This window comes from Phaseolus vulgaris, chromosome 4, assembly GCF_051622355.1.
Source record: "Phaseolus vulgaris cultivar YP4 chromosome 4, ASM5162235v1, whole genome shotgun sequence".
Taxonomy (NCBI): Eukaryota; Viridiplantae; Streptophyta; class Magnoliopsida; order Fabales; family Fabaceae; genus Phaseolus; species Phaseolus vulgaris.
In genome coordinates, this window is record NC_143501.1 from 9,686,286 (window position 1) to 9,758,374 (window position 72,089).

The 72,089-nt window shown below is 32.0% G+C and overlaps 2 protein-coding genes, 1 long non-coding RNA gene and 1 other non-coding gene across 6 annotated transcripts; 3 read left to right on the plus strand and 1 right to left on the minus strand.

Annotated features, from left to right (window-relative positions):
* The first annotated feature begins 78 nt into the window (after positions 1 to 78).
* Positions 79 to 1,810, plus strand: LOC137837161 (BAG family molecular chaperone regulator 2). The gene is made up of 2 exons (XM_068646050.1): positions 79 to 516; positions 1,357 to 1,810. Exons 1-2 carry the CDS (start codon positions 264 to 266, stop codon positions 1,581 to 1,583), a joined length of 480 nt encoding a protein of 159 aa, XP_068502151.1. The 5' UTR covers positions 79 to 263; the 3' UTR covers positions 1,584 to 1,810.
* Positions 1,811 to 30,637: 28,827 nt separating this feature from the next.
* LOC137837162 (uncharacterized) lies at positions 30,638 to 38,323 on the plus strand. Of its 3 annotated transcripts, none has more exons than XR_016520452.1 (3): positions 30,644 to 30,883; positions 31,043 to 31,274; positions 37,418 to 38,323. It is a non-coding gene; the product is annotated as an uncharacterized LOC137837162 (long non-coding RNA). The 3 variants fall into 3 exon arrangements; XR_016520450.1 differs by lacking the exon at positions 37,418 to 38,323 and adding an exon at positions 31,711 to 31,932; XR_011085375.2 differs by lacking the exon at positions 37,418 to 38,323 and having other exon boundaries at positions 30,638 to 30,883; positions 31,043 to 31,932.
* A 5,508-nt stretch (positions 38,324 to 43,831) lies between these two features.
* Positions 43,832 to 43,903, minus strand: TRNAP-AGG (transfer RNA proline (anticodon AGG)). Its single transcript has one exon. It is a non-coding gene; the product is annotated as a tRNA-Pro (tRNA).
* A 15,353-nt stretch (positions 43,904 to 59,256) lies between these two features.
* On the plus strand, positions 59,257 to 63,215 carry LOC137837163 (pectate lyase). The gene is made up of 3 exons (XM_068646051.2): positions 59,257 to 59,403; positions 61,040 to 61,780; positions 62,625 to 63,215. Exons 1-3 carry the CDS (start codon positions 59,294 to 59,296, stop codon positions 62,983 to 62,985), a joined length of 1,212 nt encoding a protein of 403 aa, XP_068502152.1. The 5' UTR covers positions 59,257 to 59,293; the 3' UTR covers positions 62,986 to 63,215.
* The last annotated feature ends 8,874 nt before the right edge of the window (positions 63,216 to 72,089 follow it).

A 72,089-nucleotide genomic window follows, 5' to 3' on the forward strand; every position in this document is an offset into this window, starting at 1 on the left:
CAATTAAATGAATTTGTTAGTGAGTCCCCCCATGTGCCCTAGAAAAGACAATTTGCCCATATTGTCCTATGTCTCCCCATGTGTTCCCTCAACTCTTGCTTTTTTCAAACACTAGGGCGGCTTCTATTTTATTCATGCTCTCTCTTTGTGTCTTTCCACACTCTCCTCCATTATATAAGTGCCTAACCCCATCACCTTCTCTTTGCTCCTTCTTCACCTTCCAATAAACACAACACAAAAGAAAAGAACAAAGAGAGAGAAGTATGATCAAGTTGAGGTCAAAGAGGTTTTCAAGAAGCAGCTCCAAGCTTGGCAATGGCAGTAGCAAAGGAGGAGCATCTTCCCCAGAAAAGGATGCCAAAAACATTGGTGAAATCAAGTGGGAGCTTAGGCCTGGTGGCATGCTTGTTCAGAAGAGGGAGAGTAGCCAAAGTGATGGTGAGGGAGTGATTGCTGTTAGAGTCTCCACTGTGTCACAGTGGCATGACATTTCCATTGATGCAACTTCAACTTTTGGTAATGCTCTTGTAAAGAAACCTAGTTTTGCTTACAAACCCTTTTTTTCTTATCAATTTCATGATCATATATACCCCATATGTTTTTTTTTGAGAGTGTACTCCAAATTTTTATTCTTGGGTTAAAGGGTGTTTTTAATAGTTAAAAAAAATCAAATTTTTGGTTTGTTTTGTTCACTTTAAAATCATTTTATCTTTTTTGGGTATTTCTCTTTAAAGTATTTGAACTTTAACCCTTACATTAGCATTTTTTTCTCGTTCAATCAAAGGTTGAAATTTTTGGGTTAAAGGGTGTTTTTAGTAGTTAAAAAAAATCAAATTTTTAGTTTGTTTTGTTGACTTTAAAATCATTATCTTTTTTGGGTATTTCTCTTTAAAGTATTTGAACTTTAAACCTTGCATTAGTATTTTTTTTCTCGTTCAATCAAAGGTTGAAAATTTTGGGTTAAAGGGTGTTTTTAGTAGTTAAAAAAAATCAAATTTTTGGTTTGTTTTGTTGACTTTAAAATCATTAGTTTTTTTGGGTATTTCTCTTTAGAATATTTGAACTTTAGCATTTTTTTTCCTTAATCAAAGGTTAATGTCGGAATATTTTAAAGAAATAGTGGCTGAAGATAATATTTTAAAAGCTGGAGATAAAAACTAATTCATTTGGATGGTGATGCTAGGTGTCTTTGTCTGATTTAATGATTTAAAACGACAGAAATATTGAAATCATTGATGAGATAAGATACTCAGAAAATATATACAAGAAATTATTAATTTCTTAAAAATAAAATAGAACATAGATATATTTTTCAAGTGTGTGTTTTACTAATATGTGAATGAATATGAGTTGCAGGTAAATTGAAACTGGTTTTGTCACTGGTGACAAATTTGGATCCTAGAGAGCAGAGGCTTCTTTTCAAGGGCAAAGAGAGAGAAGACAATGAATTCCTTCACATGGTTGGGGTAAGGGACAAGGACAAGGTCCTAATGCTTGAGGATCCTGCAACAAAGGAGATGAAGCTTCTTGGCATGGCAAGAGGCCAACCCATTAACAATACTTGTTGTACCATCACTGTATGACCCTTGAATATTCATCAAACTTCATGTTAACTAGCACTAACCAGAAAAAAGAAAAAGAAAAAAAAAAGTGAAAGTAAAGTTGAATGTAAAATGATGGGTCTTTCTTCACTTTTGTTTGTCTTAGAATAGAAACTTAATTATGTACTATGTGGTGGGTAGAACCTCCCTTGATTTTAAAAATGTACATGATGATGCAATGCCATGTCATTTTTCAGAGTTTGCTTTTATTATTGAAGTGTTTTTTTTCTTCGAAAAACGAATGAATAAATAACAGTTATTTTAGGGATATCTCAACCCTTACACAAAATATCTGTACGAGAATTTAATCTTCTAGATTTTTAACAAAAACTTAAAAATCTACCAGTAGACACAATTATCTCCTAGAAACATTAACTAACCTCATATAAATTAAAGATTCAAGATATCAATCTGAGTATGAAAAACTTACACCGTGCGCTTTACTCAATCCAAGACCAAGTCTTCATTTGTGCCACAGTGAAAATTTCAATGTGATTTACCATGTCTCGTCTAAAAAAATCCTCTTGTTCCCTATGTGAAGTGTTGTTAATTCGTTGTACAATTTTTTGTTCTTATTTTTTTTTCTTGTGATGGTTTTGGTTTGTGTCCTTTGTTCAATTATACAAACCCATGCGTGCACGCCCACAACAAAAAAGATTAGGGTGGAAGCGTGGACTCATAGGTTATAAAGTTCAAGCTGTTTGGGTCAAAGATGGTATTCAGATCAAGGGTCTACACTTTATTTGTTAAAAAGTTAAAAAAAAAATGTGTTAATTTCAAATCATAAATAACTGTTTCATGTCATTGAAAGCTGACATAAGTAGTGAGTTATTATTTTCTAAAATTAAGTGATACAAATTTGAATAATATGAATTTTAAGTGCCATTAACCTTAAATAAATTATTAATTGAACATTAAATGTTATCATTATTATATTTTTAATATTATTAGATGGAATTCCTTATTAATATATAAAGTTAATAAAGAAATTTGTAGTTTTTAATAAAATTTGAAAAATAAAAAAAGGGTGTTATCAGCTTTTTAATTCTTTAGTCAACCCAAATGTGAAAGTCCTAACTATAGGAAAAAGAGAAGAGGTTAATTATACTAAAAACTTATGTTCAATTTATAATTTGAATTCCTTTTATTTCTTCATCGTGATTTTAATCTCCTCTTTTCTCACAATTTCAGGCCTGAGATTTACAAAATTCATAATTTTGGTCCAACTTTAAATTCTACAAATGTTTTATTTCTTTAATTGAGACGTAGATCTAACATATCTATTTAAAAATAAATTAGTCATTAAAATATAAAAAAGGATGTGAAATTAAATGGCTATATGTTCGATAAAAACTTGTTGTAAAAATTAAAAGTTGGTAGCCCGTATGTTAGTTTATCAAACATATTAGTATATTAAAGATAATTCTGAAATAGTAAAATAAATATTTTAAATGATATAATAGTTAAAATAATTTATAATATAGAAGTGTATAAATAATTCTAATAATAATAACGATTAAAATAATCTTATTTTCTATCCTTGTTAATATTTTATGGAGTAAGAAAACAAAGCATTTCAATAAATTTTTACCCATATAAAAAATAAAAATAATAAAATCATACATTTAAAAAAAAAACTTAATATATTTTATAACAAAATAGGAATAAATGTAAAGTTTGAAGCTAGGTTTAAAGAATGCTACTAAAAAAGTATTATTTATCAAACACTAATAATTGTTGTAAAACAAAGTAGATATTGCAAAATATCTTAAAAACAATTGTGAACCCACGTGCCTATAGTTGCGGAAGATTTTGGAGGAAGTTGATTGAAGATGTCAAATGCTGTTATGAGTGCAACAAGAAAATAAATTAGGTGCAACAGCAAATTGAAATCAGCTATGGAGATGGAAAATATCTTTGCTTCCTATCCCTATATAAAGAGGGGTTCCATCCTCTCCAAATGCATCATCTCTCTCATTCACTCTCTTCATCTTCTTCACCCACCGTGAAACCTCTTTTCTTCTCTCTTTTTCCACTTTCTCTCTCCTCACTTACTTTATTATATTTTTAAGTTTTATATTGGGTTCCATTGGGTATTACTCTTTTAAAGAGTAACTTGCTAGTTCTGATCCTCGGAAATATCCGGGAAGTTCCTGTTGTATCCTGGGGGACTTACGCAATACACCGCGGATAAGTCCTTACGGACAGTGATTACTCACGCCTCGGGAAACCTTTTATTTTGTGTTCGTTTTAAAGCCAAATACTTCAACAATCGTAAGGACTTATGGCTGAAAATCCGAACAACAACGACAACACTGCTCCGGAAACATCAAATGTTGTTTCCGCAACGCAAACCATTTTTGCGAAACCTTTTCCGGACGTCTCCAAAATTGAAGTCTTCACCGGTCAGAACTTCCGACGTTGGCAAGAACGCGTGTCCACCCTATTGGACATGTACGGAGTTGCTCATGCACTTACAACTGCCAAGCCCGACTCAATCACGGCTGCGAAACAAGTTGACGACTGGATCCATGCGAATAAGGTATGCCGTCACACTTTACTCAGTGTGTTATCTAACGATTTGTTCGATGTTTATGCTTCTTATAAGAATGCGAAAGATATTTGGGATTCTCTTATCCTCAAATATACTGCCGAAGACATCGTCAGACAAAGGTTCGTAATTGCAAAATACTACCGTTGGGAGATGATCGAAGGCAAAGACATCAAAATCCAAATAAACGAATATCACAAGCTGATTGAAGATATCAAAACTGAAAGCATAAAATTGCCAGATGAATTCGTGTCCGAACTCTTGATCGAAAAGCTTCCGCAGTCTTGGACGGATTACAAACAACAACTGAAGCACAGACAGAAACAGATGTCTCTATCAGATTTGATCACCCACATCATCATTGAAGACACAAACAGGAAGGAGTGCGCTGCTGCAAAGGCCAAAGCTTTGTCTGCCAAAGCAAACGTGATAGAAGACAAACCAGCTCCAAAAAGGTACGAGAAAAAATTTGATCACAAAAAGAAACCTAATAACAAATTCTCTCGTCCCAGTGGAACTAACCCCACTTTCAAGAAAAAAGGTAATTGCTTTGTCTGTGGAAAGCCAGGCCATCATGCACCTCAGTGCAGACATAGGGCTAAAAACGACTATCCTCCTAAGGCAAATCTAGCCGAAGGGGAAGATACTATTGTGGCAGTCGTTTCACAAGTAAACCTTGTGACAAATGTGAGCAAATGGGTGGTAGACTCTGGGGCTACCAGACACATCTGTGCAAACAGAAATGTGTTCACCTCCTACACAAGTGTGGGGGATGGAGAAGAACAAGTATATCTCGGTGACTCCAGGACAACTCCTGTCCTAGGAAAAGGAAAAGTTCTTCTGAAGCTCACATCTGGTAAAACTCTAGCTTTGAATGATGTGCTACATGTGCCATCAATTAGAGTTAATTTGGTCTCTGTGGCATTACTAAGCAAAGTTGGGGTTAAAGTGTCATTTGAATCTGACAAGATTGTTATGACAAAAAACAATGTTTTTGTGGGAAAGGGATATTGTGATCAAGGCCTTTTTGTATTAAACATTTCTGAAATTATGAATGAATCTAAATCTTCTGCTTATATAGTTGACTCGTATGATATATGGCATGCTAGATTAGGACATGTGAATTCTTCGTATGTTATAAAATTGCAACGACTAGGATTAATCAACATGCATGACAAACAAAGTAGTAAATGTGATGTATGCGTAGAATCTAAAATAACGAAGAAAACATGTCACTATGTAGAACGTCAAACTGAAATTCTTGGTTTAATTCATACCGACCTTGCTGATTTAAAACAAACCATGTCTAGAGGTGGTAAAAATTATTTTGTAACCTTTATAGATGATTTTTCTAGATACACCAAAGTGTATTTAATTAAACATAAGGATGAAGCCTTTGATATGTTTTTAACTTATAAAGCGGAAGTAGAAAATCAACTTAATAAGAAAATTAAGAGAATTAGATCAGATAGAGGTGGTGAATATGTTTTATTTAATGACTATTGTGTAAAAGAAGGTATTATTCATGAAGTAACCCCACCATATTCACCTGAGTCTAATGGAGTAGCTGAAAGGAAAAATAGGACTCTTAAAGAAATGATGAATGCCATGCTTATTAGTTATAATGCTCTTGATAATTTATGGGGTGAATCTCTGCTTACTGCGTGTTTTTTACAAAATAGGATACCACATAGGAAAACTGGTAAAACACCCTATGAGTTGTGGAAAGGTTATCAACCTAATTTGAAATACCTAAGAGTGTGGGGGAGTTTGGCTAAAGTGATGTTACCTGATCCTAAGAAAAGGAAAATAGGCTCTAAAACATCTGATTGTATGTTCTTAGGATATGCAGAACATAGTGCTGCCTATAGGTTTCTAGTTCTTAATAGTGACATAATTGAACGCAACACTATAGTAGAGACAAAAAACGTTGAGTTCTTTGAACACATCTTTCCGCTAAAGAGTAGTGGTACATCTGAACAACCTATAGATAGTGTTAGTGATACCTTGAGTGAGGATGTTAGAAGAAGTAAAAGACAGAGAAAGGAAACATCTTTTGGAAATGACTTTTATACTTATCTAGTTGAGAATGATCCAATAAGTTTTGTAGAAGCTACTAGTGCTCCTGATGCTAAACATTGGGATAAGGCCATTAAAACAGAGCTTGAATCAATTAAGAAAAATAATACGTGGACCTTAGTAGATCTGCCTAAAGGAGCAAAACCCATTGGTTGTAAGTGGATCTTTAAGAAGAAGTATCATCCTGATGGATCCATAGAGAAATATAAGGCAAGATTAGTTGCTAAAGGGTTTACTCAAAAACATAACATAGATTACTTTGATACTTTTGCACCTGTTACTAGGATTTCCTCTATTCGTGTATTGCTAGCCTTAGCATCTATCCATAAATTAGTAATTCACCAAATGGATGTTAAAACAGCTTTTCTGAATGGTGAATTAGAAGAGGAAATTTATATGACTCAACCTGAAGGTTGTGTAGTCCTAGGTCAAAAGGAAAAAGTATGCAAACTTTTAAAATCTTTGTATGGTTTGAAACAAGCACCAAAACAATGGCATGAAAAACTTGATAATTTTTTACTTTGTGAAGGTTTTTCTACCAATGATGCTGATAAATGTGTGTATTCTAGATCTGAGAATGGTGAATATGTCATTATATGTTTGTATGTGGATGACATGCTAATTTTTGGTACATGCAATGATATAGTTTTTAAAACAAAATTGTTTCTTGGATCTAAGTTTGAGATGAAAGACATGGGTGAAGCAAGTGTGATTCTAGGAGTTAAAATCATAAGGAAGGGAGATAGTATATTACTATCCCAAGAAAAATACACTGAGAAACTTCTAAAGAAGTTTGGTTACTATGACTTTAAGTCAGTGAGTACCCCTTATGATGCTAACTCTAAATTAAAGAAGAACAGAGGAGAATCTATTTCTCAAACTCAGTATGCCCAGATAATTGGGAGCTTATTGCATTTAATGAGCTTTTCTAGACCAGATATTGCTTATGCAGTAGGTAGATTGAGTAGATACACTCAATGTCCTAGTCAGGATCATTGGGAAGCACTTGCGAGACTCATGAAATACTTGAGAGGTACAATGGATTATGCCATTGAATATAGTGGATTTCCCGCTGTGCTAGAAGGGTACAGTGATGCTAACTGGATCTCTGATTCAGATGAGACAAAATCCACTAGTGGTTATGTATTTACACTTGGGGGTGGTGCAGTTACAAGGAGATCAGCCAGGCAAACTATTATCGCAAGATCAACAATGGAATCTGAGTTTGTTGCTCTAGAAATGGCTGGTAGTGAAGCTGAGTGGTTGAAAAACTTCTTAGCAAACATTCCTTTAGGAATGAAACCAACCCCATCTGTATCAATGCATTGTGATTGCCAATCGGCAATAGCTATAGCTAAAAATAAAAGCTATAATGGAAAGAATAGACATATACAATTGAGACACAATTTGGTGAAACAACTGTTAAAGAGTGGAACGATTTCTATTGACTATGTCAAGTCAGAACGGAATCTGGCAGATCCTCTGACAAAACCCCTAGGGAGAAAAATGATTTTAGAAACATCGAGGGGAATGGGACTTAAGCCACTTGCAAACAAACAAGTGATGGAAACCCAACCTTTGTGATTGGAGATCCCATGAATAAGGTTCATATGGGTAAAAACAAGTCACTTGTTAGTTCTGCTAGCACTAATATTGATTTTAAATCAATTTTGTCCATTCCTATGGTGTGTGTGTGAAAGTGCTAGATACTGCATTATCGAGAGGATAAACTTTGTGGTTAAAATTCAGAGGTAAAAGAGTTTTAACGATTTACAAAGTTTTAATGATTTTCATATCCCTTATGGGTGGTGTATAATTTGCAGTATACACTTGATGAAATCACCTATATGAGTGTCAAGTGGGGCCGCTTGCATGAGATCTTGGCAAGATCTCTATAGCACTCATGAATACCGGGCACGCGCATGGCCTAGTAGCGCAACACAACGATAACAGCAAGTAATGTGGGGGTGTATTGTGATTTATAAACCTCTAACACATACTAAGTGTCTTGGTTCATATAGCTTGCTATACCAACTACACTATGTGTTACGTTCATCAATCTAAGACTGGTTCATATAGCTTGCTATACCAGATCTGATGCATTACATCTTAGATGAACCCAAATTTATTTTTTTTTTCTCTTTATCTTTATCCTTTGCAATATGTGGGGGATTGTTGTAAAACGAAGTAGATATTGCAAAATATCTTAAAAACAATTGTGAACCCACGTGCCTATAGTTGCGGAAGATTTTGGAGGAAGTTGATTGAAGATGTCAAATGCTGTTATGAGTGCAACAAGAAAATAAATTAGGTGCAACAGCAAATTGAAATCAGCTATGGAGATGGAAAATATCTTTACTTCCTATCCCTATATAAAGAGGGGTTCCATCCTCTCCAAATGCATCATCTCTCTCATTCACTCTCTTCATCTTATTCACCCACCGTGAAACCTCTTTTCTTCTCTCTTTTTCCACTTTCTCTCTCCTCACTTACTTTATTATATTTTTAAGTTTTATATTGGGTTCCATTGGGTATTACTCTTTTAAAGAGTAACTTGCTAGTTCTGATCCTCGGAAATATCCGAGAAGTTCCTGTTGTATCCTGGGGGACTTACGCAATACACCGCGGATAAGTCCTTACGGACAGTGATTACTCACGCCTCGGGAAACCTTTAATTTTGTGTTCGTTTTAAAGCCAAATACTTCAACAATAATGTCATATAAATTTTTTAACTATACATTTAAAAAAAAAATTAACTTAAATGACACAAAATTATAGTTTGTTTAAAGTATATGTAGACTAAAATAGTAAAATAATAATAAAAGTCAAAGTCATATATATATAAAAATATATAAGAGACCAAAATTTTATTTTGAGTAAATGATCATACTTTAATACTTTTGACCTAAATTTTTTCATTACAAACTTATTGTTTTAAGTGTAGATAAAATAATCATAAAAGGGTGTTAAGAAAACATAATAATAAATATAGTAATGATGTGAAAAGGTAAAGTGGTGGTGCTGTAGAAGGTCTGAGTGGGAGGCAAAGATGTCCATGACAGGCATGGAGTTCTCTTATCTAGGAAGCAACTTTCAATGGAATTCAGCACAATCATTTTTGGGCACTGATCATGCACTCTCTTTTCCTACTTTTCTAAATTCTAAATATCTCACCAAACCTTTTGCTTCACCAGAGAACCAGGAAGAGGGAGATAACCTAATTAAATATTCATCATGTTCACTTACTTTTGGACATTGGAAACCAAAGAAAGGGGAAGATAAAAAGATGAAAGACAAAATAAAAGTTATGATAATCAAAATAAGGATTAAATGTTTTTCTTTTCTTTTAAACATGTTTGAAGTTCAAATTTAGTTTCTTTATTAACTTTTCTGTTAATTATTTTATTTTTGTTTTTAACTAATATTTAAATTAATTTTTGACCATGATATTCATTTGAATTATTATTCATGGAAAATAATTTTTTATCAATAATAAAAAATATAATAGATGTGATTATTAGGAGTACTCGAACTTATTAAAAAAAATCTTAATGTACATTATAAATTATAAATAAGGGTATTTTAGTCTCCTCATCCTCCAACAATACTCAACTAATATCAAATTCTCCCACAATTTAACTATAGTTTGATTTCTTTCGTGCAGCTTTCTGTATAATATAATAGTCCCCTAGAAGAGAAACATATTCATGGAAAATAATGAATAACATATTACACGTAATGATATGTGTTCTTAATTTATATAGTTTATTTTTAGTTTAAAGTAGTTCTTTAAGATCCAATTTTTTTGCCTAGTAAAGGTAATTTAAAAAAAAAAAATTTCATTGAAAATATTTTCGATCAATTAAAAATGCAAAAATTTAGTCATTTATGTGAAATTATATATAGTTTCCTAAGCAAAGGACACATAAATTATATATATAGTTTCTTAAGAAAAGGATCGCGCTAAACAAGGATGATGCTAGTTGATGGGTGATGCTAGAGGTTCTTACAGGATCTTAGAAATAATTAATCTTCTTTCTCTATTCTCGGTCTCTCGGGTTCTCACGGTTATCTTGGACTTTCGGTTACTGGATCCATTAGATTGAAGTTGGGATGATTCTTGGTTACTGGATATAGACTTTCACTTATCTGTTAGGTCATGTTCAACTCTCGGCTTCTGGGTTCAGATTGCTCTCGGGTAGGTGTGTGTACCTGCAAAGGCTTCAATGATAAAGTCATAATCAATTTGTTCAATTATCAGATAAAAATCATTTTACTTACCTGTTAAGTATATCATCTATTTATAGTGCTCATTGTTAGGCTTTTACTTTTCGCACCTTACAATTATTAAATGGCAGTTTCTTCCTGCACCCCCACATTTTTCTTCCTGCACCCCCACACTCTTTTGAAAAGACTAAATCGCCCTTATTAGTTTTTAAAATTCCAAAAATATCCTTAATCTAAAAAAACCCTAAAGAGGTGCAGGCAAGGATGCTCTCTTGCGCAGCCGTGTCTTTCATATTCCAACAGCAACACGCTTTCATGTTCTAGCAGCAGTGCGACACCTCCAAATCCTTCTCCTTCAATCTCACATTTTTTGTTGGTGATTTAGAGTGCTCTTGACAAAGGTAAGTAAATTTCTTTGCTTTTGAATCTGCACATCCGTTTTTTTTATGGATTTTTGTTTTCGTAAGTGTTTTCTTCCATTCCAGATTATAGAATCCGATAGAATTTTGGATCACAAAATATGGTAAAATCTCGAATTTTTGCTTCCAGTAAAATCCCAGATTTGTGGTTCCGAGAAGATTCTGAATTTGTGGATTCGGGAAGGTTCCGAATTTATGGATCCGGGAAGCTTCCGAATTTGTGGATCCGGATTTGTGTTTTTATGGTCATCCTTTCTTCAACATATAAAACTTCATCAAAGATTTTTTCTATCTTCAAATATGATTTGCAATGAGCTTCTTTTTTTCTTCTTTTAATATTTTTTTTGGTCTATAGTTTATTTATATTTGTTTAGTAGAAATGGTACAATGCTTTTTTTCTCTCTTTTGGTTTCAATAGAATTTTATATTTGTTTTTTTTTTGTTTGTATTGGTTCAACATCTTATTCATTAGTTTGTAATTTGGTTTAACTTGAATTGTGTAATTGAACAGTAATGGTGAAGACTTGGGGAGGAGGTTCACAAGGTGACCGTCTACGTCACACAGCCTCTATTAGAAGAAGACATGTTAATGAAGATGGAAAACATGAAGAACATGGATAATGACTTCTCAATATCATCATCATCCCACAAATCAACCCCATCATATAATTCTTGTTCAAATTCATCACTACTATTCATGCTTCTACAAATAAATAAATAAAATGAAAGAAAATCATTGCATTTCGGATCCACGAATCCATAAGTCAAAAATATTATTCCAGATCCAACAATCCATAATTCAAAAAGACCATTTCGGATTCAGGAATCCATAACACAAAAAAACAATTCCAGATCCACCAATCCATAATGCAATTTAGGCTTCCGGATTCAGCACTCCGAAAAACAACAATTTATGATCTTTTACCTTCCGGAACACCCCCTCATCCGGAAAACACAATTTAATCAATTCCAGATTCATGAATCCAGAATATATTACCGGATCCCGATATTTGGTGGGGGGTGCAGGAAGAAAAATATGGGGGTGCACGAAGAAGAAGCCTTATTAAATATACATTAAGTGTTTTGGGTCTATTTATTGGGCTTTGATACAATGTTTTCTTATTCTATTATCTTTTTATTTTATTTTAGCTTTTAGCATGCTGACGACCTTTCGCCCACTAGGTCTAGCCAATACACTAGCCCACAGGCATAAGGATTTTGGAAAAAGACGAGATGTCGATAACAATCTCCAAATTTTTGAATTCACATGACGTTTAGCATTCTTGATTTTAAGATATCTTCTACATTAAATGCATTATGTACAGAAAATCATATCGTTTTGTGTGCTTGATGATTACTACGTCTTTGATGTCAAACGACTTTGACCCCTGGTCACATGATGCTTCAAGATCTATCGGTCAAAATGTTATGCCGTTTCATTTTGAAAGGGTTTTTTTAATTCTATAAATAGGGGTTCTTTAATAGCATTGTCCTTACTGCATTTTCTATCTTCATCTTATTGCATCCGAGAAGTATTTCCGAATATTTTGAAAGACATTGTGTCTTCCTCAGCTTTATTTCCGATTCTAATGGGGATTCAGGATTTTTTAGCATGAGTAACAAAGCTTCTAGGAGAGTGATTGAAGATATTGCTAGGAGTGTTCATTAGACCACTTCCTCTACTACTTCGTCACTTGCTAGACATAAGGCTTGCGTTGGTATAGCTTCAAGTGATGAGACTCCAAATCTTAAAGCAGAAGAAAAAGCCAAAAGTGCATAAGAAAACTAGAGTTTAAGACGAGGTTTCAAATGGGTTGACTATAGAGTCCAAGAATATTTATCCCGGTATCGTTGGTCTTCAGCCCTTCATAGTCTTTTATCAACTATATCTATTTATCCACTAAAGCTACTAAGGAGATTATTTCTTTTCGACGTTATCGGAACTATTGACAATGTTTGTCATGTGAGGGTGAGGTTGTGAATTTTTTTTTTATTTTTACGAATGCCTTTTTACAGACATTCATGTTTGATTTCCTCTCGGTGAATTTCAAATGGGTGTTCTTGGTATTCTTGGTATAAGAAAATCATTTATATAAAATGGTAAGAAAAATGAAGATCTCTTCTTTATTCTCTTTGTGTATTTCATAACTCGATGTCCGGTAAATATATACTAAGTGTATCGAGACTTTCTCTCTCTCTCCAAAGTATAATTACAAGCTAATTATATAAGGATCCATTAACCATGAGATTTATCATTATTAAATTAATTTCATATAATTGCGTACAATATCGTACAATAACGTATAATAATTACATACAATAATTTTGTATAATTTGATAATTATTTTTCCTTAATACCCTAAAGTTGGTAGGTGAAGATCATGGATCCCCAACTTGTGTCATTTTGTCAAAAAATGTTATCCCGGTATCGTTGGTCTTCAACCCTTCATAGTCTTTTATCAAATATATCAATTTATCCCCTAAAGCTACTAAGGAGATTATTTCTTTTCGACGTTATCGGACTATTGACAATGTTTGTCATGGCATAAGGGTGAGGTTGTGAATTTTGTGATGTTTACGAATGCCTTTTTACAGACATTCATGATTGATTTTCTCTCGGTGAATTTCAAATGGGTGTTCTTGGTAATCTTAACGTCGTTCCTACTCAATTGTTCCCTATTAGTTGGGCTTCTATTTAAGCTTTTCGTATTGTGTGTAAATTTCTTTCATTAACTCCCACTCCAAAAGTTTTTCTTCATCTTTATAACTCTCGACCTGGTAAACATTTTGGCTAGTTATCACTAATTACTCGGTGTAAGGCTTGTTTACTTTCCCCTTTCAATTATAAAAAAATTATAAGAAAATCATCTATATAAGATGGTAAGAAAAATGAAGATCTCTTTATTCTCTTTGTGTATATACATAACTCGATGTACAGTAGATATATACTAAGTGTATGGAGACTTTTCTCTCCAAATTATAATTACAAACTAATTATATAAGGATCCAATAACCATGAGATTTTATCATTATTAAATTAATTTCATATAATTGCGTACAATAATTACATACAATAATTTTGTATAATTTGATAATTATTTTTCCATAATACCCTAAAGTTGGTAGGTGAAGATCATCAACCGCCAACTTGTGTCGTTGCATCAAAAAATGTTATCCCGGTATCATTGGTCTTCAGCCCTTCATAGTCATTTATCAAATATATTTATTTATCCCCTAAAGCTACTGAGGAGATTATTTCTTCCGATGTTATCAGACTATTGACAATGTTTGTCATGGCGTGAGGGTGAGGTTGTGAATTTTTCTATTTTTACGAATGCCTTTTTACGGAAATTCATGTTTGATTTCCTCTAGATGAATTTCAAATGGGTGTTCTTGGTATTCTTAACGTTGTTCCTACTCAATTGCTCCCTAATAATTGGGCTTCTATGCATGCTTTTCGTATTGTGTGTAAATTTCTTTCATTAACTCCCACTCCAAAAGTTTTTCTTCATCTTTATAACTGTTGACTTGGTAAACGTTTTGGCTTGTTATCGTTAATTAGTCGGTAAAAGGCTTGTTTACTTTTCTTTCATTAACTCTCACTCCAAAAGTTTTTCTTCATCTTTATAACTGTTGACTTGGTAAACGTTCTGGTAAACGTTTTGGCTTGTTATCGTTAATTAGTCGGTAAAAGGCTTGTTTACTTTCCCCTTTCACTTATAAAAAAATTATAAGAAAATCATCTATATAAGATCGTAAGAAAAATGAAGATCTCTTTTTTGTATTTACATAACTTTATGTACAGTAAATATATACTAAGTGTATGGAGACTTTCTCTCTCCCAATTATAATTACAAGGTAATTATATAAGGATCCATTAACCATGAGATTTTATCATTATTAAATTAATTGCGTACAATATCGTACAATAACGTATAATAATTACATACAATAATTTTGTATAATTTGATAATTATTTTTCCTTAATACCGTAAAGTTGGTAGGTGAAGATCTTGGACCCCCAACTTGTGTCGTTTTGTCAAAAAAGTTATCCCGGTATCGTTGGTCTTCAACTCTTCATAGTCTTTTATCAAATATATCTATTTATCCGTAAAGCTACTAAGGAGATTATTTGTTTTCGACGTTATCAGACTATTGACAATGTTTGTAATGGCGTAAGGGTAAGGTTGTGAATTTTTTGATGTTTACGAATTCCTTTTTACCGACATTCATGTTTGATTTCCTCTTGGTGAATTTCAAATGGGTGTTCTTGATATTCTTAAGGTTGTTCCTACTCAATTGCTCCCTAATAGTTGGGCTTCTATACAAGCTTTTCGTATTGTGTGTAAATTTCTTTCATTAACTCCCACTCCAAAAGTTTTTCTTCATCTTTATAACTGTTGACGTGGTAAATGTTAGGTTGTTCCTACTCAATTGCTCCCTAATAGTTGGGCTTCTATACAAGCTTTTCGTATTGTGTGTAAATTTCTTTCATTAACTCCCACTCCAAAAGTTTTTCTTCATCTTTATAAGTTGACCTGGTAAATGTTTTGGCTAGTTATCGTTAATTAGTCGGTAAAAGGCTTGTTTACTTTCCCCTTTCACTTATAAAAAAATTATAAGAAAATCATCTATTTAAGATGGTAAGAAAAATTAAGATCTCTTTATCCTCTTTGTATATTTACATAACTCCATAACTCGATTTACAGTAAATATATACTAACTGTATGAAGACTTTCTCTCTCCAAAATATAAGTACAAGCTAATTATGTATGGATTCACTAACCATGAGATTTTATCATTGTGAAATTAATTGCGTACAATATTGTACAATAACGTATAATAATTATATACAATAACTTTGTATAATTTGATAATTATTTTTCCTTAATACCCTAAAGTTGGTAGATGAAGATCATGAACTCCCAACTTGTGTCGTTGCGTCAAAAAATGTTATCCCAGTATCGTTGGTCTTCAGTCCTTCATAGTCTTTTTATCAAATATATCTATTTATCCCCTAAAGCTACTAATTCTTTTCGACGTTATCGGACTATTGACAATGTTTGTCATGGTGTGATCCTCTTGGTGAATTTCAAATGGGTGTTCTTGGTATTCTTAATGTTGTTCCTACTCAATTGCTCCCTAATAGTTGGACTTCTATGCAAGCTTTTCGTATTGTGTGTAAATTTCTTTCATTAACTTCCACTCCAAAAGTTTTTATTCATTTTTATAACTCTCGGCCTGGTAAACTTTTTGACTAGTTATTGCTAATTAGTCGGTAAAATGCTTGTTTACTTTCCCCTTTCACTCCTGCTTATAAAAAAATTATAGAAAAATCATATAAGAAGATGATAAGAAAAATGAAGATCTCTTTATTCTCTTGTGTGTATTTACATAAATCCATGTACAGGAAAATATATATATATATATATATATATATAACTGAAGTTTAGGGAGACTTAGTCTCTCCAAATTATAAGCTAATTATGTACGGATCCACTAATAATGAGATTCTATCATTATCAAATTAATTGCATATAATTGTGTAAAATATCGTACAATAATTGCGTATAATTTGATAATTATTATTTTCTTAATAAATTTTCAAAGAAGGACTTTTTAAAATTCTTATAGAAGAAACCAATAAGAAATATAAATATTTTTATGATGGAAATGTTTCCAAATTTCCTTTTTGTTGGACCAATAGTCTCTTGAAAGTTTATCTCTTGATCGCGTGCCACTTCATGAAGTCGGAAGACCTTAAAATCCTTTCTTGATCAACCTCCGGTTTTAGAAACTTTTCAAATATATATGAAATATATGATAACTAAATCATTTATTTTAACAATCTTATTAATTAATTTTTTCTTAATAAAATATTTTTTAATCATTGACATTAAATTCATTTCAAAACGTGATTTTATGTTGGTTAGAATAAATCTTTTATAGAAAAATATTTAGGTATTTGTTCTAGATATTAAAAATATAGTTAGAACTTATTATTTTTAAGTATAACATTAGATACATACTGCAACAAAACTACATACTGTGTATCAATTAGAATTACATGAAATTCTATTTTTATTTTTTTAATATTCATCTGCACATAAAAACACATTATTAGTATATATATGATTTCTTATAATGTTTATTATCATCAAAATCTCATAGAGAATATATATATATATATATATATATATATATATATATATATATATATATATATATATCGTCTAGTGGGGTCTTAAACCGTTTAGAAGTAATTAGACCATTTAGTGTCTCAACATCACACCCATATATATTTCTTGAGGTGGAGAAAGATCAGTCTTCTATATTACTACGTCGTCGACCACATGGTCCAAGGGATGATGATAAGACACAACTTGCATCACAATAGGAGCATGCTTGTCCAGTGATTAATTTATCTAGTTCTATATCTATTATTTATTTACTATGGTTATTTATTTTAATGTATTTCATAACTAATATCATTTCACTTAATGCATGGTATATTCAGGAGAGTTCACAACATCTTGCAACACATGATTAATTATGGATATGTTTATGTTTACGAAAGTATTCTCACTGGTGCAGAAACATAAAACAAGTGCGGCTATTTCGAATATATAAATGCGGCTACAAGGTTTTATAGCCGCATTTGATCAACACGCAGTTGTAAATCAAGAAATACAAATGCGGCTATATAGCCGCATTTATAAATACCATTTACAAGTGCGGCTATTTGTTTTAGCCGCACTTGTATATGCCAAATCATTAAAAAAAATAAAAATTTTAAAGCATCGTCAATCTTGTGTGAAGGCAATGTTGATGAAGAGTCACGAGAGCGCCAACAACGGCGACAACAACAGAAGCGGCGGCGGACAAGGAAGCAGTGACGGAGCAAACCAAAAAATCCACGAAGACAATGAAAGAGTATTGAGCAATGCAAGAAATCAAACAATGTAAGAAAAATGAATGTCAGCTAACGAAACACTGCTTCGAGACCACCAATGCAAGGAAAAAAAACATATATAAGAAGAACGAAAACATTTATGCATATATTTGTGAAGATGAAGAAAGAGAGCTCAAGAAACTTACATTGACACAAATTGAATGCAGATGCAGCAGAAGGAGACGAACTCAGAGTGTGAACGCGAAACGAAGGTAAAGACGAGAAAGAAAGTATGAAATTGTGTGTGGCGCGCTTCAAAATTTAGGGTAAAAAAGGATTTACGAATGCGGCTAAAGGTAAAACCGCATTCGTAAATCAAGAGTATCCTTTTTCTTTTTTTTCACTAGTGTCTATCATGGAAGGACATTGTAGTTAACCCTATAGTTAGTTCTGCCGTTAGCACATGATGTTATGGATGAGAGGGTTATTCATTAGCATTCACGTATTATATGCGAAAGGTGACCAAAACATAATACTTAGATAAATTTGTTATTTACTTAAATTTTGTATTTTGCAGTTAAAAAATATATTTTTTACGTGAATTTTAAAACATTAGTACATAAGGTATTCTGATTATTTATGACAACTATGTTATGTGATTAATTTATAGGAATATTTTTATTATTAAAAATTAAATATTGTATTAAAAAATAAATTGTTACATGCCTTCCAAAAATTTAAAAAAATTCATAAAATATGTATTACAAATTTTATATTCTGAAATATAAAATATATATTTTAAATTATACATTTCAAAATAAAAAATATATATGTTAAATTATATAATTCAAAATATAAAATATGTATTCGAGAATGTACAATCCAAATAGAATAAAAAATTCGAAATACATAGTATTTTGAAATATACAATTCAAAATATATATTTCTATTATGGATTGTATTCAAGAATGTAAAATTTAGAATACAAATTTCATAAGGGTAAAATTGGAATTTCATTTTATGGTGGTGCAGTTTCAAAAATATAGGAGTGCAGAATTCAATAACCTTCTTTATAGTTGCAACATGTGATCCAAATATTTAAGATCCAAACAAATGAATAAAGTAAATGTAATTCGTTATTCAGAATCCAAAATAAAGTAAATATTTAATAGACTTGCAGAATGACTTCAAATTTCACAATCCACAATTACTTTTATATTGTCAATCCAAAATAGACTTCTAGAATGACTTTTAGATTTTGCAATAAAAAAAAAACTTTCAAATTGGGAAGTATATTTTGGATTCCATAATTAAAAAATTATTCTTTTCAAAAAACATTTTCAATTCAACAATTCAAAAATCCCTAGATCACTTAAATTTAAAAGAAAGAACAGAGAGACAGGGAGAGAAGGAATAAAATTAAGGATGTCCAAGGTTAATTTTTCCTTTTAAACATCTCATGTGACGTAGGAGGAAAGCATGTGGGTGCAAAAAGAAATCCTCCATTATAAAGAAAAGCCAATTGAAATGGGCTTGACCCAATGCTTTACAAGGACGAAAATGTTGGACTAATCCAACTTCCGTGACCATGGACAAACTAATGTAGGCAGTTTCTTCCTGCACCCTATGTTTTTCTTCCTGCACGCCCCACAATGTTATGGAATGATAAATTTATCCTAATATTTTTTGAAAACCCCAAAATGTACATAACACCCATATTATACTTTTTCTTCTTCCTTTGCACACCGATAGAGTCCATTGTCTCTGAACGGCGATGCTGCTTCATCTCTTAACACAGGAAGACGTGTCTGTTGGTGGTGGTCGATGGTGTCATGAAGACTTGGTGGTGGTTCAGTGGTAAGCATTACTTGACGGTTCCCTGTTCAGAGAAGAAGAAGGTAAGTAATTTTTTTTTCGTTTTCAGATTTGTAGTTCTATTTTTTTGGCGAATTTTTGTTTCTGAAGTTCATATGTTATAGTTCCAGACAGTGTAGTCCACTAAGTTTATTGAATAGGAAATTCGTACTTTGTTTTTAGCATTTTGGAACACTGAATCCGCATAAATTTTGGATTGGAGAATCCACAAATCTTCCGGATTGGAGGATCTGTAGTTGTCTTCCAGAGTTCTGAATCCGTAATGTATTTTTGGATTTATGAATCCATAATATATTTCTGGATTTCTGAATCCGTAATATTTCCAAATTTCAGAATTTGGAAGTAAAAATAAATTCCAGATCCATCAATCCATAATAGAAATTAGGCTTCCAGATTCATCAATCCGAAAATCAACAATTTCTTCAAAAATTGCTTATGGAACACCTTCTCAACTGGAAAACAAAATGATTTATTTTCAGATTGATCAATCCATAACACACTCTCGTATCCCAATTTCCAATAACCACAGTTACTCCATAACCACCTATGCTCTTAAAAAATAGTTTAATTCCTACTTCTAGAAGTCAAACAACACTTTAGCAATGCAATCCACTCTTTCACTTTACTCTGCACAATTAAAATGACTCTCCACCAGTGTCTCAAATGAATGAAGAAGAACAACGGTACCAAACTAAATCCACCATTATGCTCTTCTTTAAATAAAAGATCAAAGGTCAGTTTCAGAATTTTTAAAATTGTGGTTACGTAACAAGAAAAACGTAGGGTGCAAGAAAAAGCTGACACCAATGTAACTCTAATACCAAAACCAAATTGGTGCATCATAAAAAAAAGAAAAAAAAGCTACCTTCATTGTATAAAAAATGAAGTTTCTATATCTCAAATTAAATGCACAGTGCAACTAAAATACAAGAGATGAGTTATGTACGACACTCAAGTTTGGTTCTTTACTATTTGATTTTTCCTTTTCGTGTTGATTTAAGTGGTTTAATCCTGCAACCTTTTTCTAAACTTTCTTTGTGTTCATTTTTTTAAGAACACTTTTCTTATCTATCTCAGAGGTATTTATAGAGCAAAAAACTTTTTAAATTACTTGAGTTTATCATAATTTTTTTTGTTAAAATTGAGATGTAATAGTACAAATCTATCAACTTTGATTGAGGTAATTAGAAAATTGACAAAAAAAATGGTAACGAGAAGTATGTAAAGAGTGGGTAAGACTGAGTGTTTGAATGGAAATACGGTTGGGATGAATAAGAAAATTAAATAATAATAATAATAATTAAAAAGCTTAATATTTGAAAAAAAGTACTATAAAACTTTTCAATTTTTCGTAAGAGTCTAAAAGGCTAAGAAAACACTCAAATGGAAACTAGGACCTAAGAAAAGAACCCTTTTTAAAAAACTTACCTAAATTATAAAAAAGTCTTAATTGTTTTTAAAGAAACCAACATTTTCATTATTAAAAAGAAAAACGTTAGTCTATTTTTTTTATTAAAGTGTCTTAATTTATTTTAATTTAAAACTATTTAATTTCTTTTTAACCTAAGAAAATAATATATATAATTTAAATTTAAATATTCATGTATTATAAAATTAAAAAAATTGGATGTTTTAACTATCAAGAATAGTTATTAGGTCTAAGATAAAAAAGTATGTGTACATGTGAAATCGAGGTGTCTCTTAATTGTAAAATTCAATTTCATTGTTAGTAATAATATCTTTAAATAGAACCTAACAAAATAACTTTTTTGAAAATCTTACCTAACTTACAAACCAGTTTTAATTTATGTTTTTAAAGAAATCAAAGTTTTCATTATTAAAAGAAATTGTTAGTCTAGTTTTTATTAAAATATATTAATTTATTCTAATTAAAAATATTTAATTTATTCTAATTCCAAATTCACACTTCTTCACATACTACTTTTATTTCCAAATTCACACATCTTTCACATACACAACAACAAAGTCTAGTAGTGTTCAATTTCACATTGAAGGTTCCAAATTCTTAGTTTCCCTCAATTTGAATCACCTTGGTTTGTGGTTTCTTCAGCTCTCGCTTAGGGATAGTGACAAGAAGCACACCATTCTCCATGCTAGCCCTAACTTGATCCACCTTAGCATTCTCTGAGAGCTGCACCCTTCCTTCATCAACTTCCACCTTCACCTCTTCTTTCTTCATCCCTGGAAGGTCACATATGAACATGTGACCATCCTTCATCTCTTTCCAGTCTGTTGGGGTGCTTAGGACAAGATACTTGTTCATCTTACATTACAAGAAAATCATGAAATAGAAATCAATTTTTAGAGAACAAAATAATTAGTTGTAATAAATTAAAAACTATTTTAGAAACTAAAAAAAAAATTAGTTTCTAAATTAGTTTATATTATTATTATTATTGTTAAATAGTTTCTAAATTGGTATCTAATTAGCAACCAATGTTTTAACTACCAATTATTTAGTATACTAATTTAAAAACTATTTAACAATAATAGAAACTAATTTAGAAATCAATTTTTTTTTAGTTTGTAAAATGGTCTCTAATTTAGTTATTATTGTAATAATTAATTATTTTGGTATTTAAAAATTGATATTTTTTTTTTTAGTGTAATAGATTGGAAAGGCTCACATGTTCCATGATCAATGAGAGACATGCTTATGTGGGTATTCAACACACAATTTAGAAAGCAAAAACGAAAACTATTGGAATTTTGATTGAGATAAATTTTTGGTATGTAGGTTTTTATTAAGGGAAAGAGTGAAAATCTTGAAGGTTCATAGAGTTTCTTTTGGATTATATTATTATTTTTAGTTTGACTGATGTTCCACTCTCTTCTTTCTCCAATTTTTGAAACCTTCTCGTTTCTTCCAAATGTAATTTTATTTTAAATGTAATTCCAAATTTTGTGTTATGGATTTTCTTTTTCAAAATATATTTACATTCTAAATTTATTTTTTTATAATGAGATTTTGATTTTTAAATTATATTTTTGAATATTAGATTTTTCAAATCCAAAAATTTTAAAAATTTAGAAAAGTGATAGGGTGCAGGTTCAAATTGGTATAATATAAAAAGAATTTACCTTATTTATTTTTATGATAGAATTACTCAAACTCAATTTTATCAATAATAATAATTCATTTTTTTTGTGTGTTTGATAACTATATTTATAGAATATTTAAGAAAAAAATTAGCAATAATAATTTAGTGCAGAAAATGACATAATTGCTATTTTTCCTTCATGTATCAAAATTGTTCAATGGTAGTTTATCTAGTGTGCTGTCAATTGGGCACTTGTTTTGTTCTCCTCAATTTCATTACATAAACGGTATCTATCACATACCACAATTGCTTTGTTTGGACATATTTTTAGTAAAAATAAAAATAAAATGCGTGAACTGTGATTTTTTAAAATTTAATTGGTATGATTAAAAAAATTGACAGAAAAATCCAAATCTTATATTATATCTAATAAATCGAGATACTTACTTTATTTTATATATAGAGAAAGAAAGAAAAGAAAAAAAAAACAAGGTATTTTAGGGATAATTATGAAAATTTAGTCCTCGTTTTTTTACTTTATTTTCTTTATTTTTCTATAGAGCTATATATTAAATTAAACTACTCATTAAATCTATTATATTAATAAAAAATAATGATAAAAATTTAGAATAACTTACTTAGAGTTGTTGTTAAAGTAATTTTTTTCTCCTATATAAATAAATAATAGAAAAGAAGAAAGAAAATAAACACCTCTTTAGTTTACTTTTAAATAATTTTTCCTCACTCGATGTAAAGTTTGGGTTAGGCCTACACCAATTTGGGCCTCAAAAGATTCACAACTGGTAGAAAAAATATTTTTATATTAGAAAAAAGAGTAAAAACCTCTATTTCATATATAAAGTGTGAAGATAGAAAAAAAAAAAGTCACACTAAAATGATGACATTGATATAAAAATTGTTGATGTTAATTTCAATTTTTCATCTAAAGGTAGTAAAGAGAATTGTGTCCCTAGTTAACCCGTCATCGTTTCGATGGAACAAGTTAGTATTTTGAACTTGTTAATTTGTATTCATTCAGTTCGTATAGTCCATTAATTTTGCACCTCTACGTCTTCTTCCTGTATCTTTATAGAAAAAGTGAAATCACTATTTTATCCTTTTTTTCATATTCTCCATTAAGCACCGCACCTCCAACTTTCACCGTCGTAACAACTCTCACCTCCAACTTTCATTGTCGCTACAACTCTCACCTCCAACTTCCACTGCCGTAACAACTCTTCACCTCCAGCACCACCGCCACAATAATCCCCACCTCCAACGTCACTGCCACAACACCTCCCACAATTAGTGTTACCAACGCAACAACCCCTTACCTTCACTGTCTAAGTAGAAAAAGTTGTAGTCCGAATTGAAAAAAATTGGAATGAAAAAATTTGGCCTTTTTTTTAAAATATACAGGTGTTATGGAGGTGCATGAATAATTTTCCATTAGTTAGATGCATAAAATCAAAGTTAACTTAATTTTGGCCCAATATGCATTAATATTATTGTTTTCCACGCACTCAATTCTCTCCCTTTGTTTCCTTTTTCGTTCTTTCTTCTCTTTTTAGACTCAAATGATATGGAGAAAAAGTTAGGGTTAGGGTTTTGCACCATCTTCACCATCATTGGTCCACTTTGTAGCCTTCTCCTTTTAGTCTTGCAACTTCCATGCCACAAAGAATCTTGCATCATTGTCGGTCCAACTTGCATTGTCATGCAGATAATCACTTGTATTTCCTATACTAAGTTTTTTTTTTTTTTTTTGTATTTCCACTACATTCATGTTAGAGAAATTTAGTGAAAAAGGAAGAGAGGTGAAAGATATGGGTTAATATGCATGAACATAGATGTTGCCTTAAAATTGTGATTTCTTACCTGAGATGAAGGCTACTCAAACAAGATTTCAGTTTCTGTTGATCTAGTTTTTTTTATCTCATTCAAATTACTTGAGATTTGGTGTTTATTGCATCTTTTTATTCCATTCGTGAACTGAAGATGTTTAGGAGCCTCTAGTGGTTGGTTTCTTTTAGATAATAGGATCCTTTTCATTTTGATTAATTAATAATTGGATAATAATTGTAGTTGTGGTTATTATAATTATCAAGTTGATGAATATGTCTCTATCTTGCTACTAATAAAAAGAAGTAAATTAGGAGGGGTTATGTAGTTTAAGTAAACTAATCAACATCTCCACAATTTTGTGGTTTCCTAGTCCTCTAACATTCTAGAAAAAATGAAGACATTCATTGTGACGTTGTAGAGAGAACTGCCTTAGCAGTTTTTTTTTATTTACCAGTCCCCTTAGTTGGTCTCCCTGGTTTTCTTTTAGTGCGAACTATTTCCTCCCCAGTATCACTGACATATTCCTCCCCAGTATCACTGACATATTCCTCCATCTCATTAGGATCAACCCAAATTTTGGAGGCGACCTGATTTTCTACAGTGATATGGTTAGAATTAAATTCAACAATGGCAGTTGGAATAATTGACGCACAAATATGAGGATCACCTCCTACATTTGTAGTTTTTAAACCATCAAGAGAGGAAAAGTGATTTTGCAAGACCAACGTATTATTATCGGGGAGTAGTTCTTTAACATCCCCAAGAGCTTTAGCCTTCCGAGGGGAGGTATGACACGACGGAGATGGTACAGCCACAGAAGCAGAGACCTCCACATGATGATCATCAATAGGAGTCGTAACTTAATGACCTACAAGTTGTGACTCTGGGCCCTTGGCTTGCATAACAACAGGTGAATTCCTTACCATCCCTGGTTTTGAAATATTCGAAGTAAGAGTGAACAACCCCTTCCTAGGTGAGAACCTATCATGATCTAAGGGATCCTCGAGAGGAGGCATATATGCAAAATCCTCCTCCCCTCCATCTGTTTTATCAGAAGCAAAGTGACCCAAGAGTTACCCTGCATTAGCCCCGCTAGGAGCATCAGTTTTCAATTAATCAATAGGGTCTTCCACGAGCTTCGATGCGGATCTTTCTTCCGATACTCTTTACGTTGTTTAGGAATCGTGACCCTCCCCTGTTCCCGTTCATCAGGAGTTGTCTTTTGAGAAGGTTTATGTTGAGGTCCAGGAACACAACCATGATCATGAATCACGCGACACTGAGCAAGCTCATGCCCAATCATCTTACAGTGAGAGAAAAATGGAGGGAGCCATTCATATTCCACATCAGCTACAAAAGCAAAGTCTGGACATTGAACCAAAAGGTGATCGGGAAGAGGGGACAACATATCAATATCCACCATCATTCTAGCAAACAAAACCCTATTCTTTCTCGTGGTATGATCATCCAAAGACAAAGGAGTACATGGACCCCTGGTGATGGAAAATATTGCCCTTGGTCTCCAATACTCCAAAGGAAAATGGTAGATTCTAACCCGGGCCTGAGTTTTAGTACTCTTCATAGTAGCTGGAACAAAGTCTTTTGTCCAGGCAAACAATCCCAAGAACCAGGAGATAACTGCAATTAACCCATCATGTGGGCCCATCGCATGTCTTCTAAAAAAGTGAACTCAAACTCATAGAAACCCTTCCCAAGAGGAATTGCTTTCCACGGTCCAAAAGTCTTCCACACTGGCTGCAAATTTTAGTTAAATCAATGTGCGTGTGAGGTTTATCCTCCTTAGATAGAATAATCTGACCACGTAAATGGGTCTCGCAATCTTCAAGACCAACCAAGTAATCTGCCTCATTAACCTGGACAACAACCATGTCTCCCTTAATACAAGAGTAGGTAGTTGGGACAAATGAATGTCACATGTATTTCCCAAAGTCTGAGCAAAAGTCTTCATTTGGCCTGACATAGTAGACTCTTATTAGGGAACCCTTCTCAATCCATCAAACAAGCCCATGGGATGAAGAAACTCGTAGAGCCCTCCGCCATTCTCAAAGACTAACAAGTTGCCGACCAGCCCACGCCAGTCGTCACCGTCCCACAAGCCGCACCACCTAAAAATCTTGACTTTACCACAAATGTTGATAAAAAATCGTGACTTTACCACAAATTAGAACTGACTACATGAAAAAGGTGGCAACTTTGGTTGTGTGCAATAAAATTTTCAAGAAGAAATTTAAGGAAAGAATACACATTGGATGCAGACGTAGAGAGTCATCACGCCACCACCAGCATCTCGACAGACTGTCGCGCTGCCACCGACCAACACCCACGATCCTTGTGCCACCACCGTTCACCACCAAGCTAGAGAATGAACGACCATCCACACAAACCCTAACTGCACCAAAATCCTTCGAAGGAGAGAGAATATAGCAAAAATCTTATAATTTAATGTAAAAATATTTTTTTAAAAATACAAATAGAGTTGAAGTAAATTTTAAATTCAAATGAGAAAATCATTATAGAATTTAATAAATAACTATATTTCAAAATAAATAATAAAGTTAGTTTTAAAATATTAAAATTTAAATTAATTTATGTATTTATTTATTATTTGAATTATTAATTTTATAATATTAAAATATAAATATTAATTATATAATTTGATATATACTATACATCATTAATTAAAGTTAACTTGTAGAGAAGGATAACATGTGAAAAAAAATCATAATATTAATATAAAAGCAGAGTTGGCAAATGAATGGACACATAACATACACGTGTTGTGCAAACAAAATTGGTAAATAAAGAAAAAGAACTGGGCATCAAGCCCAATGAATATCGTGGGTGAAATTTAAATATCTTATAATATGATGTTATTTAAATATAGGCAAACCATGTTATTAGCTTTTGATAAATTATCAAATTTTACTTTTAGTTTTTAATAATTTTTTGAATTTTTTTCTCTAATACGTTTCTTATTTTGTTTTGTGTTCCGGGAAGCGGGTTAAATGGTGTTTTTAACACTGAAATAGAATATTTTAAGTAGTACTTAAAATTAAATAAAAAAAATTATTAAAGATGAAAAAGTCTAAGAAAAAGGGTTAAGGACAAAAGCAAAATATTCCTGTTGTTTATCAGGAGTAAAAACACGTTAATTCATTATAAAATATAAAGAGAAAATTAAAAAATTATTAATCCCATACCTGCTCATTGTATATATTATAATTGAATAAAAAATTGAGCCTTATTATTGTTGGATGGCACGGAGTTTTATAATAAAAATTTCTCCATTAGGATTCTTCCTTGATCAACGAAAATTCGAAACGTAGCAAAGCATATATAGTAAAGAAACACTGACAGTTTCAGATGAGGCAATGAATGAAGGACAAAGTTTAAAGTACATTGAAAAGAAAAAGGTGATAACATGCATATGATCTTAACTAAGTTAAGGGTAGGTGGTGGGATAAGAAGTATGGTTCCGTCCTTTACGTGTGTTGTTGGTAACTAAAAAGTTGTTCCTAGTTTTATCACACTCTTTTCTTTTTCCTTGATGCACCCAAGAGGAAAAAGACCAACAAATCGTTAGTAACTATAGTTAGGTCTTCTTAAATGGTGTATTAATTGGTTCTTCCTTTATATTTTAAGATTTTTCAATACTATATGACATGGTAAGGCATTAGACAATACCAGGAAGTTCTCAATAAAATGACCTAGTTGAGGGAATGAATAAAACCATTCTAAAAAAGTGAGATGCATAATGTTAAATGTTGGAGTTTCAAAAGTGTTTTTTTGGCTAAAATTGTTATTATTGTTGCCTACATGATCAATAGATGTCCCTAAAGATGAGAATCCTAAGGAAATCTGATCAGGCCATTCTTCCCCAACCTTAATCACTAGAGAATATTTGGTTGTGTTGCCTATACTAACATAAGGAAAGGAAAACTACATGCACGTAGTGTCAAGTGTTTGTTTCTGGACTATCCATAAGATGTTAAAGGATAATGTCTATGATTTCTTGATCTAGTATTAAAGAAATGTATCATCAGCACAGACGTCGTCTTCAATGACACTAAAATGACTTATAAACCAATAGTTTAAGAATGTGAGTCTAGAAGTACATATGATGGTGAGAAAGCCCATATTGAGGTGGCAAAGAAGAGTTTAATTTCTAACAAGATGATGCCTTAGACGATCTTATAGATGATAGAAAAGAATCTTCTAATGAAGACAAACGATTTGATGATTACATGCTTGTCAGAGATAGAACGGGGAGAATGATAAGAGCTCTAGTGAAGTATGGATATGTTGAGCTCATTGCATACTCCTTAGTGGTTGCTAGTGAGATGCTAGACAATGAATTATTTAGTGTATCATCTACACTAGCAAGTAAGTAGATGACTCAATGTTTAGATTCCATGAATGAGGAGATGAAGTCACTCCATTTTGAACAACACATGGACTCTTGTTGGTCAACTTTTGGGTTCTATGTTGGTCAGTTGCAAATGAATTTTCAAACGTAAAGATGGTAATCCATAAATTGGCCAACAAAATTCAAGGCAAAATTGGTGGCTAGAGGCTTTAGTAAAAGAGAAGGAGTTTAGTATAGTTTGGTGTTTTCTCTTGTAGTAAAGTACAAATCCATTAGGATGTTGTTAGCCATGTTGTCCTGTTTAACCTTGAAATGGAACATATGGAAGTTAAGAATAGGTTGAAGAGATTAAAAATAAATAAAGTTATTGAAATTGGACATTAATTTAAGTGATAAAATATTTGTTATTTTATTAATTAGTTATAAAGATTTTAGCTGTCAACTTTAAATTTTAAATAATTTTTAAAATTTTGATAACTAATTAAATTTTATTTTAAAAATTATTTATTAATAATAGAAATTAATTTAGATATCGATAAATTTGTATTGTTTAAAATATTATTTAATTTAATCAGTATAACAATTAATTATTTTTTTAAATTAATTTTTATTTAATAATATTTTAGTAATGAAATGAAAAGTATATTAAAATAATCAATTATTTTATTTATAAATTAATAATAGGGTTAATTTTGGAATTATTTCCATTTATGCTTTTCCAATAGATTTAAAAAAAATATGAAGATTAAAACATTATCAATAGTAGAAATTCAATATTAAAATTAATTACGATGAAAATAGATCTAACTTATTAAAAAGTTACAACTAACTAAAGTTTATATTTATTTTAAATACTTTTTATTTTTATTTGAAGTAATATTTCCATTTATAAATGTCTGTAAACATTTAATTTATAAAAATGTAACATATAGATATATGAGGAAAATATACTTAGAAGCTGAAAGCTCTTATGTATTTGTTTCCTTTATGCACATACGTATAAAATTATGTTTATTTTTGTTTACTGCAAAGTTCACCAAAACAAATGGATTTTTCTAAGAAAATCAGAAAGGTCTTAACTAAGGGTTTTTTTCAATTTTTTATTGTAGCAATTTTATTCATTTTGGTCACATGAAAAATCTTTTATTGGTCATTTTTATATCTACAGTCAAATTTGATCATAATGAGACCCATTTAGAGTTTAAGAGACACATTTAATTTGTTAATTATTTTAATAATTATTTAATTTTTACCTATTTTTTATTTAGTATTGAGATTTATTAAATTATATTTTTTTTTATATTTCCTATTGAAAAAATAAAATATATACCATTTGACATGAAATTCGTGATAATATTATATTTTCTTTAATATTTGTTTTATTTTTTTTAAATATTATTTAATTAATATTTAAAATAGTACCTACTACAATATAAAGATGAGGTTGAAGGTGGGTATCCCTATATCCAAATCAATATGTTTAGTAGGTTGGTTTGGTTCCAAATTTCTAAAAGAATTAAAAGATCAACCAATTTAAATAAATGAAAATTCAATGTTAAAGTTTTATTTTTCTCATAATTAATCCAATCTAAACCTAAATGTAAAGATTTGTAAGAAATAATAGTATAATAATTGATTTTGTTTTTCCATAGTTATTATATATGGTAGCCATTGTCCAAATTAAAGACTAACCACTTGATTGAAAACCTATCTTCTTCAATGGTCTCTTTCCTATCTCACTGTGGAATTGTCATTATCTATTGTTCATCTACTTTTTCAACACCTAAACTGTGTCTCCTACCATAGCCAAAATCTCTCTTTCTGGTTTCTTCCATCTTCTATTCCGATAAAAAACACTTTTTAATATTCAGTTACTGTTCTCTTCAACTCCTCACTCCTCTTTCGAGACCAAAAAACTTGAAGAGCATCAACAACTTGTGTGAAGGTATATATTCTATTCCCTTACTTTTTTTTCCCTGCCATACGGGGTTGTTCATCATCTTCTATAATCCAAATGAATATACCTTAATTAGTGTGTTGCTTTTCTATATATCTTAATTTCTTGCTCTTATATATATACATGTGTGTGTATATATATGTGCAGAGATTGTGAATGAAGTGGTGAACATCTGAAGGGTTTGTTGACAGAAGATAGAGAGCACAGTTGAACATACCCAAAAGGCTTTGTGTGTGCGCAGTTTTGTGCTCTCTGATCTTCTGTCAATGTACTCATTTTCTCACCCACTAGCTTGTTAGTTCCTTGATTCGACATGAGAACTGAATACCCTTTGATTTGATTTTCTTGAACATGCAAATTTCTCAGTGAGAAAACTCTGGTAAGTACTTCCTTCTACTTTAGCCTCTATATGTGTTTGTGTTGAAACTGTGACACTGCATTCCAAAGCACACATTAAAAGCTATCAGAAAGCACAGAAAATTGTCTTCTCTTTCAACAGTTTCTTCCTTGAGTCGGTGGCTGCATGATTTCTTGTTCAGTTAACTATATTCATGTATAAAATATGTTGTTTTCACTGAATACAGCACTGGGAAAGGCACAGCACATTTTCATCTTCTGCAGTTGACTTGACTGAGTCAGTTGTGCTTTGTGTGTGGTTGCAGTGACTTGTAGTTTATCTAAGACAGTATTAATTGTATAGTTAATACATAACTACATAGATAAAACTTTAAATTGGTATGATAGAAAAGAAAAGATCAATCTCTTAAGTTGATCTTAATTAATGTCTCAAAAGGTTAATCTTTTGGTTTTGACAGGTAGATTACCAAGTAAAGCAATAAGAGAAAAAGGTGAATTACATACAGTAGAAATAAATAGGATTGTTCTCAGTACCATAGCTGGAATCTATATATATATATATATTTTATTCAAGTGTTGATATGATAGATCATATATGACAAATGCTAAAATATTTTTTATTGCCTTCATTTCAGTACATTTTTTATTATCAAAAGAAATATTGATAAATCTTTCTTGGATCTCATTTTTGTATTTGTTGATTATGAAAATATATTAGTTTTTTTCAGTACTAAAGAAAAGCTAAAATAAAAAAATGCAGTAGATCATACTAAATGGGGTGGATCTGAGTTAATATTCATTGGTCTTTCTTTGTTTTTAATGTAACCCACTTGCCCTTTGCTTAAAACAATGAGTATGCTAAAAATATTATTATAGGAGAGTGACATTCTAGCTTACAAATCAACCTGACTTATCAACAAAGGTTGGTTTTAATGGAAACCTAGTATCTCTTCTTTGGATTCTCCGTTGAAAGAAATCTTCATAACTAGTTGTAATTTATTAAAAAAAAAAACCACTTTTTTCCTAAGAACTTTTTTTCAAAAAAATTAATAATAAAAATCATGAACAAACTGTATTTTTTTATCAACAATAAAAAATAAATAAATATGAGTCACTTTAAGGGTGATTCAATCCTTATACATAATGACGACCTTAATCACACCCAGTAGACATACTCCCATGTATGGCTATACAAGAAACTCCTAACTTAACTCAGAGAAAATCGCCTGACATACTAAGTAAATATCTCATAAGATCATCATAATACAAATCATCGGGTCTATGCACTAATCAGAAAAGGAAAAAAACGCAGACTGTGTGACTTGGATGAAACCTAAGACCAAGTCTTTAATTGGACCAACGCGAAAGTTTCCAGTACATCTACTACTCTTCCTTTAAAAATAACCCTATTTTTGTGCCTCCAAACCTCATTAACTAGTGCGATCCAAATCTCTCCCCAAACATCGTCCACCGAAGCTGGCGCATTACTCATTGGGAAAAATCTAACAATGGAACATTATGAACAAACTGCATAAAAGATCATGACACTATTATCATTAAAAAGTAGTTCAAAATTATTTTTTTACTTTTACTTACAGTTACATTTTCAATTGATGAGTTATGTGAAAGTAGGGTAGGTTGGGTTTTAGGGGTTTTTGTATAGTTATAGATAGAGAATCTTGGGAATGCATTGGAGATTGAGGGGGAAACAAACTTTAGCTGTCACAGCAGATAAGTAAGGATACGCTCTCCCTGTTCACATCTATTTGGGACATTTTGTTAAAGCCTTGTCTTCTGTCCTTTCTCACTCTAAATCCCAAACTTGAAGGTATGCTTGTACTCTTCTTTTGGACTTTTCCTCCATTTTTCATTCAAGTCTTTGCTGTAGGGTTCCCTATGAGATAGAAAAATATAACAGAATCTTTATCATTTAGAAATGCATAAACAATCATGTCAATAGGCCAAACTCATGCACACATACAAATTAAATAAGCATTTGGTTTCCTCTATCTTTCTGCCCACTAAAATCAACACTGATGTCATTTGTTTTTCATTTACCGATGGAATTTTAATATAATTAATGGATGTTCACTAGTAAAATCAATTTTTTTTTATATTACAAGAAAATCATCAAATAAAAATCAATTTTTAGAGACCAAAATAATTAGTTGCAATAGTAACTAAATTAGAGATATTTTAGGAATTAAAAAAAAATTAGTTTCTAAATTACTTTCTATTATTGTTAAATAGTTTCTAAATTGGCAATTATTTAGATTCTAAATTTGGTAGCAAAAACCTTGGTTGTTAATTAGATATCAATATAGAAATCATTTAACAATAATAGAAACTAATTAAGAAACCAAAAATTTATTTAGTCACTATAGCAACTGATTATTTTTTGTTTCTAATATTGGTTTCTATTTCATGATTTTCTTATAGTGCATTAAATAGAAACTAGTTTCAAAAACAAAATTTGATTAGTTACTATGTTAAATAAATTAGATACTATTTTAGAGAATAACAAAATTGCTAATAATGAGATATAAAATAATTTATATTATTAATAAATAGTTTATAAATTGATATTTAATTACTTGTCAAAGTTTTAATTACCAACTAATTAGATTCTAAAGTTGGTAATTAAAATTTTGATAGCTAATTAGATACCAATTTAAAAATTAGTTGTTAATAATAAAAACTATCTTAGATATTAATATTTTTTTAACATGATTATTAAGAAAATTTAACCCAAAGATAAAGAATTAAGTTGTATTGGATGTAATAGTAACTGAATTATTTTTAAAGAAATTAAACTGAACTTCTTTTTAGCTTAGTGTTTAGTAATTGAATTGTTCCAAAATTACTTATCTAAACTATAGTTTATATATTTAGAAATGTGTTTTTAAATCAGATTTATATTATAATAACTAAATCAATTCAGCTATAGTTCCAACAAAGTAGTTTAGTTTGATTTAATTCAATTAAATTATAATTCAGTTAAATAAATTTGAATAATTATACAATTTAGTTTAATACTCTATTTTTTTTTTATATTTTAGTTTGATTTTGCATTATATTTTATCCCCTGACTATAATTATATTAATTGGAAGAATAATTTAAAATCATTAAGTTAACCTACCATATTAATTAAATAATTAACCAAAAACATCCATAATGTTTAAATTTTTTTCAATTGTTTTTTTAGACCATACCTTGTTCTACAAATTTAAATATCTCACGAAAAATCATTCTGATTCCAAGGTTATATGTTATAACATTGCTATGTGAGTTCTTAATTAATTTTATGAATCTTAAGTCAACTTATTCTTTAAATAGTTTAAATATTTTTTCATTAATGTGTCCCTTTTAAAACATAACAAAAATCTTAAGCAACACTTGTTTATATATATCACGTGTGTTTACTTAAGAAATCATGTGTTTTATTAAATAACATTGCTTAAATAAAATAACATTGAAAAGCAATCAGGAGATAAACTAATATCTCTTGAGACATTTCGTGAGAAAATGTTACTTTAATTAACCAGCCACTTTCATTCTAGAATATATCCATAGAATCGATTCTTTTAAATAAGAACATGGACACTTAATTTAAATTGTGAAGTTTTGACATGGGCAGGGTTGAGATCTTGTTGTCAATATTTTTACAAAACACTTCTATAATAAAATAAAATGAATAAAATGTTTTATAAACTAAAATTAATTTATATATGAAACAAAATCATCTCTTTAAAAGGCTAAGATGTAGAAGTTTTGAAATAAGTAGAGGCAAAAAATTATTTTATTGATAATGGTAATACCAAAATGTATAGTCTTTCAATATTTATAATTTGCTATTTAAGGTACTTATTGTTTGGGAGTAAGCCATATATTGTAAATTCTTCACTATGTGAAGATAAATCCGTGAGATTTTACTATTTGCTCTACGTGAGAGTGTTTCTCACTTGTGAGAAATCTTAATCTTAAGGGAGATTAAGACTATTTGTCTGGAGAGATGTTCAATGCTTGTTATCTAGAGAGGTGAATAATACTTGTTATATGGAGAGGTGGAGAATAGTTGAGTTGTTAAAGAATCTTAAGCGGGTTGCTTAAGGGGACTGAACATAACCCAAGTTGTGGGGGAACCAATACATCCTTTCTTGAATACAATGTTGATCTTTTGATTTTTGTAAAGAAAGGTATCTCCTATCTACTACTCAATTCCATTAGAAACTTCACTAATAAATAATCCCTTATATCCCTTATATTTTAGATATTGCTTTGCCTTGTTAATTTTGTAGACATCTAAATTTGAGTTCAGGCTCTATTCAACCCCCCTTTTAGAGCCAATTGTACCTTTAGTTGGTATTAGAGCTAACCTCAAAGGTGATCTTAACAGAATGTGAGAAAACCATCATACAACGAACTCAATAAAATTTGAAGGTCAAGCCATCAACAGGGCACCCTTGTTCAAGGGAGAGAAGTATGATCTATGGATGCTGAAAATGACATCCTTTCTTGAATACAATGTTGATCTTTTGATTTTTGTAAAGAAATGTATCTCATATCTACTCAATTCCATTAGAAACTTCACTAATAAATAATCATGGAAAGAGGAAGAGAAATATATCAACAAAAAGCAAAACCTAGGCATATTCTATTATGCTCTCTATCTAAAGAGGAAACATCTAAAGTCCATGCCATGGCCAACACAAAGGACATTTGGGAAACAATCACACTATCTTATGAAGGATCTAAAGAGGTCAAACAAAACATGCTTACCCTTCTAAAAACTCAACATGAGATGTTTAGGATTGAAGAAAATGAATCCATCCAGTTAATGGTAATCAGGTTGCAAACCATCATAAACAACTTTAGATCCTCGGGAACAGTCATAAGTCAGTATGACATAAATGACAAAGTTATGAGGACTCTCCCAACAAAATGGAGAATACAAGAAACTCTCTTAAAGATTCAAAAGATCTTGAAGCCATGTTCTTGGAAGAACTGGTAGACATTCTAATAATTCATGATAAGGTTCTCCAAGGAGATGATAAAACTACCAAAGGCAAAAGCCTCACCCTAAAAGCATTCAATAAAGCCAAGAAGACAAAATCTCTTAAAGTCTTTGAAGAAAATGAGGATACATCAGACGATTCAGAATCAAATTATGAGGATTCTGCGTTCATCACTCAAAAATTTAAAAAGATGTGTAAAAGGAAAAGGAACTCTACAAAGGACAAAAAGTATACCAGAGAAACCAAAGGAAAGCACACCTGTTTTGGCTGAAACAAACCTAGACACATAAAGTCTGAGTGTCTAGAACAAATAGAAGAAAAGGACAAGAGAAATTTTACCAAAAAGAAAGGTCTAATGTAAACATAGGAAGACCTAGACCTTTCTAAAGGTACAATTGGCTCTAGAAGAGGGGTTTGAATAGAGCACAAACTCTAATTTCGTACCTACGAAAATATAAAGGGGAAGCAATATCTAAAAGATAAAGGACAAAGAGAAAAGTACGCACAAAATTTATACTGGTTCACCCACAACTTCGGCTATGTCCAGTCCCCTTAAGCAACCTACTTAAGAGCATTTATCAACTCAAGTATTCTCCACCTTTCTCGGTACTCAAGTATACTCCACATCTCCAGGTAACAAGTATTGAACACCTCTCCAGAAAACAAGTATTGAACACCTCTTTAGGAAGCAAGTTTTAATCTCTCCCTGAGACTAAGACCTCTCAACAAGTGAGAAAAACACTCTCAAACAGAGAGCAAACAATGAAAGCTCACAGGGTAATCCTTACACAGTGAAGGATTTACAATAAGGTTCACTCCACAAACTGAGGGCTCTAAGCAACAAATATGAAGTACTCTCTCAGAAAGACTATACACACTAAAACAATGAACGCTTAATCGTCTATGATGATCTTGTATGCTTGTATATTCTTGTGTGTATGTTCATCATCTTCAAGGTCATTATATAATGTTTTAGATTGTGACAGTTGAAACTTTGATTCTTCTCTTTATTCTCATAGTCGTTGGATGTTGGATAAGGAAATCTTTGCTCTTAATTGATTATTCTCTTCTTGGACTTCAATTGTATTTGATTTTTTTCTTTTTCCAGTCCCAATGTAAACATTGATTCATTAATATTGTAATCTCCAGGTATCCTTCATTTCTATGCATTGTTCATCATCTTCATTACGTTAGACGCTGAATATGTTAACTCTTGCTTTGATTATATTCTCTGCGTCTTTGAGCATATGTAACAATTTGAATTATTTCTTTTGTGATCTTTGATATGAATGTTAACCCTTTAATGCATGGGACTGATTCTTCAATCATATATTTTTCACTTGCTTTATTGCAATTACCTTGGATGTTGAATATGGAAATAATTGCTTTGTCATTTACTATGCTTTAACAATTTTTGAATATCTTTTTTCACTTGTGATTCTTGGGAATATTGATCTAATTTATCTTATTGTACTTGAATCACATTATCCTCTTTGTGAATTTCGTTCTTCACTTTGTGATGTACTCATTTTTTTGAACAACTTCTTTAATAAACTCATCAAGAATATTGTATTGATTCCTCATTATATCAAACATTGAATTAGGAAAGTTTTTGCTTACGTCTTTAATGCTCTTTGCAAAAAAAGTATAAGACTCCTTTCAACTCCCCCCCTACATTTACTTTCTAGAAGAATGTTTTTGCTACTTCTATACAGAGAAATTAATAAGCAATGTTTGTGATTTCTTACTATTGGTGTGTTCTAGTTGGTATGTTTTGATGTTGCTTTGATGGTTAAATATGTTCTAAGACACAAGCTGAAAGTTGTTTTTGTCATCATAAAAAAAAGTATATTATGGAAGATCTATACTACATTAGAGGGTCTGGTGACCAAAAGATGATATATGGAGTTTATGTTTTTTATGATAACAAAAAAAACTAAATGATTTATTTGTGATTTGAATGATTTATCTGAGCTACTACTGGTTATTGAAAGCTATAGTACACAGTAGACCCTCTGAGTGTCTATAGTTTTGTCCATGATAAAAGATTTGATGAACGTGTAACAAGTTTTAGTTTATAGTTAAACAAAATCTTGTAAATATATATTTACTAAAAATGCATTCAATCAAAGAGATATTATATAAAAAAAATAGAAATATTTCAAACTGAATATTTTGTGAAAAGTTTAGGTTTTTAAACTGACTTTCTTTGACCTTATTTTCGTATATCTTTAAATCTATCTTTTCCTAAACAAATTTGTTCAAATTATATCTTGAAAATATCTTTTTGATATGTTGTGAATATCTCTAAAAAATTTTAAAAACAAAAATGCATTAAATAATTGAAAATCCCAAATATTCTATTTTTAGCATCACACATTATTTAGAAAAAACAAATCTGATTTTATTTTAATTTGTTTTACTAACCCATATTTCAAATACTTTCGAATTAGTTTTAAATAGATTCCAAGAAAAAAAAAAGTTGAAAGTTTAAAATTCCAAGTTTGAAAGCAAAATACTAGAATATGGGTTAGTAGAAAATTTCTTAATCACTATCCTAAGTGTTTCCACTCATAAAATGGTTAGGCTTTGATACACAAAACAATTTCAAAAAGTTAATGGTCACTAAAATCACTCAAAAACAATACTTAAAAGGGCACTAAAATTGCCTTAAATTTCAAACCAAGAATACTTACTTTCAAGAGAAAGAAGAGACACCAATAAGAAGTATTTATAGAAATTTTTAGTAAAGAAAACTATAACAAAAAACTTATAGAAATTTGGAAATACAGTCTAGAATTGATAAAAAAAGAAAAGAAATCTGTACCAAAATATTACTAAAGGATATAACAAAAGACAAAAAAAAAAATCTAGAAAAGGATACTTGAAAGATGCAAAATTAAGCAATCAATTTAACTTATAAGATTCATGTTATAATTTCTAATGAAAGTTACCTAAAACAAACATATTAATGGGACAAAACCCACACACACAAAAAGGATACAATTTAGAAATTCCAATATTAATTCAATAGCTAAAAGATTTCAAGAAATTAGGACAAACTATCCGTGAGACATGTGAAATTTTTAACTAGTTTTCCAACTAATCTTTAAACGTTCTTTCTTTTCTTTTCTTTTTTTCTGAATTTTTCTTTGGCATTTTAGGCACTTAGATTTCTCGGTATTTTCAGAAAATAATATACTAAAATTATTGGTTTTTTCTTTTGATTATTGAATTCAACTATAAAAAAAACAACCACAAAAAAGTGAAATTACAACACTACTTGTATATAATGTTTATGAGTCTCACATCCACCAAAACATGGTCATTTTCATAAAACGTTTAAAAGGACTTCTAACAATTTTAAATTATAGAAAATTTGAAGATGAAACAAATTATACAAGTTCTAAACAATATGTCTCGACCACATAAAGAATACACACACCAAAAAATAAACTAAAATTTAATAATTTGTAAACTCGACTAAATCAAGAACATTTTAAATAATTCAAATTCATTTCAACTAACTAAAATTAATTTTAACTTTTATTAAAAAAAGTGTTACACACTTCAAAAATATATTTAAATAAAAAAAAACAATTAAGATAAAATCTTATGAGCTTCCTTACAACCAAATTGAACATAATCAAAAACTACTTTTAAAAAAACAATATCAACCTATTAATATATTTTTCACCAAAATCCATGAGGTATGCTTTATTTAACTCTTTAATTATACTACTTTTTTCCAATCACATCTTCCACCACCACTCATATTTAAAGATGATCTTATCATAACCAATAAAAATAAAAATACACAATCTTAAGTTTGAATTATCTAGGATGTATAATCTCTAACAACTAGGAGTGACAAAGTGAGGCGGGTCGTGCAGGTCGACTCACGATCTGCTAAAAAAAACGCGGGGCGGGTTGCTTATTTGAACCCATTAGCCCACGTGGGCCAAGTGCGAGGCAGGGCGGGTTGGCTTGCATAACCCGCATAACTTTAAAATGTAGAAATTTTTTTCTGCATCCCCATATTTTCTTCATGTAGCCTCATATATTTCACATTCTGAAATTTTTAATAACATCTTACTACGCATGTCTCGTGAAAATAATATTATGAGACCATTTACCTAATTCATCTAAATAAAAAATTCAAAATTTTTATTTTTATTTTATTTTTTTAAAATATTTCTTATGCGAGTTGGCCTGGGTTGGCCTGTAGGCCCGCAGGCCAACCCTTATGCAGGGCAGGCTAGAAAAATCAATCCGCAAATTCTATGCGGGGAGGGCCAACCTCTACCCACGTTTTGCAAGCCAAGTGCGGGGCAAGTCTATGTGGGGCGGGCCAACCCGCATTGTCACCCTTACTAACAACTCTACAAAATTTTTACGACCAAAGACATACAAGTGGTAATGAAAAGACCCTTGTCTTACCACACAAATCCTATCATTCAACCTCACAACATCATCAAATCCTATACCAAAATTACTCTTCTAACCTTGGACTATAATATCCAATTGGACAATAAATAATTGAAGGGATAGAATAACTAGACAATGCGATACATAACTTTGGAACATTGTATGTTTTCTTGTTCATATCCCTTAGGTGTCAATCTTTTTACGTATTAAAGTGTCTTTTGTACTACTAAGATCAACTTGCACTTTGTATCTCTTAAGTGATAATTTTTTTTATTCCTATGATTATTTATTTAATTTTTAAAAATTTATTTTTTTCCAATTTATAATTGTTGTCTAAATTATATATATATATATAATTTTTATAATATATAGTCAAATTATTATGATTGTTTATTCATTTGTTAGATTCTCATCAATAACGAAGCAAGAAAACAAGAATAAAATTGAAGAAAACACTTTATTGATAACAAAAGGTCTATACGCAAAGAACTTTCAGACAACAGTGTCTTTACAAAGATTACGAGAACTTTTATAAACTCTCTATATATAGACTCAAAACAGAAGGAGTAACAAAAGACCATTCAAAAGAAAAAAAAAATCTTAAGACAATTATAACAAACACATACTAAACTTTCTAGCTTGTATAATTCTCTATCACATCAAATGGTCTAGCTATCTAACTAAGCTCTTGTACATTATTTAGAGTCAATCACACCTTGAATCCAAATCATGGAAGAGCTTCCAACTTCAACTTCATTTTTTCTCAAACGAAAAATTAACCAGCTCCAGACATTGTCTGAACTAAGATCTTGGCAGGGACTTTGTATACACATATACTGGATTTTGTTCTGAGGTTATCTACTTGATCCTAACCTCTCCAGACTCAATAATGTCTCTAGCAAAATGTAGTATAATGTTTATGTGTTTCGTCCTCTCGTGGTAAATATGATAATTAACTAGATGTATGACGTTTTAACTATCACAATGAATAGTCGCATAGTATTTCACAATACATAGCTCTCCAATCATCTCCTTCAACCACAATGCCTCATTTACCCCTTATGTGAGTGTGATATACTCTTCCTAGGTAATAGATAAAGCTACGAATAATTACAAACTAGATTTCCAGCAAACTGCAATACAAAACAAGGTAAAGACACACCCAAAAAGTGACTTTCTAGTATCAGCACTCCTTGGATAATCAAAGTCCACATACCCTTTTATAGAAGCTCTATTAAGGGTAGACCATCTATCCACGAGACTAAACAATATTGCTCCTAATGAGTTTGTCCAGGATCTACCATGTGCGTACTAACAACATTAACTGCGTGAGCCATATCTGGTCTACTACAGATCATCCCATACATGATGCTACCATCTCCATTAGCATACAGGATAGTCTTTATCTTCTTTCTTTCCTCCTCAGTAATTGGAGCTTGAGCAACTCAGAATTTTGTGTGGTGTCTCAACGGTTTCCCCACAAGTTTAGATTTGTGCATAATAAACCTCTCAACCACCTTCTACAAGACCCTTGCTGAGATAAATGTAGTATCTCAATCGTCTAATCCCTTTGTACGCCATCCCAATATAGCTTCGCAAGACCAAGTTCCTTCATTTTAAACTATAAACTTAATCTTCATTTGAGCTCTTTTAATGGTTGGCTATAAGGATATCATCCACATATAAAAAAGTAAGAACACCACAAATTCTTCTTTTCTTTTAAGGATTTAGACATGGTTATCATAACTACACCTTTAGAACCTTGACTGCCTTAAAAAGTCATCAAATATCTTGTACCACTTCCTTGTACTCTGTTTTAAGCCATACAAAGATTTTCCCAAGAGACAGACCTTCCCTTATGCTTCAACAAACCTCTCGGGCTACTGCATATAGATGGTCTCCTCTAGAATACCATACAGAAATGTTGTCTTCACGTCAAATGTTATAACACCAGATTGTGTTGGTTAACAATAGACATTAAAATCCTTATGGAACATTTTTTTTACCACAACTAAGAGTATCTCATTATAGTTAACTCTCTCCACCTGTGTAAAACCTTCCACCACCATTCTAGCCTTGAATCTTTGACCCTCCACACCCGATATTCCCTCCTTCTTCATGAACACCGACTTGCATCCTACCACCTTTTGATTTCTTGGTAGATCAACAAGTGTCCATGTGTAGTTCTTCTTTAGAGGCTCAATTTCTTCATCCATGACAACTTACCATTGTCAACCTTCTAAACCTTCTATAGCCTTCTAGAAACTTCTAGGTTTTTAATTGTCTATCTCATCAGTTGAGATCAACATATATAAACCTTTGTGTATGTTTATCATTCTCCTCTCTTATCATGATTAAGCTAATAATTGGAGTCAAAATCTGCACATTTTGACCTTCTCTTATAATGACCTTCTCTTATAAGTGGTAGACAGTTGATTAACAGAGTCTAATGCCTCATCCTCTAGAGACATCACATAATTAATTAAATTTAATATACCATTTTAAAATTATAATAATTAATTTTATATTTGACTGGAATAAAATATTTTTCTTCCCTCGAACAATGAAACATTTCAACTTCAATATAATTGTGTTCTACGGCATATCATACTTCTCTTTTCAAATTGCGTATCCTTTGACAGGAATCAAAACGTTTACCTTATCAGAAGCTTTTAAAAGAATTATATTTTGTGCTTGATATTGTGTGCGGGTATATTTTATTCTTATTATATTCAAATTTATTTTTAAAACATTATTATTCTTAATATATATTATAAAATACTTAACGTAGTTTAATTATAAAAAGTGTTTATTTATTATGAGAATTTAGTCAAAGATAATTTAGTTTTAAAATTTATAAATTAAATTCAGCATATTATATTTAAAACAAAGTATTTTCATACATAATAGTTACAACCTATAACTTGTTAAAAAAATTGTTTTTTTTTCTTAATGTTCCCAAAATAACTAAGTCAATTATTGGATACCACTTGTTTATTATCCTCTCTCTTGCATCATGTTAAGCAGGTATATTGGTAAGGTAACTCATAAATAAAGAACAAAAAAACATAAAAATGATTTTCATTTTAAAGTTTTATAGCTTAACCCTTTGCTAATTTAAAATAAAAATTAATTGGGGCATTCCGAGAATTGAACTCGGGACCTCTCGCACCCTAAGCGAGAATCATACCACTAGACCAAATGCCCTTTTTATGGCTAAAAAGTTGTTACTTTAGATAACATAATTGAGACATTTTATCTGTCTATGATTAAATTTGTTTTAATTGTATAGTTTGATAAATATATAATTTTGGATCTTATGAGTGAGCAATTGAATTTTTAATTTATATGTTTAAATTAAAATAATTGATTTTAAAAAATTAAATGTTTTTATTTTAAATTATAAAAGCAAAGTTAGAGTATCTTATATTTTTAGAGAGCATAACAAATTTTACAATATTATTTAACTTACGGTGTTTTAAAATATGTGTTAAACAATGATTTGTTTGATTAGACAAAATTTAAATCTAAAAAAGTTTTTTTTAAAATAAATTTGTAATTTTGATAATAACAAATAATATTATAGGTTGATGTGTTTAAAAATGTGACTTAATATGTAACATGTCCTATAAATGTATAAGACTTGAGAATCATGTAATTCAAAATAACATTAAACACAAGTCTATTCAAGCGTTAAACCTATATAAATACTAGATGAAGACTATAAAAAGCATCATACATAAGTGAGTGAAGATCAGACACATTCAACAAACAAACATTAAGGAGAACATGCAGTACTTAAAGAGTAGGAAAAGCCTTGTATGAGAATACTAAACACTAGTACAAATAGGTATATGAAACAAATTGAAATTCTAAGATGAACGTTTATTAGTAGACAAACTAAGATGTAAAACTCACAAGACACATTTTGTCATTGCAAGGGTGTCTACTATAGAAGCAAGTTGACTCAGTTTCCAAAGATGGTTTCTATCACAACCGTTGAGTTAGGTAGCATTAATTGTCACGTGGTGAAGACCAGGTGACTCAAATCATTATCAAACATGACACTTAAGTTGTTATTTTTTTAAGTACAAATATTTACACTTTGACTATTAGTTATAACTTTTAGCCCGAATATAAGTGTTCAATCCAAAAAGTGGTATCATAGCCAAGGTCACAAGTTCATTTTTAATGGGACAATTTGTTGAACAAGACATTGATGTCTCCAAATCTCTATGGATCGCTTGAAGGTTGGATGTAGCTTGTGTGTGTGGTTCTGAGTAGTTTGAATAGTAAATCCACTCTTAGTTAGGATTCAAAGTTGGTTTAAATCAAATCCTTTTGAAAAAAAAAAGAGTATTTTACAAAGAAGTGATAAACAAACTAGTTGTTTTATCGTTTCAATCGGTTGTTTGTTACTTAGTGTTTTTGAAACATGTTTGACAAAGCTTAAATTGGTTGACTTTGTTATCAAGCCAATTCAATCGGTTGTTTCGACAATTCAACTAATTGCTTTTTGAAAATCCTTAACAAAATTTGTTAAGTTTGGTAAATCTGTTTTAATTGTTTCAAAACTGATTTGGCTTCTTCGTTAAATGTTTTTAACTGCCTTTTGGAGTTTAAATAGTTTGTTTTACGTTCCTGGTAGTAATGATCTGAGATTAATCTTTTGAAATAAGTTTTTCTTCAAGATTTACATCAAGCTTTGATTGAACTTGCTAAGAGTGGAATAAGACTGTTGTGCAATCTTTTGTGATTCAATCTGTATTAGATGTGATCATTCCTTATTCTCTCTTGATATGCATTTTTGTAAAGAACTGTGATTCACAGAGTCATAGGTTGTTTTGATCTGTGGTGTGTTGTATTGCCAAAGGAAGTGTGTGTTCTTGAGGGGTTCAAAATCACTTATTTGGTGTCTATGTGGTTGTAATTTGTGGTTGATTATATAGTAGAATACCCAGTTATTTATGGGGACTGGGTGTAACTCTTGGGATAAGAGTATAAGAGTGAATCATTATAAATCTATTGTCTGATTCTCTCAATTACATATGTTTTAAGTTGTTTTTATAAACTTCTTATAAAAAAAACGGTTGAACTTATTCCAAATTAATTTTACTCTCAACTAAATATATTTTCAAATAAAACAATTATTCAGTAATAAATCTTCTTAAAATATCCAGAAAAATTAAATATCTTCATTCTAAGTTACTAAAAAATTTATCGCGCAACGAAAACTCCACAATGTCAAGATCCATAATTGATTAACTTACGAAAATTTTATCAAATTTCATAACTAATTTAAAACTTAAATAGATTTTATCAATAAATAAGATTTTAAATTTGAGCTCACATTAAGCTAAAATACTTTAAATATTTTTTTACTTAACTAGTAATAGATTATTTTTTTCAATAGGAAAAATGTATTTATAAAACTAAAATAATAGACAAATTATAACATTATGAAGGCACTTAATTCAATTCAAATTATAAGATGTATTAATTTAAACCATCTACTTGTATCTATTTGTATATATAGATTTAGACGGTCGACAAATTATAATAAATGCATAAACTGAATTTAAACTGTAACATGTATTAGAACAAACAATTTTTACATATGATCTAATATCATTATGAGAATCTAGAAAGAAGAAATAGCAAGAATGAAACAACATTCTCTTATTTCAAAAGTAAATAGAGGAATCATATAAAGAAGAAATTTATAAATTTAATATCCAACCCAAAAATTTGGAGCAATTAATATCCATTAATAAGATGAATATTAATCACATAGTTCACCATGAACGATGCTGATATCTGTTTTTAGTAATTATAATCACTTCAACATGAAACTCGACACCATATTGAAAAAGTCATTATTACACACACTATTAGAAAATTATTATGTAAAATCTAATTTTAATTAACTGTTATATGGATTAAAATATATATATTATTTTAGAGATTACAAAATTATTGATATTTAAGTTAGTTTAGATTGATAACTAATTTTTAAAATGGTATCTAATTAGTTATGTAGGTGTTTTAGTTACCAATTATTTAGAATTAGTAGCTAATTAGATATCAATTTAGAAACTAGTTATTAATAATAAAAAATAATTTAGATATTAATACTTTTTTTAGTCTTTAAAATAATATTTAATTTATTCAATATAACAACTAATTAATCTTTATCTCTAAATTAGTTTTTATTTGTTGATTTTCTTGTAGTGACATCACAACTCTTTGAATCAATAAATACAATCACAAGGAGTATTTTTCACTCACTTATACTTTGACACTTACTTATTATTTGGATATTTATACTCTTAATAACTTGCGTCAGAGAGTTTTTTTCCAGATGAATCCTCACTCGACTTTATCAGTAAAGTTCGACAATCCTTCGAGACAAAAACTAGTCATTCTTGAATACTTGGGTTCACCATCTCAAATGACTCAAATGCCAAATCCAGTAAAAACAGTAAATAAAAAAGCAAAAATTTATAGAAAAAACAAGGCATAAAAAAAAAAGAACAAACTTATTGTTAATAGAGGAAAAAAATAATCTTTTGTATTATGAAGTCAAACCAATTTATTCTTGTACATTTCAAAAAGGTACTGCAAAATAGTCTACTGTCGATGTTGAACACTCATCTGAAATACCAAAAACTTTCGTTGTTATGTGGGAATCGATTTTCTTATTAAATTTTATAAAGCCTCTCATGTTACTATTTTTTCACAGAATAATTTAGATTTTAGATCATAGATAGGTTGATCATAAATATTAATATATTTTTATAAATTTCTCTCGCATTCTATGGTAGAAAAAATGCATTATTTATTTGGTTTCTGTTTATGTCTTGGAAGTTTCCACATAATGAATAGTGATTGCTGGAAAAGCTCATGTGATGGGCTTCACTTTTCCAATTTATTCTTCACCAACCCCTCCAACCTATTTCTGACCTGAAATATTCCTGATCAGTTGATATAGTTGTATGCAAATATGTTTTCTATCATTCAATTTTTTTTTTAAATGTTAATTTAGCCTTGTAAAAATTTATTTCAATTATTTTTTTATCTTGCTTATTTTGGGAAAAAAAATTCATCCTTAAAATTTAAAAGTAATCTTTTTAGTCACTATCATTTAAAAAAAAAGAAGGTATATTTAATTTAACTCTTTTGGTCGATTATCACTACTTAAACGTTATTCATAAGAACTTGTATGAAAGAAAATAAAAATATAAAATTCATTTTTCTATAAATTAACATTTTTTTATAAAAACTCATATTAGATGAACTTGAATCTTAACTAGCTTGACATTTTAAAGTTCAACTATTATTTTTCATCACAAAAACAAATTTATTAAAAAGAAAAAACAAGAACATAAACACAAACACTGAAAATCAAGTCAAATTCATATTTAAAAGTATACAAAATAAACTTCTTCTAAGACACTGCATAATTTGAAACAAAGGACTTAAAACATATTATGAAAAAACTCTAGGCTAATAATTATAAAAGGTATGCAACTAAATGAATTGAATTGAAACTATTTTTATCCAAAATTAATTAGCTTTTTTTTATCATTTCAAAATTAGTTAGCTTATTAACACACGGTAAATGTAAGATATCTTAAATTCCATAACCTAACAAGTCTTCATGAATTTTCTTGTCTCTTTCTAAGATACCGGGGACAATTATAGAAGAAGAAAAAGTTTGGCACATAAAACAAGAATCACACTCAAGACACACACTATAGCCATAGTCCACGGAAGCTCAATAGTCGAACTGACTCCCATAATCTCAACATATAGTGTTTTGAATACCTAGAAAATAAGTGAAGTTGTTAATAACTCATCCCAACTTCCTCTAAAAATACCACCATAAGTAGCATAATTCGGACAACCTGTAGTAGCTCCATCTGTTATTCATCTTGTCTCACACTTTTTCCAAATCACTTGAATAGTAGAACTACCTTTCCTAGGCCCATTTTTCATGCGAAAGAACTTCAAAACAAAAAAAGTATAACCTTTGATATTGCGTATGACAAAGTCCAAATTTATGTTTTTTTAACCTAAGGTGGTTTCTCATTCTCCAAATCATCCATAAAGAATAAGTAACAACAACTATGAGGATTTGTTTGACCAAAGGGATATCTGCCACTTTAAAGAATTGAATAAAATCATTAAGAGATGAGAAATACATACATTACAATAAAATAATTAAATAGAAACTAATTTTAGAGACTAAATATAATTAGTTACTATATTGACTAAATTAGATACTATTTTAGATAATAGAAAAATTATTGGTATTTCAAGTAGTTTTTATTATTAATAAATTTTTTATTAATAATAGAAAGATAACAATGTTTAAACTACCAACTTTACCGTCTAAAGTAGTTGGTAGTTAAAACTTTAATAACTAATTAGATATCAATTTAGAAACTAATTTATAAATTTTATTAATAATAAAAATTACTACTTACAAAACTTAGGCAACCTGACTCATCCTACTTTATTGGAAAAAAAAATCTTATTTTAGTTTTAAAATAAAAGTAAAACTACATATATTTTCCACAAATATAGAGACCAAAATTGTACTAAATTTTTATATCAATTAAATCAACGATTTAAAATATATGGAAGGATTAAAAGACATATAGGACCAATAATAAAATTGGACGTTTTTTTAACTAAATTATTCTTTCGTACCATTCATCATTGTGACGTGAAACATTGGTAAGTCAAATGTGTTCCGCAGTCAGTGGAAAAAAGCAAACAACAACATGATGTTGTGCAATGGAAAATATGAGTTTTGCCAAAATATATGATAATTAATTAGAAGAAACAATAAAACAAAAGCTTATGACATTGAATGAAGAAGTGAGTGCATGGTTATGCATATGTGGTTGAATTAGGGCATCACTAAGTCAAGAACAGCCATCATAATAAAGTAGGGTTGAGAAAATTTGTCCCAATAATAGAAAGTTGGAATTGGTTGTTCCATTGGCCCAAGATAAAGGCATTGTTGCCCAACCAACACACAAACAGGATAAAGTTATGGTTGTTTAATTATGTGTACCATGTGTACTGCCTATGCTTTAGAGTTTCTACTTGCTAGGATCACGCCAAAAAGTCAAATCTCTTTGCTCTCAACAAAATACAAGGGTTGATGATTATTTTAGTTTCATTGTTTCTTTCTTTTATTCAAGTTTGTCACCCTATTAGTAAAAGTTTAATTAAGTCTCTCAATATAACAATATAAAAGTTTTTTTTTCCAATATCTTAATATATTCTTCCATCGTTCATAGTAGAGACTAAGAGTATTTTATGTACTCACTCATCCCTCAATCCATCGATACGCATTTTAAGGACAAAATTGTGACGGAGCACCAATCATCAAAACGGATAATATCTCGAATACAGTGATTGACCCTAACAATGTTATTTCTCAAACTTGAGGTGAAACAATTTTCAATGTTCATTAAAACCTCTCTTTACAATAATGTGATTTTTTTATGATTGAAATTCGTATTGTTAGTTTTCGAATTACAGTGTCCATGTTTGTTTATTCATGATTTTATTAATAGTGAAATTAACCTGAAAAGTTATTAAAAATGAATAACTTAATTAATTTTTTATTATTAGTGAGATCAAATTTATTACAATAAATAATTAGTAAACAAAGAAAAATACTTTGCCTATAAAAATATGGAAGTGTAATAGTCTCACAAAAAAATCATCATGCTTATCAAATTTTACTATATGAATTACAATCTTGAATAAGTGTGTATAATATATTTTGGAATGAGAATTTGATAAACATGTGTACTCTTTATTTTGTGAAATCACCCACCTTCAAGGAAGTCAATTGTGTATAATTCTTTGCGAGTTATCTTCCTAGAAAACTACTTTGTTTTGCATTAAGAAGTGCTAACTAAGAATACTTAGGTTCTTATCTCAAGAAAAGATTGAAAAGGGTAACCATGAGTTATTTGTGTATTTGCTAAAATTAGTACCGACTAGTGTACTTTTTGTAATATTTTTTTTATTAGTGGAACCATTCAAGAGTTCTTAAAGAAGAATTTGACAAAATCCAAGAGGTGAAGTAGTATAAAAACTTTATATGATTTTCCTTTAATAAACTTGTTTGATAGACAATCTTCTTTTCAATATAAAAATTCTTAACACTCTATTCAATCCCTTCTAGAATCTTCATGTACCATCAATTACAATAACCGTTAATACTCCTTTTGTTTTTATATAAAACAAAACAATAGAGCAATTAAAATTGGACATACTTTTTGTCTTTATATTGAATATTTAAGGAGAGTAAGGTTCACTCAATATAATATATCACACAAATTATAATTTCAACAACAACATAATACTTTAAATCAAAAAAATTAAACAATATAATATTTTGAAAAAAATTAATAGGATTCCCTTGGACATTATAGGAAAGAATACTCCTTATCAACTTGTTTACAAAAATCAACCAAATTTACAAAATTTAAAAGTTGTTGGTTCTTTGTGTTTTGCTTCAAATTTATAGAAAGATATGATCAAAATAGATTCAAAAGCAAGAAAATGTGTATTTCCTGGATACAAAATTGGTATGAAAGGATATGTATTGCTTTATTTACACAATAAAGAAATATTAGTCTCTAGAGATGTGAATTTTTATGAGCATGTTTTTTCTTATTATCAGAGTTATTGTGAAATTGACAATAATCAACAATCTAGTGATTCCAATTATATAATTGAACTAGCTAATAAAAATGGTAATGTTAATGGTATGCCTAATTAGGATAATCGTGTTTAAGATGATACTAAAAATATTAGATGGTCTGCCAGGCATAAGAGAGTTCCTAGTTATTTGCAAAATTATCATTATCAATTATCCAATCATACAAATGACAAAACTCTGAGCAATCTTGATATTTGCTTATCTTAACTATAGAAAGTTAACTCCTAAGCATCTTAGTTATGTTTTAGCAATATCGTCTAATTAGGAACCACAGAGTTACAGTGATGTTATTAAGAACCCTGACTGGTGTGATGTCATCAAGAAAGAAATAAAAGCCTTAGAACAAAATGATTCTGGAAATTAATTGATCCTCCTCATGGTAAAAAAGTTATTGGTTGTAAATGGAAACACAATGCTAAAGGAGAGATAGAACTATACAAAGCTAGACTCGCTACTAAGGGTTATACCCAGTTAGAAGGTGTGGATTATCTATATACTTTCTCTCTTATTGCAAAATTAACCATTGTTAGAATGATTTTAGTTATTGTAGCTACACATAACTGGTACTTAATACAATTGGATATCAATAATTTGTTTCTTCACAGGGAGTTAAGCGAAGAAGTATATATGATTCCTCCACTAGGAATCACTTCTAAGATGGGAAATGTTTGTAGGTTAACAAAATCTTTACATGGATTGAAACAAGCAAGTAGACAATGATTTGCCAAACTTTCTTCTTTTCTAAAAAATATTGATTTTTCAGAGCCTGTCTTTGATCATTCTCTATATATAAAGAAAATTGAAGATGATTTTACTACATTATTAGTATACGTAAATGATATTATTCTTGTAGGTAATTTCATCTCTGAAATAACAAAGATAACACAACTGCTTGATGAAACCTTCAAAGTTAAAAGACCTGGGAGACTTGAAAAATTTTCTTAGGTTAGAAATTGCTAGGTCCACTAATGGTATACATATTTCTCAACGAAGGTATGCTCTAGATGTCATTTTTGATGCAGGACTTTTTGTTGCCATACCTTTTATTACACCAATGGTCAAAAACACGAAGAATGTGTTCAATAAAGATGTTCCAATGAAAGATGTAACCTCTTATCAAAGGCTCATCGGAAGGCTAATATATCTCACCAATATCAAGTTTAACATAAGCTATGTTGTCTAGTTCTTAAGCCAATTCATGCATGCTCCCACCTTAGAACATCATCATGTTGCTCACCGAATACTGAGATACATAAAAGGGACACCTAGACGAGGTTTATTCTTTCCTAGCAGTTCTAACTTGCAAACCAAATGATTTTGTGATTTGGATTGGGCCACCTTCCCTCAAAGAACACGCTCAACAACAAGATTTTATGTATTTCTTGGATCTTTGTTAATCAGTTGGAAATCAAAAAAACAATCTATTGTTTCACAATTCTCTTCTGAAGCTAGGTACCATGCTCTTGATACACTTGTTTACGATGTTCAGTGGCTGACTTACTTGATCAATGAATTTAATGTTCTAACAGAAACACCAGCTGCTACCATTTATTGTGAAAATCAATATGCAAGGTACATCGCTCATAATCCCATTTTTCACAAAAGAACTAAACACATAATGATAGATTTCCACGTAGTTCATGAAAAACTTCAATCCAAGTTCTTCCAGTTGCTTCCTATTTCAAGTATTCATCAAGCTGCATTTGTGTTTACTAAATCGCTCGATCGAAGGGTTTTCACTTATGTCGTCTCCAAGCTTGGGTTGATAGACATCTACCACAAATCTTGACGGGGGGCTATTAAGTTTTGTAACCCTTTCAGCTTATGTTGAAGTAGTTTTGCGTTTAGTCACTCTCTGACACTTAATGCTCTTGGAGGCTAGAGGATGTTTTCAGACGTTTTCTATTAGGCGATGTTCTTAGACTCTAGACGGTGCTCTCAGACGCTCTCTGGTAGATGATGTTCGTAGTCACTATACGGTACTCCCAAAATGCACTTTGTTAGGCAATGTTCTTAGGCATTAAACGATGCTCTTAATCATAATCTGTCAGACGCATAGTGTAGGTCCTATAAATATAAACGATGTACTCTATTTTCATTTAATGAAAAAAATCCGACTCTATTTTTTTGTTTTCCTCCCTTCTTGAGTGTGCTTTTCTCTTAATCAATGAAGCTAAGTTTTATTCATACATGAATATGCATACATATTATTCGTTTTGTTTGTTCTCTTGCAAGTAAAACTTCTTATGCAAAAAATTCAATTCGTTTTAACTTATTCCACATTTGACCGATAAAAATGGGTTGAGATAGTTTGCTCTACATAAGACTTGTGAATTAATAATTTTGACCCATCCCACATAACTATGAGTTTGTGGGCCGGTGGATTGACCGACAAATTTTTAAAAATTAACAAAGTTATTACAGTAAATGAAGATGAATATTTCTTGTCTGATGTGATGCTTTTAATGTAGCATACGTAATCGCACGTAATCGTAATGAAGAAAGAGAGGTTTTGATGAACCCTAATTGTAGAGAAAAATAAATATAAAAAAAACTTTTACTCACTTGTATATTAGAGAGTAAAATACATGGTGTATATATAAGAAAAAGATTAAGACCTAGCTGAAACAGAAAAAGGAAAGTTGGGTCAAACAAACAAAGCCCAATAATTTAAAATAGAAAAATAAATATTTTAACAAAAGTCTTGTAATTTTTTTAATTTTAAATTTGAGTATACTGTAAAAAAATATAATAATTATAAAAAATTTAAAGATTAATAATTTATTACTTACTACCAGTAAATAAGAAAATATTATATAAAAATATATTGAAATAATTATAAAATAAAATATAGATTTGTAATTATATGTATGTTACTAATAAAATGATAAATTAAAATATTTAATTAAAATCATTAAATTGGTAGAGCCAAAGCCATAGAATGTGCGCCCATTCATGTGGATCACACCGTAAAGAAAGAAACATGGCACAATTTAAGGGAAGAAAGAAGAACGGGAGAAAGGGCAACACTCAGTCAACACATTCAACTGATAAAATAAACGTTTTTTTATTCCAAAACTTTACGAAAAAACATATTGAAAATTTTTATTGAATTCAAAGATGTATTTAATTATCTTATTCTAGGCCAAGGCTTCAACATGATATTCGTATAGTAAACCCATTTATAAAAAAAGTTAAAATTAAAAATCAGTATTACATATCAATCAAAAAAAAAAAATATACATAAAATAATATTTTAATTTTTAAATTATAAAAAAATAGTAAATCTCAATTCAATCTTATCCCAATTATAGATTTATTTTTTAAATTAATTTTGATATTGAGAAGAAAAAAATTATACAATATTTTTGAATCTATGAAAATGTTTTTAAAGGAAAAAATATAGGTTTAATAGCTTTCTCCCTTCTAATACAATGATTTTTTTTTTAATTTAGTCTCACTATTTTTTTTTTATTCTCAAGTTGGTCCATTTTTTTATAAAAATAAATTTAAGTAATTTCTTCAATCAAATTTATTGTGAGAGTGTTACTATTAGTAGTGTTTGTGGCGCGTGATTTCCATTTTTAGTAAAAACAAAAAAAATAATGTGGTTTGGTTTGAAAGAAAAACAAAATCCGAACCAAACCAAATTAATTTGTGTAGTTTGGTTTGGACCGGAACGATTTTTAATTTTTAATTATATTTTTAATTAAAGATTTATATCTTTTTTTCATTTTTTAAATTAAAATATAATAATAAAAGATATTGTCTTTAAATAAATATATTGAATAATAAAATATTAATATTATTAAAAGCTAAAATAATATATTTTTGTAATTTAACACTAAAAATATAAAGTAAAAATTTAAGAACAACTTAAATAATATAAAAAAAAGTCTAAGATAAATTTGATCAACTCACCATAACAAAAATTATATTAATTATCATATTAATGGTCAAATGTTCATGTAATTGTAAGAGGAAGAAAATAAGATATCATTACTTAAATTTTAATTGTAACATTTTATTTTATTTTATAAAAAATAATTAATAATTATAATCTACTTTTTTTTTATTGAAACATGGTAGTTTAAAGACGATTATTCACAATTCCTATCATAAAGAGGTCTATTAAATAGTGTACTTGTGGCAAATGAGATAATTGATGAATTGAAAATAAAAAGGAAAAGCGGGGTGGTGATTAAGATTGACTATGAGAAGGCTTACGGTTTTGTCAACTAGAGTTCTTATATTATATGATGGGTATACTGGGATTTTGTAGACAATGGATCAGAGCATGTCTAGAATCGTTATCCATCTTTGTTTTAGTTAATGGTAACCCTATCAAAGAATTCAAACCTTCCAAAGGTCTTAGATAAGGTGATCCAATTACACCTTTCATGTTTCTAATTGTGGCACAAGATTTATCAGGACTAGTAAATCAAGTAACTAGAAAGAATTTGTTCATGTGTCTAAAAGTTAGGGCTAACAAAATCAAAGTAAAGTTATTACAGTTTGTTGACGACACTCTTTTCATGTGTGAACCTTGCATCCATAACATCTAGGCCACTAAATGAATGCTTAGATGCTTCGAACTAGGGCTTAGGGTGAATTTCCACAAAAGTAAAATTGGTGTTATAAGATGGATAGAAACATGATACAAACTTTCTATGAGGTTCTTCGGTGTAGCATAATGGTTATTCCTTTTAAATATTTAGGTTTGCCTGTAGGTGGTAACCCTACTCAGACCACCTTTTGGGAGCTTGTATTATCTAAGATTAGAAAGACATTATCTGTGTGGAAAGGCAAAAATCTATCATTTACAGGACACATTTGTCTTATTAAATCTATCTTAAATGTCATTCATCTGTACTTTCTCTCTTTCTTTAAAGCTCCTGTTAGAATATGCAAAATGATTACAAAGTTACAACAAAAATTTCTATAGGATTGGGGGGCAGAAGGGAGGAAAGTTGTTTGGATCAGCTGGGACAATATTTGCAAACCCAAACATGAAGGTGTGGGTTAGGTATTAAACACATTGATCTGTTCAATAAGGTCTTACTAGCAAAATAGAAGTGGAGAATGGATTCCTCGGAGAAAGGTCAATGGAAAGAAACTTTATAATCAAAGTATGGGTCATGGAGAAACTTAAATGTATCTAACATAAATAAGCACAATTCTAGATGGTGGAACGACTTATGCAAAGTGTGTGAAGTAGGCCAATGTGACAATTGGTTTGACTCTAATATTGAATGGAAAGTGGGGTCAAGGTAAAAAATAAAGATGTGGAAAGATTCTTGGTCAAAAAACATTCAATTGGAAGTCGGATTTCCTAGAGTGTTTAGTAACTTTTAATAAAAAAAAAATCACTCAATAGTTACGACAGATGGTCTAGGGAAGGTTGGAAATGGGATGTCAAATGGGGAAGGTAGTGGTTTGAATGGGAGAGGTCTTAAGTGACTGAGTTTATGCTAGTTCTAGAACAAGATTTCTTGCACATAGATAGGGAAGACAAATGGCTATGGAAAGACCTACAAACCAACATCTATACTGTTAAGTCTGCATATACACTATTGGAAAATACAGTTACAGGTAAAAATTCTAAATCATTTCGTCTTTTGTGGATCTTGAAAGCCCTTTCCTCAGCCTAATTACCTTCCTTGAGGTGTTGTTGAATAAGATAGTCACTAAGCAAAAATTTTCTAGGAGGGCGGTACAACTGAGGGACACACAATTGTTTTGTGTGGAAATGCAGAGCAAACAACATCTCATCTTTGTATATCTTGTCACATCTCAAATGCAGTCTAAAATATGTGCAATATTTGGTTCGAGGTAAGCATAGTATACCATAACTATATGCTTGAACATTTTAACCAATTCATATGTCTTTATTTAAATAATGAGGTAAACAAACTCTGGGCGTGTGGATATCTATTATTTGGTGCATATGGAAGCATAGGAACAAGATAGTGTTTAATCAAGCAAATGCGGATGCAGAGGAAATATCTTTGGCACAAGTACAATATTGGGCATGATTGAAACATAAGGTCACAAAGGTTAATTTCTCATATTCCGATTGGGTTTGATGCCCAATTCTCTGTATTAATTTGGCAACTAAATAATACCCTTGGTAATATCCTAGAAGTCAATCATAATGTACCCCTATTTTTCTTTGTTATATAACAATACTTGGTTTCTAGTAATTGTTTTTCCAGATTGCAGAAGTGATGTTTGTGGGCTTGCAGGGTGCTCCTATGCCCTTATGGGGGGTGGGACGCTTGGATGGATCCAAGAGTGCGGGTTCTAGTTTGATTCTATATCCTTGGCAGTTGAGGAAAGTTTGCAGGTCTACCTAAGCTGATTTATCAGCGATGTTGTGTTGGGTTTATCTGGCTAAGTTTTCCTGCAACATATGTGCTGGCCTAAGCTTCTTCTTTTTTCTTTGGATATGGAACTTATCTCATACCATCCTCTTTAAAACTATCTTCAACATGGTTGCCCACATTTGGTAGGAGTCTCCTATTTTGTAGGTTTGGTTCATATGAAATTTTGTTGTATTGATGGCTTGGCCAAAGACTTGCTCTATTTCTGTGTGAGTAAGTGAGAAATGTTGTTTTATTTGTTTCTTTGCTTTGGGATCTCTATTAGAGAATATCAACATTTAGGGTGCTTAGCAAGTTTCCTCCTTTATTGCTAGACTGGAGGTATTTTGTTATTGGATTTTCTTTTGAGCTTTTTCCTATCTTTACCTTTTGTATACGAGTCAAAACATCCCTTAAATTATTTGAGTCAAGTTTTACTTTTTTTTTTTAACTCGATTTTAAAGACTCTCGATTACTATAATAAAACATGACATTCTTGTTTAGACAATTATTTTGTGTATTTAATGTTTTTTAACCTGCACAATGTCTTATGTGAAAGAACAATTTTTTTTTTTCAATTTTCAGAATACATTTCCATATTTAGATCTCCAAAACACTTTTTTAGATTTTGGAATCCGTTTCCATAATATGTTTCCAAAATTCCTTTTTATGGAATACGTTTATGGATTGCATTATGTTTTCTAGAATGCATTTTCTATATATGAAATTACTTTAATGAAATTTTGGTTTTCCAATTCTATTTAGTAATTCCATTTCCAAAACCCAAAAAATCTATTCTATTTTTTTTTTCTGAAACTTTTCTGGAAAGTAGTTTTTAATTCTGGATTTTTAATTCCAAAATGAAGGACAATTGTAAAATTTTAAAAATTATTGGGTGCATATCAAAATGAAGAAACAATTGCCTCTTGCTTATATCTCGTTTCACTTCCATCAACAAGTCAATTTTAAATAATTTTTTATTAAAAGTATTATGTTTGAGTATTTTTTTAAATGAAAGATTAACAACTTTCAAAACAAAAACAAAGAGATGAATCTTTCCACTGAGGTATATTAAAAAAAACATAATACAATAAACCAAAAAAGCTATATTAAAAAAAAAATGTAAGTCATAGAATGATGGAGGGAAAAAAAGAAGAAATTAAAATTGTGTGGGGCAGTGCCTTTCATTGTCTTCCTCATGGATCTTTCCACTGAGGTAAACCAATTTGACTTTGTGGCTTCCACAGTTGAACTAATATAACGGTTTCAAACCATGTCTACTTCTCCAAGAACCAACCCTAAATAAAACACCTTTATCATAAACCCTAAATTTCGATAACTTGGACCCACTTGAAAAAATTTAATCACGCCATTACTCTCGGCTTTTTTCTTTCTCTCTATATTTTTTTATTATTTTTTTTCTTTCTATAAAACTCTCTCCACTCTCCCACTTCACCACTAAGAACAAAGAGAAGACCAACAATGGCTTCCCTTTCATGCTTCCTTCTCTTTGCTCTTTCTCTTCTCACACCCTCTTTTGTTTCCTCCTCCACACTTCCAGACCCTGAAATGGTTGTTCAAGAGGTACAAAGGTAAACCATTCACTTCATATTTTGTTCTTCTCTTCTCAATCTCCATTGTTCATTAGCTTCATAAATGTATGCTTTTAAGCTTCTATTGCAAATCTAAAAAATTAGTATAATTAACAGTTATGATATGTTTACAATCTAATAGTGAAAACTTGTTTGTATTATAGGTTAATTAAAAGTAAAAAAAAGAAATAATTTTTACTAGAATATGGATGATGGACAATGTGAATGGATGAAGAAATTTTGAAATGTTGTAAAGTGGTATTTTGAGTGTGTAGAGTTGTGAAAGTAAAAATTTTCTTCTAAAAGAAAAGTTTTGTGTGGAGTGTGAAAATTTTACTTCATTACACACTCTGTTCTTAGTTTTTTCCAATTTAGCAAATTTAGTTATCCTTGATGAATTTACTATTGTGGATTTTAGGTGTATAATTTTTGTTTGTTTATGAATTCTGTATCCAATATTCAAAGAAAATGTTGACAATATTGTAGTGGAATATCATGCGTTGATGTGATGGCAAAGCAGAATCTTATGTGGATATTTTCGTTAAATATTATTTGTTAAGTTAATAGATCTCTAAAATTGTATAATTAATTCAAATATAAAAAATTAAATTTCTGAAAAACTAATTGAGAGAGGAGTTCACACTGGAAGACAAAATTCACGAAATTTAGAAAGCATAATATAAAAACTGCATTATACATATTAGGCTTTACGTATATATTTCTTACAAATTTTATTATAATTATCATAAATGAATCTGCTAGCAATATATACATCTTAGAAGAAATGAATGGTTGCTTTTATAAAATATTTTATAACTTCATAGAAATATTATTTTTATATGTTCTTGTTAATAAACAATGAAAAGGTAATTAATTGTTATTAATAAAAAAATTAATATATTGGCAAGATTTTTTTATAAATAAAAAATATATTTCTATTTTTCGGATAATTTTGTTAAAAGTGTTATTATGACGTTGAAAAATCATCTTAATTATTGTCATCTTTTAAGCATCTTAATATATTGAGAGATCTTTAAACATTGTTATAAAATTGCAAAACCAAAATATAATTATTTAGTAATATATATATATATATATATATATATATATAAGGAGAATATTTTTTTATCCCATTCAATTGACTTAGAGTATTCATAAACTTTTTCAAAATTTAGTAACTTAGTTTATGTTTAAGTCATCCTCTTAAAACCAAAAATTGACTTTTAAGCTGGATTTTCACACCGAAGTTATGATCTCAAAGATGACAAATGCATTTTTTTTATTAATAAAGATAACAAATGCATTTTTTTATTAATAAAGATAACAAATGCATATGAAACAATTTTGGGTGAAACCAATTTTTCTTCTTTTTATTAAAATGGTATTGTTTGTACGATATGAAGAAAGTCGACAATGTAACATCATTTTATTGTAAGTAAAAATAAAGGTAATACCATTTTTATGTAATTATCTTAAATAAAATTGTAGTAGTTGACACAATTTTACTTTCCCATGACATGACATGATAATAGTAATATTAGGAAAAGCAATAAATCTTAATAATAAGGAGAAAAATGCAAGAAAATCAACATTTTCCATGAAAAATGTGACATTGTAATTGATTTTGTGATTGCAGAAGTATCAATGCTTCAAGGAGAAACTTGGGTTATTTATCATGCGGAACCGGGAACCCCATCGACGACTGCTGGCGGTGCCACCCTAACTGGGAGAACAACCGCCAGAGACTAGCCGACTGCGCCATCGGGTTCGGCAAGGACGCCATCGGCGGAAGAAACGGTCGAATCTACGAGGTGACAGACTCCGGCGACGACGACGCCGTGAACCCAAAGCCCGGAACCCTCCGTTACGCCGCCATACAAGACGAACCCCTGTGGATAATCTTCAAGAGGGACATGGTAATCACGCTAAAACAAGAGCTTCTGGTGAACTCTTTCAAGACAATCGACGGCAGAGGCGCCAGTGTGCACATCGCCGGCGGCGGCTGCATCACCATACACTACGTGAGCAACGTGATCGTTCACGGAATTCACATTCACGATTGCAAGCCCACGGGGAACACCAACATCAGAGACTCGCCGGAGCACTCGGGGTTTTGGACGCAATCGGACGGCGATGGAGTGTCGATCTTCAACTCGAAGCATGTTTGGATCGATCATTGCTCTCTGTCCAATTGTCGTGATGGGCTGATTGATGCCATTCATGGATCCACTGCCATCACCATCTCCAACAATTACATGACCCACCATGACAAGGTTATGCTTTTGGGACACAGTGATTCCTACACGCAGGACAAGGACATGCAGGTCACTATAGCCTTCAATCATTTTGGAGAAGGTCTTGTTCAAAGAATGCCAAGGTATGTGCCATCATTATACCTATCATGCTAAATTTGATTAAGATTTGGACTATAATATATTTTACAAAATTTCGTTAAGTTTAAATTTCAAGTCTCTATCTTAGATTTTTAAAATTTATCTTAACGAGACTATTACGAACGAGACTATTATGAAGTGGATTTTAAACTTAATTTAATTTCATAAAACCGGTTTATGAGGTGAAGTTTGCACACACTTATATACATTGAAATACGATGTGGGATCTCCAACACACCCGTTCACGTCGAGAGTGACAGCTCGTGCGTGGTACAACATATTATGGGTGTTTGGATAACAGTCCGATAGCTGATGACACGATAGACCCAACAAACACTCGCTAGGATAGGCTTTAAATGACTCTGATACCATATTACATAGTTAATTTTAAGCCTCACCCCATTAGCCGTTTTTATGGGGTTGAGTTAGACTTAAAGTCCACTTCGTAATATGGTATCAGAGTCATTTAAAGTCTATCCTATCGAATGTTTGTTGGGCTTATCAGACCATCCGCTATCGAGCCTTTATTGGACCACTCATCATATGTTATTCCACGCACGAGCTGTCACTCTCGGCGTGAGAGGATTTGTTGGAGATCTCACATCGACTAGAGATTGAGACAATTCATTGTATATTAGTGAGTGCAAACCTCACCTATGAATCAATTTTATTGAGTTAAATTAGACTTAAAGTTCACCATGTAATAGAAAATTTATTAACTTTATCCGATTATCGAGTTACTATCTCATTATAAGTATTTAAGAAAAGATGATTCAACATATTACAATCATTGTGAGTAACGTTTTGGTGATGTGACTCTTGTTGCAGATGCAGACACGGGTATTTTCATGTGGTGAACAACGACTACACACACTGGGAAATGTATGCCATTGGAGGGAGTGCGAACCCCACCATCAACAGCCAAGGAAACAGGTTTCTTGCCCCAAACATAAGGTTCAGCAAAGAGGTAACAAAGCATGAGGATGCTCCACAGAGTGAGTGGATGAGTTGGAATTGGAGATCAGAGGGTGACATGTTCTTGAATGGAGCATACTTCAGGCAATCTGGTGCTGGTGCTTCTTCCATCTATGCTAGGGCTTCAAGTCTCAGTGCAAGACCTTCTTCTCTTGTTGGATCCATGACCATCACTGCTGGTGCACTTACCTGCAGAAAGGGAAACCGTTGCTGATGATCAATTCATGCTCACTTCAACTATTACACCCAACAAATCAATCAAATATAACTGCTGGGGAACAAAATCAAATTAATATGTACTGATTTAATTCACCTTATGCTTAAATATTGCTTCCCCTTCAGTTACCTATATATAATATATATATTAATAGAAATTAAGTTATACCCAGTTGTTTCTTAAATACAACCTCTGCTATTTTAATTGCAATTTTTGAGTTTTGGAGAGTCATGTATTATACTTTTTAATCCATCTATTTAACATCTTTTTTGGTTCATGTAAATATATACTTTTTTTTAATCTTCATGGTAAAGACTATAAAATATTGATCAAATAACGTGTTGGAATAAAACAAAAAAAATAAAATTATACGCGTAGAAACTAAAATGAATATGTTTCTATATACAAAAAAGACTTAAGAATATTTTTAAATTATAGGGAACAAATGAATAATTGTTATTTTTATAGAAACATGTATCTATATTTTTTTTGTGAAATAGTAAAAAATAGTTATCACGATAAAATAATGCTTACTATAATAACAAACAATAATAGCCAAACCAGTAAAAGTAAGATTGTAAGATAATTGTGTAAATTATGGACACTAGAAAATCATGAAATAAAAACCAATTTTTAAACACCAAAATAATTAGTTGCAACTAAATTAGAGACCATTTTAAAAACTAAAAAAAAAGTTTTTAAATTAATTTTTATTATTGTGAAATAGTTTCTAAATTGGTATCCAAATAGCTACCAAGATTTTAACTACTAATTATTTAAATTCTAAATTTGGTAACAAAAATCTTAGTTGTTAATTAGATACCAATTTATAAACTATTTAACAGTAATAGAAACTAATTTATAAACGAAAAATTTATTTAGTCTCTAAAATGGTCTCAAATTTAGTCACTATAACAACTAATTATTTTTTGTCTCTAAAATTGATTTCTATTTCATAATTTTCTTGTAGTGAGAAATTTGCAGATAAATGATATTTACATAATTGAAAGATAATTTTTAAGTGGTTATTTTCGTAAGTATGAAAAATATATTAGAAAAGTTTATTTATTTCAATATTTAAAAAGATTTAACCTAGAGTGAAACTTGAACTCTTGTTAAGGAGATAGTGTGAACACATGGACAATGTTGCACGGACAAAGGAGAGGAAAGTGTGGTATGGTGTTGCTCTAATTCAATCATCTTTTTGTGCTTTTTAATACGCACGCTTACTTCTGCTATGCTTTATAATCTTTTGCTTTGTGGTCCATTTCGGAAGGGAAAATAATACTTTAAAATAATAATATTCACTTTACGACCCATATAATAATATATATTGAAATTTTAAATTAAAAAATAAAATAAATATTATTATTTTGAATTATCAAAATGAATATGTTTTATGTTTGATGGGTTTCCAAATATCATGAACCTTTCTGAAGAGAATTCTGTTTCTTCTATCTGATCACTTCCTGACCCATCTACCTTATGGTGTCCTTCCTTCTTCTGCATGCGCAACTGTCAAAGTGAAAGCATACCAACTAACATAAAAAGAATCAATAAAACCATATTATATTCTAAAAGGTCATGGTAAATACATTAGAAGGACCACATTAAAAAAACAACTCTAGGACTCCCATTACATTAATTTGTTTTAGGTGAATAACTACATCAATCACTTCATCTTATACCATTTAATTTTGTTAGTTTATGTGACAATTAACAAAAAAAATCAGTATGGTCTGTGGTGCTAGATTTTGTTGTCAATTTGCCTAATCATGTGAATATCAGCATTGATGTTTATTTTACATGAGTGTATTCTATTTCTCATTCTCTACCAAATTTTATTGGCAACTTGCTTAGAACTTTCGAAGAAATATTTATGAGTTAAAATAGTATATTTTTTATTGGAACAAAAAATAAAATAAATAAGAATAATAGGAGAAGGGAGAGGAAAATACTGCAACAAATTGATGGTAGGAAACTCTTGAAAGAAAAAAGAAATGTTTGGGAATGGAAGGAGGATGAAAGATTAGAATACACAATGAGATTTGCCTACAAGATCCTAAAGAAAGAAATTAGGGGGAACATAGTGCAATGTGAAAGAAATTTGGGGGGAACATGGTGCAATGTATGAATTCTTCTAGAGCATTAAGACTCTTTTTTCAATGCAGACTATAGCATGGCGAGTATTACTTGATAGACTACTGACACAATTGAATCTAGAGGATAGAGGGATAATTCTGGATAGTAACTTATGTGTAATGTGTGGGGTAGAAGAAAACACAATGAATCATGTTTTCTTTAAATGCAAAATTGCATGGTTGGTATGGAGTAAGTGCAGCCAGTGGATAGGGGAAAAATTCGTCAACCATAGTGAAGTGTGAGCTCATTTCTTACACTTTAATCTAGATTGGGCATCACAAAAGGTGAATAGAGTGTGTGGGTGCATGTGGATAACGGTGATAGGAGAAATATGGAAATAAAGGAAGAATATCATTTTTAAGAATATATTTTCTAGGACACAACTTAAAGTATGGTCATGAATAACAAGTAGAGAAAAATTAGCTAAGTTCACTTCATTAGTACAAAAATAGACATTAACGACGGTTAAAAAAGACATATAAAGACGGTTTCTGAACCATCGTTATTGCGGGTGTTGTTAAAAAACGACGGTATATAATCAACCGTCGTTACTTTGACTAGTTAATAACAATTTAAAAAAAAAATTAAAGACGGTTCCAAAAGAACCGTCGTTATAAGTTTGTGCAAGTGTATAAAAAAAAACTGAATCCACGAAACTAAAAAATACAATTAAAAAACTTTTTAAAACATTAGTTTGCAATCCTACTAGCCTATAAGTTGTATGACCCCACAAAAACAGGACTAGTGTTAGAAATGATTCTAAAGTAGTAGGTAGAGGTGTGCACGCAAAGACTCATTTAACCTTCAATTTTAATGTTAATTAAAAAAATGCAGATTTTCAAAATGTAGTGTTTTTATCCAATCTGAAATTGAAATTTTATTTAGATAATCTGTAGAATAAAACATTTCATGAACTATTATCATCTATTATTTAATCTATTAATTTGTAGAATAACATACTTAAACTGGTATAAACAATTCCAATTAAAGCACATTAATAACACTAAAATATTATACATTCTTATGCAAAAATTGCCTTTAAATTCCTACCTAATTCCCATTATTTATCATTCTAAACCAGCTTGATCTTTTGGTTTTCCCTTCACACACCACCACGAGTAACGATAAAATATTCACAGCGCAGCTGGCCCCAGAAAACAAATATCATCAAATATTTCTATTGGAGAAATCAAATTCTCACATTGGACACAATCAGAACATCATCGCGTTGCAAGTAATCATAAATTGGAAAATACTGAATTGGAATACATTTATTGTTTATGTTAGTAAGAAGATCAGTGTTTCAGTTTTATTTTTCTTCGCTTACAAGATTGATTTTAAAAAGATACAATAATACATCACAATGTCAGCCAAGGTTGATTTTAAAAAGCACATCTTGAAGACCCGAATTGACTCTGCCATGTTGAATTAGCAAAAAAGAAGAATGAGAAGCAATGAGAAGTGAAATGAAGGAGAGAGTAACCTTTTCACGTTTTGCTTTATGGCGTGCACGGTGGAGTTGAGGAAAGGGGAAGTTTTCCAAAGAGGGAGAGAATGAGGTTTTGCAACAATGACTTCAATGGTCTTGTGCAGTGCCATGTTGAATCAGTGAAAAAGAAGAATGAGAAGCAATGAGAAGTAAAATGAAGGATAGAGTAACCTTTTTACGTTTTACTTTCTGGCGCGCACAATGGAGTTGAGGAAAGGGGAAGTTTTCCAAAGCGGGCGCTGGATGTGATGGCGACTAGGGCAACACAAGGTGGAGGGAACGGAACGCGGTGGAGAGCATGGGACGCGACGGCAGCTAGGGCAACACGCAGCATGGCTGGTGCGGCAGGCAGAGGAGTCTGACCAGACGCGACTGGTGAGCTAGTTCGTGACGCGGTGGAAGCTGGTTCGTGGCGCCGCGACGGCGGCTAGGGCAACACGCGACGTGGCTAGTGCGGCACGCAGAAGAGGTTGGCGGCCTGCGACGTTGGTGAGCTAGTTTGTCGTTCGTGGCGTCGCGGTGGCGGTTAGGGCAACACGCGACGTGACAGGTGCGGCACGCGGTGTTGGTGAGGTAGTTGGTAGCGCGATGGCAACTGGTTCATGGTGCGGACGCGATGAACGTAGCAAAGTGAAGATGGGAGTTGGTCAGTGGTGCTGGGTCGCGGCGCTGGGTTTACGGTGACGAACATAATCCACTGGCACAATGAGTACGAGCACAGACGCTATTGTAGTGGCAAAGACTGAAGACGGAAATAAAGTGAAGTGTGTAAGACTGAAGTAAGAGTGAAAATGAAGTTTGCTGCAAAATGAGTACGCGAAATTTTGAAACTCTAAAAAATGAGTGCGCGAAATTTTTAAAACCCTAAAAAGTAACAACGGTTCCTTTCCAGAACCGTCATTATTTTCGCTGGACCTTCAAGAAACCTTTTTATGTTTTGCTTTCTGACGCGCATGATGGAGTTGAGGAAAGGGAAAGTTTCCCAAAGCGATCGTTGGATGCGATGACAACTAGGGCAACACACGGCGGAGGGCACGAGACGCGGTGGAGGGTATGGGACACGGCAACAGCTAGGGCAACTCGCAGCATGGCTGGTGCGGCACGCAGAAGAGTTTGGCTAGACGCGGCTCGTGAGGTAGTTCGTGACGCGGTAGAAGCTGTTTCGTGGCGCCGCGGCAAAGGCTAAAGCAACACGTGACGTGGCTAGGGCAACGCGACGTGGCTAGTGCGACACGCGAAGGAGGTTGGCGACACGCGACGTTGGTGAGCTAGCTTGTGATGCAGTAACAGCTCGTTCGTGGCTCCGCGGCGGCGGGTAGGACAACACGCGACGTCACTAGTGCGGCACGCGAAGTTGGTGAGTTAGTTGGTGGCACGGTGGCAACTAGTTCGTGGTGCAGGCGCGATGAGCGTAGCAAAGTGAAGATGGGAGTTGGTCAGTAGTGCTGGGTCGCGGCGGTGAGTTTACGGTGACGAACATAATCGACTGACACAATGAGTGAGAGCACAGGCGCTATTGTAGTGGCACAGACTGAAGACGGAAATAAAGTGAAGTGTGTAAGACTGAAGTAATAGTGAAAATGAAGTTTGCTGCAAAATGAGTACGCGAAATTTTGAAACCCTAAAAAATAAGTGCGCGAAATTTTTAAAACCCTAAAATGTAACGACGGTTCCTTTCCAGAACCGTCCTTATTTTTGCTGGACCTTCAAGAAACCTTTTTACGTTTTTCTTTTTGACGCGCGCGGTGGAGTTGAGGAAAGGGAAAGTTTTCCAAAGCGGTCGCTGGATGCGATGACGACTAGGGTAACACACGGTAGAGGGCACGAGACGCGGTGGAGGGTATGGGACAAGGCAGCAGCTAGGGCAACACGCGGCTCGTAAGGTAGTTTGTGATGCGGTAGAAGCTGTTTCGTGACGCCGAGGCAACGGCTAAAGCTACACGCGACGTGGCTAGGGCAACACGCGACGTGGCTAGTGCAACACACGAAGAAAGTTGGCGACACGCGATGCTGGTGAGCTAATTTGTGATGCAGTAACAGCTTGTTCGTGGCGCTGTGGCGGCGGCTAGGAAAACACGCGACGTCACTAGTGCGGCACGCGGAGTTGGTGAGTTAGTTGGTGGCGCAGTGACAACTGGTTCGTGGTGCAGGCGCGATGAGCGTAGCAAAGTGAAGATGGAAGTTGGTAAGTGGTGCTGGGTCGCGGCGGTGGGTTTACGGTGACGAACAGAATCCACTAGCACAATGAGTGAGGAGCACATGCGCTATTGTAGTGGCAAAGAGTGAAAACGGAAATAAAGTGAAGTGTGTAAGAGTTAAGTAGGAGCAAAAATGAAGTCTGCTGCCAAATGAGTGCGCAAAAATCTGAAACCCTAATAAATGAGTGCGCGAAATATTTAAAACCCTACAAAGTAACGACGGTTCCTTTCCAGAACCGTCCTTATTTTCGCTGGACTTTCAAGAAATCTTTTTACGTTTTGATTTCTGACGCGCACGGTGGAGGTGAGGAAAGGGAAAGTTTTCCAAAGCAGTCGCAGGATGCGATGACGACTAGGGCAACACACGGTGGAGGGCAGAAAACGCGGTGTAGGGTATGGGACACGGCAGCAGCTAGGGCGACATGCAGCATGGCTGGTGCGGCACGCAGAGGAGTTTGGCGAGCCGTGGCTCGTCAAGTAGCTCGTGACGCGGTAGAAGCTGTGTCGTGACGCCGCGGCAACGGCTAAAGCAACAGGGGATGTAGCTAGTGCAACACACGAAGGAGGTTGGCGACACGCGACGTTGGAGAGCTAGTTTGTGATGCAGTGACAGCTCGTTCGTGGCGCCGCGGCGGCGGCTAGGAGAACACGCGACGTCACTAGTGCGGCACGCGAAGTTGGTGAGTTAGTTGGTGGCGCGGTGGCAACTGGTTTGTGATGCGGGCGCGATGAGCGTAGCAAAGTGAAGATGGGAGTTGGTCAGTGGTGTTGGGTCGCGGCGGTGGGTTTACGGTGACGAACAGAATCCACTAGCACAATGAGTGAGGAGCACAGGCGCTATTGTAGTGGCAAAGAGTGAAAACGGAAATAAAGTGAAGTGTGTAAGAGTTAAGTAGGAGCAAAAATGAAGTCTGCTGCCAAATGAGTGCGCAAAAATCTAAAACCCTATTAAATGTGTGCGCGAAATATTTAAAACCCTAAAAAGTAACGACGATTCCTTTCCAGAACCGTCCTTATTTTCGCTGGACTTTCAAGAAACCTTTTTACGTTTTGATTTCTGACGCGCACGGTGGAGTTGAGGAAAGGGAAAGTTTTCCAAAGCAGTCGCTGGATGCGATGACGACTAGGGCAACACACGGTGGAGGGCACGAGACGCGGTGTAGGGTATGGGACATGGCAGCAACTAGGGCACCACGCAGCATGGCTGGTGCGACACGCAGAGGAGTTTGGCGAGACGCGGCTCGTGAGGTAGTTCGTGACGCGGTAGAAGCTGTTTCGTGGCGCCGCGGCAACGGCTAAAGCAACATGCGACGTGGCTAGGGCAACAAGCGACGTGTCTAGTGCGGCACGCGGAGGAGGTTGGCGACACGCGACGTGGGTGAGCTGGTTCGTGATGCAATGACAGCTCATTCGTGGCGCAGCGGCGGCAGTTAGGGCAACACGCTACGTCACTGGTGCGGCACGTGGAGTTGGTGGCGCGATGGCAACTCGTTTGTGGTGGGGGCGCGATGAGCGTAGCAAAGTGAAGATGGGAGTTGGTCAGTGGTGCTGGGTCGCGGCGCTGGGTTTACGGTGACGAACAGAATCCACTGGCACAATGAGTGAGGAGCACCAGCGCTATTGTAGTGGCAAAGAGTGAAGACGGAAAAAAAGTTTAGTGTGTTAGATTGAAGTAGGATCGAAAATGAAGTCTACTGCCAAATGAGTGTGCGGAATTTTGAAACCCTAAAAAATGAGTGCGTGAAATTTTTAAAACCCCAAAAAGTAACGACGATTCCTTTCCAGAACCGTCCTTATTTTCGCTGGACCTTAAAGTAACGACGGGTCCTCCCCAAAACCGTCGTTATAAATGCTCCCATTTACTTTATAATTACAAGTTTGCCACCGTTTTTTTTTTAACGATGGTTTTAACTAAACTGTCTTTATATAACGTCGTTATAGTGATATTTTGTACTAATGCTTACTCACAATGGTGCATGAAACCTAAGGAATGCCTAAAATCTATTAAGATATAGAAGGGTGAGTAAACTTGAAATGCAATGCATAGAGGTAGAATTAGCTTGCTGAAGAGGGAGGGGATGAAACCAATCCAATGAGGGAGGGTGAGTACAACATATGCAAACTAAGACTAGATGTCAGTGTTGTCAAGATTGTGAGTTTACTTGCATACTCGCACAAGTTAGCAAGTTTGGAGGGCCAGCCCAGGTGACTCGGTCGACGAATTGGTATCGAAGTGGATCAAAGCGAGGCGCGACTCGATGGATCAAAGGATCGAAAGAGGTTGTCGATCTTGGATCGTGACTCGTGCGCGACCAGTTTTGGCAAAACAAAGTGGAACTTGGTTGATCTAACAGAGAGAATGAGGTTTTGCAACAATGACTTCAATGGTCTTGTGTAGTGCCATGTTGAATCAGCAAAAAAGAAGAATGAGAAGCAATGAGAAGTGAAATGAAGGAGAGAGTAACCTTTTTACGTTTTGCTTTCTCACACGCACGATGGAGTTGAGAAAAGGGGAAGTTTTCCAAAGAGGGCACTGGATTCGATGGCGACTAGGGCAACACACGGTGGAAGGCACGGGATGCAGTGGAGGGAATGGGACGCGATGACAGCTAGGGCAACACGCAACATGGCTGGTACGGAACACAGAGGAGTTTGGCCAGATGCGGCTGGTGAGCTAGTTCGTGATGCGGTGGAAGCTAGTTCGTGGCGTCGCGGCGGCGGCTAGGGAAACACGCGACGTGACTAGTGCAGCAAGCGGATGAGGTTGGCGGCATGCGACGTTGGTGAGCTGGTTCGTGATGCAGTGACAGCTCGTTTGTGACGCTGCGGTGGCGGCGAGAGTAACACGCGACGTCACTGGTGCGGCACGTGGAGTTGGTGAGTTAGTTGGTGGCGCGGTGGTAACTGGTTCGTGGTGCGGGCGCGATGAGCGTAGCAAAGTGAAGATGATAGTTGGGCAATGGTGCTGGGTCGCGGCGCTGGGTTTACGGTGACGAACAGAATCCACTGGCACAATAAGTGAGAAGCATAGGCGTTATTGTAGTGACAAAGAGTGAAGACGAAAAAAAAGTGAACTGTGTAAGAGTGAAGTAGGAGCGAAAATGAAGTCTACTGCCAAATGAGTGCGCTGAATTTTGAAACCCTAAAAAATGAGTACGCAAAATTTTTAAAACCCTAAAAAGTAACGACGGTTCCTTTCCATAATCGTCCTTATTTTCGCTGGACCTTAAAGTAACGACAGGTCCTCCCAAAAACCGTTGTTATAAATGCTC

Excerpts from the sequence above, each read along its gene's own strand:
- LOC137837163 (XM_068646051.2), top strand. The coding sequence starts at position 59,294 with ATGGCTTCCCTTTCATGCTTCCTTCTCTTTGCTCTTTCTCTTCTCACA. Across the intron at positions 59,404-61,039 it reads GTTGTTCAAGAGGTACAAAG|AAGTATCAATGCTTCAAGGA; the intron begins GTAAACCATTCA and ends TTGTGATTGCAG. Across the intron at positions 61,781-62,624 it reads CTTGTTCAAAGAATGCCAAG|ATGCAGACACGGGTATTTTC; the intron begins GTATGTGCCATC and ends CTCTTGTTGCAG.
- LOC137837161 (XM_068646050.1), top strand. The coding sequence starts at position 264 with ATGATCAAGTTGAGGTCAAAGAGGTTTTCAAGAAGCAGCTCCAAGCTT. Across the intron at positions 517-1,356 it reads TGATGCAACTTCAACTTTTG|GTAAATTGAAACTGGTTTTG; the intron begins GTAATGCTCTTG and ends TATGAGTTGCAG.